The sequence below is a fragment of the Notolepis coatsorum genome (genome assembly GCF_963971535.1).
Source record: "Notolepis coatsorum genome assembly, chromosome: 19".
Taxonomy (NCBI): Eukaryota; Metazoa; Chordata; class Actinopteri; order Aulopiformes; family Paralepididae; genus Notolepis; species Notolepis coatsorum.
This window is the reverse complement of record NC_140183.1, coordinates 90,402,580-90,465,127: the sequence shown is the minus strand read 5'-3', so window position 1 is coordinate 90,465,127 and position 62,548 is coordinate 90,402,580. Positions and strand designations below refer to the sequence as shown.

At 43.9% G+C, this 62,548-nt stretch overlaps 3 protein-coding genes across 5 annotated transcripts; 2 read left to right on the top strand and 1 right to left on the bottom strand.

The window, feature by feature from the left end:
- The first annotated feature begins 2,837 nt into the window (after positions 1-2,837).
- On the top strand, positions 2,838-13,631 carry atp1a3b (ATPase Na+/K+ transporting subunit alpha 3b). The gene is made up of 8 exons (XM_084336857.1): positions 2,838-3,003; positions 9,837-9,991; positions 10,461-10,584; positions 10,826-10,971; positions 11,076-11,206; positions 11,443-11,544; positions 11,649-11,740; positions 11,937-13,631. Exons 1-8 carry the CDS (start codon positions 2,910-2,912, stop codon positions 11,963-11,965), a joined length of 873 nt encoding a protein of 290 aa, XP_084192983.1. The 5' UTR covers positions 2,838-2,909; the 3' UTR covers positions 11,966-13,631.
- A 3,692-nt stretch (positions 13,632-17,323) lies between these two features.
- Positions 17,324-32,288, bottom strand: rabac1 (Rab acceptor 1 (prenylated)). 2 transcript variants are annotated; one of them, XM_084336858.1, is made up of 6 exons: positions 32,181-32,288; positions 28,979-29,139; positions 27,020-27,262; positions 23,620-23,717; positions 23,186-23,287; positions 17,324-20,522 (listed from the first exon to the last, which is right to left on the bottom strand). In XM_084336858.1, the coding sequence occupies exons 2-6, from the start codon at positions 29,116-29,118 to the stop codon at positions 20,434-20,436; spliced, it is 672 nt and encodes a 223-aa protein (XP_084192984.1). In that variant the 5' UTR covers positions 29,119-29,139; positions 32,181-32,288; the 3' UTR covers positions 17,324-20,433. The 2 variants fall into 2 exon arrangements, with proteins under 2 accessions (XP_084192984.1, XP_084192985.1); XM_084336859.1 differs by having other exon boundaries at positions 27,020-27,232.
- A 2,768-nt stretch (positions 32,289-35,056) lies between these two features.
- Positions 35,057-58,549, top strand: dedd1 (death effector domain-containing 1). Of its 2 annotated transcripts, none has more exons than XM_084336854.1 (7): positions 35,057-35,106; positions 35,412-35,603; positions 35,860-36,379; positions 39,796-39,921; positions 41,055-41,201; positions 55,796-56,173; positions 57,120-58,549. In XM_084336854.1, exons 3-7 carry the CDS (start codon positions 35,911-35,913, stop codon positions 57,131-57,133), a joined length of 1,134 nt encoding a protein of 377 aa, XP_084192980.1. In that variant the 5' UTR covers positions 35,057-35,106; positions 35,412-35,603; positions 35,860-35,910; the 3' UTR covers positions 57,134-58,549. The 2 variants fall into 2 exon arrangements, with proteins under 2 accessions (XP_084192980.1, XP_084192979.1); XM_084336853.1 differs by having other exon boundaries at positions 35,846-36,379.
- The last annotated feature ends 3,999 nt before the right edge of the window (positions 58,550-62,548 follow it).

Genomic DNA, 62,548 nt, shown 5'->3' with positions numbered 1-62,548 from the left:
AGCAGGTCCCGCCTGCTTCGACATGAAAACAACGCTATTGGTGGGTTTTCCATCAGCCGCATCCTGAAGGTCTGTCTGCACCACAGCTGCCAGTCAGCATCACAGTTACACTGCCAGCCAGTCGGATGAGCCTTCATCTCCGGTTAAAAGACACAGCGCATCGAATGTGACAGACGAGTTGACATGCGAGCAGGTAACCAAGCATGAACGCACTGGAGCGTCATGAATAAGTAACACTGTGTGTGTGTGTGTGTGTGTGTGTGTGTGTGTGTGTGTGTGTGTGTGTGTGTGTTGTGTGTGTGTGTGTGTGTGTGTGTGTGTGTGTGTGTGTGAGTGAGTGAGTGAGTGAGTGAGTGAGTGAGTGAGTGAGTGAGTGAGTGAGTGAGTGAGTGAGTGAGTGAGTGAGTGAGTGAGTGAGTGAGTGAGTGAGTGAGTGTGTGTGTGCATGCGTGCCTGTATGTGTGTGTGTGCCTGTGTGTGTATGTGCATGCATGTGTGTGTGTGTGAGTGAGTGAGTGAGTGAGTGAGTGAGTGAGTGAGTGAGTGAGTGAGTGAGTGAGTGAGTGAGTGAGTGGGTGAGTGAGTGAGTAAGTGAGTGTGAGTGCGTGTGTGCCTGTGTGTGTGTATGTCTGGGTTTGTGTGCCTGTGTGTGTCTGGGTGTGTGTGCCTGTGTTCATGTGTGTGTGAGCCTGTCTGTGTGTGATGTGTGCTGCTATCCCCGTCTGAAATCTGAAATACAACTTGTACAACTGGAAGATAAGAATTAGTTATTTGTCAGTCGTGACGAGCAAATCTTTGCGTGATACAGGGTTTTCATTTGGCAACAGAGATAGGTGTGTGTGTGTGTGTGCGTGTGTGTGTGTGTGTGTGCGTGTGTGTGTGTGTGTGTGTGTGTGTGTGTGTGTGTGTGTGTGTGTGTGTGTGTGTGTGTGTGTGTGTGTGTGTGTGTGTGTGTGTGTGTGTGTGTGTGTGTGTGTGTGTGTGTGTGTGTGTGTGTGTGTGTGTGTGTGTGTGTGTGTGTGTGTGTGTGTGTGTGTGTGTGTGTGTGTGTGTGTGAATGATTGATTCCTGTGTTATTTACTAGTGAACTGTGACCGGCCTGCAAAAGTCAGCCCTACGGCGGTACCACCCATTGTGACAGCAGCCTTGAGTCCCGCACACAAACATGATGGAATTCAAGTTCATGTATTGAAAGGCAGGATACAACATGCAGTGAGATTCATTGTTCTTGTACATGCTCTCGTATTATATTGTTTATATAGGCTACCCAATACTGACATCAAAATAGATTGTAGTATGCCTCTAGAAATCATATGCAGCAGATAGAAAATTGACGGGAGATCCATCGCGATTTGGAATAGAATTGAGGAGAACTTTAATCCGTGGGTATTAATCAAACAACACGGGAAAAGGCAGTCATATTCCAGCGCGGTCTTTATTAGCCGACAACAAAATAGATGCCTAAATCATATAGCCAATCGAACACAACTAATAAAGGCATTCATACAGCACGGTTATAATGACACACAACCAATGCCAAACAGTGGTCAACGAAACGGTCTTTATTAGTATTTTGAGCTGTCCAGGCAGAATTGCAGCAATGGTTTTAGGGAGCCGTTGATATCTGACATCACCGTTTACAAGTCCGCCTTTTATTTATCCCATAAATCATAATACGCGATAGTGTCTTCTTGGTTCGACAGCAGTGAATTCTCCGTGGAGTTTCTCGGAGTCCCGCTCGGGTCGGTCCATTATTTCACATCCCATGGGGGGTGTTTCCTCATTTTCATGACCATATATGGATAATCATGCACGAGCATTGACGGTAGAACAAAGTGGTATTCATCAACACGGAGGACCATAGAGCCTGCGTACGCACGTGTGATGAATGCCGACTTCCCTGTGCGTACGCTAGTTCTACATTCCGTGCTTACGTGTGGAAGTAGGTCAAGTTCAAAGTCCACGTTGATGCATGAGGGCCCAGGTTTCTATAATGCCTGGTAAAAAATAATTACTGTAGATTATCTTAACCCTTTCACTACCACACAACCAAATTGTTAACCCTTTCACTGCGACAATACAGAAGGTTAACCCTTTCACTGCCACGCGACAAAGGTTAACCCTTTCTGTAGTGTGGTAGTGAAAGGGTTCATTTCCACCACAGCCACTACAGACATAGAGAAGCTTCTTCCAGTAGCAGAAGTGAGTGGGGACTGTGAAGCTCTATTGAAGCTCTCTGGACTGTGAAACTCTATTGAAGCTCTCTGGACTGTGAAGCTCTTATTTGACCAGAGGAGCTTCGCAGTACTATGAGTGACTGGTCCCAGGGAGTTCCTGGCAGTGCTAGTGCTGTAGGCTCGATTACCCATTAAGCGATAAAAGAATACAAGCCATATTTTATACACTATGTACTACTTTTGGATCAATGTAGGCCCTCATTTCCTACCTTCTACCAGCACTCTTGTGGCACCAATGAATAATTGGCATCCCTTTCAGTTCAGTCATTGTTGTCATTGGTGTGACCTGATCTGATTTTAGCATTGACTGCTACATGTTCAGCTCTCTCCGTCAGGCGTACGCTCTTGCATAACAGGATTCCAATTTTGAGAACTGAATTCATTTTAATGACGATGTCAGAGTGGCTACCGGCCGACCGAGTGGTACAATTCTGAGATAGACTTCTGATAAAACATTCCAACAAAATTAGACCTGAAAGCGTTCAAATAAATGTGGCTGTCGATTCGGTGTGCCTCCCCAAATAGCCACATCATACTGTCATCACTAATGCCATCCACTGACTCTCGTTCATCCCTCCCTCCCTCCCTCCCTCCCAGGGTGCCATCGTGGCTGTGACAGGTGACGGTGTAAATGACTCCCCTGCCCTGAAGAAGGCTGATATCGGTGTTGCCATGGGCATCTCTGGCTCCGATGTGTCCAAACAAGCCGCCGACATGATCCTGCTGGACGACAACTTTGCCTCCATCGTCACCGGAGTGGAAGAGGGTAAGGAATCAGAATCAGAAAGGTCTTTATTGCCAAGTAGTTTTCACATACAATGAATTTGCTTTGGACGTTATCGGTGCGACATTGGCGGACAGGCGTTAACTCTTTCTGACAGCCAAACCCGAGTAAAGTCGGGTTATCTCGACAACCGTTGAGCGCCAGAAACCCGAGTATACCCGGGTTTTGATCCTTTGATCGCGGAAGTGCAACTCTGTTAGGGAAAATATTCACGCCCCCCCCCCCCCCCCCCCCTTGATGATTTTGTGAAGACATATACCTTTGATTTGGGACTATTTGGGGCTTCAGGCGATCAACCAGAACGATTTGGGCTTATTGCATATAATGTGTCATATCTCGCGATCTATGGAAAAAGACTGGATTATTTTGGAAATGGGGCGATGTTTAGCGTGTAACAAACTGCAGCGTGTAGAAATTAGCTGATTAGTCCGTGATGGACTGAACAATGCCTGTAAAATGAGCCATACTATTGTCTCCATAGCTATAATACAGAACACACGATGGGTCTGCAAACATCGCTATAATGGTCATTAACGCTGGCGCCAAACAGTGCAGATTTCGAAAGCTGGTGGCCGTCAAAGAGTTAAAAGACAGATAATACAATAAAGAGGTGGAGTAAAATAAAATGAAATATGAGCTAAGTTAAGCACGATAGAATATAATTATAAAATAAAATATAGGCCAGGGCTGTACAACTGTAAATAAGAGGTTGAATAAAATTATATGGGATATAAACTAAATTAAATATAGCACAATAGAATATAGTACAATTATAAGTTAAAAAAAAAAAAAAAATAATAATAATAATAATAATAATAATAATAATAATAATAGGCCAGGGCTGTACAACTGGGCAGATGTGGTCAATTATATACACTAATTAGAATGAAGTAACAATACAGTGGGCAACAGGGAGAGAACGGTAGAGCAGGGAGACGTAGTCTGAGACCTAGAGGAGACATAGAGGAGACATAGAGGTGACATAGAGGAGACATAGAGGAGACATAGAGGTGACATAGAGGAGACATAGAGGAGACATAGAGGAGACATAGAGGAGACATAGAGGAGACATAGAGGAAACATAGAGGAGACATAGAGGAGACAGAGAGGAGACATAGAGGAGACATAGAGGAGACATAGAGGAGACATAGAGGAGACATAGAGGAGACATAGAGGAAACATAGAGGAGACATAGAGGAAACAGAGAGGAGACATAGAGGTGACATAGAGGAAACATAGAGGAGACATAGAGGAAACATAGAGGAGACATAGAGGAGACACAGAGGAAACATAGAGGAAACACAGAGGAGACAGAGAGGAAACATAGAGGAGACATAGAGGAGACATAGAGGAGACATAGAGGAGACATAGAGGAGACACAGAGGAGACAGAGAGGAGACATAGAGGAAACACAGAGGAGACAGAGAGGAAACATAGAGGAGACATAGAGGAGACATAGAGGAGACACAGAGGAGACATAGAGGAGACATAGAGGAGACATAGAGGAGACATAGAGGAGACATAGAGGAAACATAGAGGAGACACAGAGGAGACATAGAGGAGACATAGAGGAGACAGAGAGGAGACATAGAGGAGACATAGAGGAGACATAGAGGAGACACAGAGGAGACAGAGAGGAGACATAGAGGAGACATAGAGGAGACATAGAGACACAGAGGAGACAGAGAGGAGACATAGAGGAGACAGAGAGGAGACACAGAGGAGACACAGAGGAGACAGAGAGGAGACACAGAGGAGACACAGAGGAGACATAGAGGAGACATAGAGGAGACAGAGAGGAGACATAGAGGAGACATAGAGGAGACATAGAGACATAGAGGAGACATAGAGGAGACACAGAGGAGACATAGAGGTGACATAGAGGAGACATAGAGGAAACACAGAGGAGACAGAGAGGAGACATAGAGGAGACATAGAGGAGACATAGAGGAGACATAGAGGAGACATAGAGGAGACATAGAGGAGACATAGAGGAGACACAGAGGAGACACAGAGGAGACATAGGGGAGACATAGAGGAGACATAGAGGAGACATAGAGGAGACACAGAGGAGACATAGAGGAGACATAGAGGAGACATAGAGGAGACATAGAGGAGACACAGAGGAGACAGAGAGGAGACATAGAGGAGACATAGAGGAAACATAGAAGAGACATAGAGGAGACACAGAGGAGACAGAGAGGAGACATAGAGGAGACATAGAGGAGACATAGAGGAGACATAGAGGAGACACAGAGGAGACAGAGAGGAGACATAGAGGAGACATAGAGGAGACATAGAGGAGACATAGAGGAGACACAGAGGAGACAGAGAGGAGACATAGAGGAGACATAGAGGAGACATAGAGGAGACATAGAGGAGACATAGAGGAGACATAGAGGAGACATAGAGGAGACACAGAGGAGACATAGAGGAGACATAGAGGAGACATAGAGGAGACATAGAGGAGACACAGAGGAGACAGAGAGGAGACATAGAGGAGACATAGAGGAGACATAGAGGAGACACAGAGGAGACATAGAGGAGACATAGAGGAGACATAGAGGAGACACAGAGGAGACAGAGAGGAGACATAGAGGAGACATAGAGGAGACATAGAGGAGACATAGAGGAGACACAGAGGAGACATAGAGGAGACATAGAGGAGACACAGAGGAGACAGAGAGGAGACATAGAGGAGACATAGAGGAAACATAGAAGAGACATAGAGGAGACACAGAGGAGACAGAGAGGAGACATAGAGGAGACATAGAGGAGACATAGAGGAGACATAGAGGAAACATAGAGGAGACATAGAGGAGACATAGAGGAGACATAGAGGAGACACAGAGGAGACATAGAGGTGACATAGAGGAAACATAGAGGAGACATAGAGGAGACATAGAGGAGACATAGAGGAGACACAGAGGAGACATAGAGGTGACATAGAGGAAACATAGAGGAGACATAGAGGAGACATAGAGGAGACATAGAGGAGACACAGAGGAGACAGAGAGGAGACATAGAGGAGACATAGAGGAGACATAGAGGAAACATAGAGGAGACACAGAGGAGACACAGAGGAGACATAGAGGAGACATAGAGGAGACATAGAGGAGACATAGAGGAGACATAGAGGAGACATAGAGGAGACATAGAGGAGACATAGAGGAGACATAGAGGTGACATAGAGGAAACACAGAGGAGACAGAGAGGAGACATAGAGGAGACACAGAGAAGACATAGAGGAGACACAGAGAAGACATAGAGGAGACATAGAGGAGACATAGAGGAGACATAGAGGAGACATAGAGGAGACACAGAGGAGACATAGAGGTGACATAGAGGAAACACAGAGGAGACAGAGAGGAGACATAGAGGAGACACAGAGGAAACACAGAGGAGACATAGAGGAGACATAGAGGAGACATAGAGGAGACATAGAGGAGACATAGAGGAGACATAGAGGAGACATAGAGGAAACATAGAGGAGACATAGAGGAGACATAGAGGAGACACAGAGGAGACATAGAGGAGACATAGAGGAGACACAGAGGAAACACAGAGGAGACATAGAGGAGACATAGAGGAGACATAGAGGAGACATAGAGGAGACATAGAGGAGACATAGAGGAGACATAGAGGTGACATAGAGGAAACACAGAGGAGACAGAGAGGAGACATAGAGGAGACATAGAGGAGACATAGAGGAGACATAGAGGTGACATAGAGGAAACACAGAGGAGACAGAGAGGAGACACAGAGGAGACACAGAGGAAACACAGAGGAGACATAGAGGAGACATAGAGGAGACACAGAGGAGACAGAGAGGAGACATAGAGGTGACATAGAGGAGACACAGAGGAGACATAGAGGAGACATAGAGGAGACATAGAGGTGACATAGAGGAAACATAGAGGAGACATAGAGGAGACATAGAGGAGACACAGAGGAAACATAGAGGAGACATAGAGGAGACATAGAGGAGACATAGAGGAGACATAGAGGAGACATAGAGGAGACATAGAGGTGACACAGAGGAAACACAGAGGAAACATAGAGGAGACATAGAGGAGACATAGAGGAGACATAGAGGAGACATAGAGGAAACATAGAGGAAACATAGAGGAAACAGAGAGGAGACACAGAGGAGACACAGAGGAGACATAGAGGTGACATAGAGGAGACATAGAGGAGACATAGAGGAGACATAGAGGAGACATAGAGGAGACATAGAGGAGACATAGAGGAGACATAGAGGAGACACAGAGGAGACATAGAGGAGACATAGAGGTGACATAGAGGAGACATAGAGGAAACATAGAGGAGACATAGAGGAGACATAGAGAAGACATAGAGGAGACATAGAGGAGACACAGAGGAGACATAGAGGAGACATAGAGGAGACACAGAGGAGACATAGAGGAGACATAGAGGAGACACAGAGGAGACATAGAGGAGACATAGAGGTGACATAGAGGAGACATAGAGGAGACATAGAGGAGACATAGAGGAGACATAGAGGAGACACAGAGGAAACATAGAGGAGACATAGAGGAGACACAGAGGAAACACAGAGGAGACATAGAGGAAACATAGAGGAGACATAGAGGAGACACAGAGGAGACATAGAGGAGACATAGAGGAGACATAGAGGAGACACAGAGGAGACATAGAGGAAACATAGAGGAGACATAGAGGAGACATAGAGGAGACATAGAGGAGACATAGAGGAGACATAGAGGAAACATAGAGGAGACATAGAGGAGACATAGAGGAGACATAGAGGAGACATAGAGGAGACATAGAGGAGACATAGAGGAGACATAGAGGAGACATAGAGGAGACATAGAGGAGACATAGAGGAGACATAGAGGAGACATAGAGGTGACATAGAGGAGACATAGAGGAGACATAGAGGAAACATAGAGGAGACATAGAGGAGACATAGAGGAGACATAGAGGAGACATAGAGGAGACATAGAGGAGACACAGAGGAGACATAGAGGAAACATAGAGGAGACATAGAGGAGACATAGAGGAGACATAGAGGAGACATAGAGGAGACATAGAGGAGACATAGAGGAAACATAGAGGAGACATAGAGGAGACATAGAGGAGACATAGAGGAGACACAGAGGAGACATAGAAGAGACATAGAGGAGACATAGAGGAGACATAGAGGAAACATAGAAGAGACATAGAGGAGACATAGAGGAGACATAGAGACACAGAGGAGACATAGAGGAGACATAGAGGAGACATAGAGGAGACATAGAGGAGACATAGAGGAGACATAGAGGAGACATAGAGGAGACATAGAGGAGACATAGAGGAGACATAGAGGAGACATAGAGGAGACATAGAGGAGACACAGAGGAGACATAGAGGAAACATAGAAGAGACATAGAGGAGACATAGAGGAGACATAGAGGAAACATAGAGGAAACATAGAGGAGACATAGAGGAGACATAGAGGAGACACAGAGGAGACATAGAGGAGACATAGAGGAGACATAGAGGAGACATAGAGGAGACATAGAGGAGACACAGAGGAAACACAGAGGAGACATAGAGGAAACATAGAGGAGACATAGAGGAGACATAGAGGAGACAGAGAGGAGACATAGAGGAGACAGAGAGGAGACAGAGAGGAGACATAGAGGAGACATAGAGGAGACACAGAGACACAGAGGAGACATAGAGGAGACATAGAGGAAACATAGAGGAGACATAGAGGAGACATAGAGGAGACAGAGAGGAGACATAGAGGAGACATAGAGGAGACATAGAGGAGACATAGAGGAGACATAGAGGAGACACAGAGGAGACACAGAGGAGACATAGAGGAGACATAGAGGAGACACAGAGGAAACACAGAGGAGACATAGAGGAGACATAGAGACACAGAGGAGACATAGAGGAAACACAGAGGAGACACAGAGGAGACATAGAGGAGACAGAGAGGAGACATAGAGGAGACACAGAGGAGACACAGAGGAGACATAGAGGAGACATAGAGGAGACATAGAGGAGACATAGAGGAGACACAGAGGAGACACAGAGGAGACATAGAGGAGACATAGAGGAGACATAGAGACACAGAGGAGACATAGAGGAGACATAGAGGAGACATAGAGGAGACAGAGAGGAGACACAGAGGAGACATAGAGGAGACATAGAAGAGACATAGAGGAAACATAGAGGAGACAGAGAGGAGACATAGAGGAAACATAGAAGAGACATAGAGGAGACATAGAGGAGACATAGAGGAGACACAGAGGAGACACAGAGGAGACATAGAGGAGACATAGAGGAGACATAGAGGAGACATAGAGGTGACATAGAGGAAACACAGAGGAGACAGAGAGGAGACAGAGAGGAAACACAGAGGAGACAGAGAGGAGACAGAGAGGAGACATAGAGGAGACATAGAGGAGACATAGAGGAGACATAGAGGTGACATAGAGGAGACATAGAGGAGACATAGAGGAGACACAGAGGAGACAGAGAGGAGACACAGAGGAAACACAGAGGAGACATAGAGGAAACATAGAGGAGACTCTCTCCATCACCTGCTCTGGGAAAACAAGCAGACCTGGGACTAATGATCTTTCCAGATCAAATAAAGATTGAAGTGGGAACTGAGCCAACCGACCTCTCAGATTCCGTCCTCTCTTTTCTTAATCCTCCAATTACCACTGTTGCTTCCCTGTGATTGGAGGATGAAGAAAAGAAGGCAGAGCTTGAGATAGGTCAATAGCACCTGTGATCTGAGCTGTGTGTGTGTGTGTGTGTGTGTGTGTGTGTTGCAGGCCGTCTGATCTTTGACAACCTGAAGAAGTCCATCGCCTACACCCTGACCAGCAACATCCCAGAGATCACCCCCTTTCTCTTCTTCATCATCGTCAACATCCCACTGCCCCTGGGAACCATCACCATCCTGTGTATCGACCTGGGAACTGACATGGTGAGACGCATCACTCGCTCACACTCCGGTACACCTGTGCACATGTACTACTGTACCTGTACGCTCATCACAATCACAAACAACTGACCTATCTCAAACCCGCCCTCTTTTCTTTTATCCTCCAATCACAACTGTTGCTTTCCTCAGACAGAGTTTGTTGCAGTTGTAATTGGAGGATCAAGAAAAGACGGCGAGGCTTGCGATTATGATGTTAAAGATGCATTATGCAGTTTAGGTGGAGGGTGACTGGTTTACAATGGCAGAGCCTGCAGTTTGTTTACAAAACATATTTACATGTAATTCTTAGAATGATTCTATTTTATGTCATCGAAGATTGAAACTAAATAGTTTTGAGGCCCATTGAGAACCAAACGTAAAGCCTGCTTTCCATTCAGTTATGAAAATATACCATAGACGTTAGTTTTAGTGCACCTTTTTAATTCTCCTCACTCCTCCCTCTGCCCCCCAGGTGCCAGCCATCTCCCTGGCTTATGAGTCAGCTGAAAGTGACATCATGAAGCGACAGCCCAGGAACCCAGCCCGCGACAAGCTGGTGAACGAGAGGCTTATCAGCATCGCCTATGGACAGATCGGTGTGTATAGTCTATATAAGGACCACCTATACAGGCTGAATGATGAATGATCAATAATCAAATCAATTGTTCATTATGGATTGGATCATTATTAGTTGATCATTTTTGCCGTGGACAGACAGCCCTAGAAACTGCAGCTAGGTGATCTTTGTGCTAATAGCTACAATGCATTTGGAGAAAAGACACTTTTAAGTCCAACTCCTAAACCTTTACATTTCTCAATCTGTCTTGTTATTCTCAGGTATGATCCAGGCCCTGGGTGGTTTCTTCTCCTACTTTGTGATTCTGGCTGAGAACGGCTTCCTCCCCTCAATATTAGTAGGCATCAGGCTCAATTGGGACGACCGCTCTGTCAATGACCTGGAAGATAGCTACGGGCAGCAATGGGTAGGTGCATGTGTGCATGTGTGCCTCTGTGTGCGTGTTCCTGTGTGCGCACCAGGTGCCAGTCCCTCTGTCTCAGTCTCACCCGTCTCTCTGCCGTCCCCCAGACATATGAACAGAGGAAGATCGTGGAGTTTACCTGCCACACAGCCTTCTTCGTCAGTATTGTGGTGGTGCAGTGGGCCGACGTCATCGTCTGCAAGACCAGACGTAACTCCGTCTTCCAGCAGGGCATGAAGTGAGTCACCCAGCGAGTGGATCCTACTTGTAATACCTAGTGATTCTGGATGTTCCCCCAAAACCATCCTAGCTTCGCATGTAAATGTTTCATCTCTATTTTTGTCATTGGTGAATGTGTGTAATTTTTCCTCCTAATATGGTCAATTGGGCTAACTTCTAGTCAATTAAATAATAAAAAGTGAATATAAAATGAAAGCACTCTGACATTTTGCTGCCGTTTGTTTCCCCCCTCAGGAACAAGATTCTGATCTTCGGCCTGTTTGAGGAGACGGCACTGGCTGCCTTCCTGTCCTACTGCCCCGGCATGGACGTGGCACTGAGGATGTTCCCCCTGAAGTGAGCGCCGTTAACACTCGCATCACACATCCGCCTCGTCATTCACTGTGTTCAGCTGTTGGTGTTGAGCCTCTGTGTCCCTCTGCTCCTCTGCTCCTCCACAGGCCCACCTGGTGGTTCTGTGCTTTCCCATACAGTTTCCTCATCTTCGTCTATGATGAGGTCCGAAAACTCCTCATCCGCAGGAACCCTGGAGGTGTGTGTCTCTCTCTCTCTCTCTCTCTCTATCTGTGATGCACCACTTTAGTGAAAGGTTCACCAGTTTTCATGATATTTGTCTTTTTAGATTATTTGAAAAGTATTATTTGAAAGTCTTATTAAAAGTTCACATTATGGGTATCATTTGAACTAACACTGAATCAACCGTTCCCCCTCTGCTCTCTCTCACACAGGCTGGGTGGAAAGGGAGACTTACTATTGATCGATGGAGAGCTTCTTCACTCAACCCCCCTCAACCCCCCCCCCCCTACATCTTCCATCGGTTTGTTTCCCTGTCACTCCATTCCTGGCAAGACGCACTTCCAGACGTCCCACCCCCCTTAAAGACAACATCCGCTTTGAAGCCATTTTCATCACGACTGCCCCAAAGATTAAGAAAACAGCAGAGCACCTTTATGACTTTCTACGTCAGCCCCCCCCCCCCTGCACTGCCCCCCCCCCCCCATGTCCTATGATACTCTTTGCATGTGTTCTCTCACTGCTGTGTACATAAACCGATATATCTACCAAACGGCAGCTGCATATTGTGTATGTAGATTCGAAATGAGCTAAGATGCGAAGGGTGTGTCTACGCTCTACAAAAAAAGGGCCATCCCGCTCTTTCTCTCCCCCTGTCCGCCCTGCTCCTCCTCCTCTAGACCTCTGTTTCCTCCCCTCTCGTCCTCCCCCCTGCTCCTCCTCCTCTATACCTCTGTTTCCTCCCCTCTCGTCCTCCCCCCTGCGACCCTCCTCGGCTTGTCCTCCGATCACACACAGATATACAGATCTGCAGAGTGAGACCACCCGTCCCCACCCCACCACTGCTGGCCCGCGCCGCTCCGGCCACCTCCTCCGTCTCATCTCGCCCCCCCCGTCCCCCCGTCCCCCCTCCATGCAGCGGAACGGTCATCGGTCATCGCGTCCATCTACCTTCTCGTCTCTTTTTTTTCTTCTTTTTTTTGTGGCCACAGTGTTGTTGTTTTTTAATACATGTTGTGTGTGTGTGTGTGTGTGTGTGTGTGTGTGGGGGGGGGGGGGGGGGGTTACAATGAATTTACTTGTCAATTTTCTTTCTGTAACGGGAGGGGGTATGTGAGAGCTTGCTTCCCTCATTTAGACATAACAAAGCACACCCCATGGTGTCCCGTCCTACCACCCGTCCCCTCCCCCTGCCCTACCACCCGTCCCCTGTCTCTCACAGCCCTCCCGTCCCCTGCCCCTCCCCTACCACCCGTCCCCTGTCTCTCGCAGCCCTCCTGTCCCCTGCCCTACCACCCGTCCCCTCCCCCTGCCCTACCACCCGTCCCCTGTCTCTCGCAGCCCTCCTGTCCCCTGCCCTACCACCCGTCCCCTCCCCCTGCCCTACCACCCGTCCCCTGTCTCTCGCAGCCCTCCTGTCCCCTCCCCCTGCCCTACCACCCGTCCCGTCTCTCGCAGCCCTCCCGTCCCCTCCCCCTGCCCTACCACCCGTCCCGTCTCTCACAGCCCTCCCGTCCCCTCCCCCTCCCCTACCACCCGTCCCCTGTCTCTCGCAGCCCTCCCGTCCCCTCCCCCTGCCCTACCACCCGTCCCCTGTCTCTCGCAGCCCTCCCGTCCCCTCCCCCTGCCCTACCACCCGTCCCGTCTCTCCCCTTGTTTGTCTCTGTCTGTGTGCACTGTGTGAGTTTCAAATTCAAGTTTCAAGTTTCAAGTGTGAACCATTATCCTTGTTAAATAACTACCACACTACACCCCCAGTTGGTACAAAAGAAAATAAATACAACTCAATCTTAATGTGTGTTCTAGGAAATCTATATAATTCTATACCGAATTTAAATGAAATAATAAAAAAAAAAAAGACAAACAAACCGCTCCAAGAGAGGCATTCATGAAGAGAAACATCTATGGCATCTGTGAGATGGGAAAAAGAAGGGGAGGTATCTCTCTCTCTTTCTCTCTCTCTGTTTGTTTTTCATTTGGTTTCAGTTCTTCTTTTTTGCTGGGTTTATCAGAAGGCCGACGCAAAAACAACAATAGCAGAGCAGGGTTTTGAGGTTGTGTTTTTCACCCAAGAGACGCGAGACAAGCCACTCCAGGCGTTCAGGGGCCCAACCGCTGCAGGTGTGTTGGTGTGATGCAGTGTGGTGTGATGTGGTGTGTGAGGATGAGGAGGATGAGGATGATGACGACGACGACGACGATGATTATTCCATGCTCCTGGAGTCGGGATCCGAATACCGTCCGTCCGCGGGCCTCGTTTGGTCCGGGGAACCCGGGTACGGTCCGGCAACGACGCGATCCGGCCCATGCAATTTCTTGCTTTCTGTGTGAATGTATGTGTTGGGAGAGACCGGCAGAGCAGTCTCAGGCTGGGTCTGACTCAGAGGGCTGTAAATGGGTTGAGACTGAAGAGAAGAAGAAGAAGAAGAAGAAGAAGAAGAATTATAATAATAAACAATACACAACTCGTAGAACAACATGTGTGTGTGAAAGAAAGGAAACCAACACCAATAAAACATCTAGAACATTTAATACAACCAAACTCTGTCTGTGTCTCTCTCGCTCCCAGTCCTTGCCTCTTTAAACTAATGCATCACTCTCTTTCCATGGGTTCCACCATTCTCTCTCACGCTACAAACTTGACACCCTTGAATCAAGGTAACCTACATATAAACCCTCAGTCTCTTATAACAACTAGAACGAATTGTAGGCTACTCACTTTCACCTTAGCACACTTAGTCAGTGAACGTGTATTTCATAGATACCTATAACATGTAACTAAATGTATATACACAAAGGACAATGGTTGGTTAGTGGTTACTGTATGATACTTGATATTTCACTGTGGCTGTGGCACAATAGGAATAGGAAAGTAAGAGGTTTGAGGCTTGGCTGCCCCCTAGTGTTACAAATGTGAATACATACAGGATGAACTCCCTACACCGCAAGCTCTGCATAATGTTAAACTGCAATAGGAGAAAAGAGTTGGCACCAGCCCAGGCTAATGCACCAAACCACTACCTATATGTGTCAGCCTGTCTGACATCCACACGGATGACCCTGCAGCAAGGGACCCACCCTACCAAGGACAGTCTAGTTATGAAAGCAGGCTAGGCCTTTCAGGGCAAACATAAGCTAACAAGTTACCATGTGATTCCATATTTCTTAGAATTCCCTCTTCTATGTTGAAATAATAAACCACAGATCTTTAGGTCAACCGTGGTTAGGGACCGTACCGTAATGTATTTTTGCTCGCCTCTACCTTCCCGCACAGGTCATCCATTTTAAATTAGGCTTTTATAGTCGGACTACTGCGCAGATCAAATGAATCCGTTTGGTGTTTGCTGTTCTATGATGATAAAGAGAGGAGGATGTCTGGAGGGACCACCTTGCTGTGACCTGTGAAAACTTGAGATGTGTTCCTTGGTGGGAGAAAATAAACTTTTCCTGCCATGACCTGTACCTGTATTCTCCAGTGTCCTCACACACACTCGTACTGACACACACACACACACACAGCGTCTCGTCACACTCACACCCTCGCTCTAATTTCCCCTGTGTCTCTGCAGTGAGCTCACTGCAGTGCGACTCCTTCTCTCCGCCGCCCTTCGTATAATAGAATATCGATCGCTCGCCTTTGCCGCAGTGTGTGAGTGAGTGTCTGAGGGGGCCCCTCCAAGGTCATCCCCATGGCAACCTGAGCATGGGGTCCTCTCTTGCTGTTCTGTGACAAGAGCGCGGGTCACAGAGGTCACGTGAGGAGGGGGGACCAAAGGGGGTTGGGGAGTACTGCAGTATTTAGTATGCCAGAGACCACGAGAGCGGAGGAACTGTCCTGTTCCACTGTGTCCAGACCAGGGCCGCACAGGGCTACATTGATCCGTCAATGAGTGGATAGAAAATTGATGGAAGGTATTACTGTCCGTCGGATTTCTTTTTAAATTAGAACACGCAGCGCAGAAGTAACAGCTTTGCGGATGGTAATGCAATATGCATCCATCAGTTCCAAAGGTTTACCCACTCCGAATTTTTTGACACAGCATCAACCCTATATCCAAACTAACAGATACTCCTCATCGACTTCAATTGTCATGCATGCGCAGGCAAAAGTGTAGTTTTGATCAATTGACACATGAAATACCTGTAGCTTCAATACAAAAAATTCTTTCTAAATTATATCAAAACCTAATATCAATGAACCCCACCGACTCGCTATACATTAAGTTGAAGTGGGAGGCTGAGCTCCAACAGGAGATCTCACAAGAGGAGTGGTTCGATGTTTGTACTGAAGCACATAAGGTGACTAATTCATTCATGGAGAGAATATAAATGGAAGGTCATTAGTAGGTTTTTCAAGACCCCCTTATTGACTGCTAAAGCAGGTACGACTCCCATAAGCCAATGCTGGAGGGGATGTGGTGAACAAATAGGTAACCATACCCATATTTTCTGGACATGCCCAAAACTATGTCACTTCTGGGATGATGTATTCAGGGATGTAAAAAAAGTATTCAACGTGGACATCCCACAAGATTTCAAAACTGCCATCCTCGGAGTCATACCAGAGGGCATTGAGGGAAGGAAAAGTGTGTATCTTCTTCAAATACTGTTAACTGCTGCCAAGAAAATGATCACAATTAATTGGTTAAAACCCAGTCCCCCAACACATAACCAATGGCTAAACAAAGTTAAAGAAATTCAGGACATGGAGGATGACTCATCTGATCAGGTTGCAAGGTGAACAGTTCGATAGAAAGTGGGCTTGTATAGAGCGAATAGGGCTATAAAGGCAATGTATTACTTATTTTCATCTTATTATTTTCATCTCACTCCCCATTTTATTGTCAATTTATTTTTTTAATGGTTTGAACCACACATGTAGTATATTGTTTTTTATATATATATATATATATATATATATATTTTTTTTTTAATATTGTAATTTTTTTTCTTTCTTTTTTCTTTTCTTTTTTCCTTTCTGTTAATGTATTTATTTTTGCGCCCCTTCCCCAAGCATAGCTGTCTCTTGATGACACGGTACAGACAGGATGTTGGTTGAGAACTAGTTGTAAGGTATATATGCATATCTGTACTGTCTTGATTTTGTGCTGAATAGAAGGGATATGTGAACAGGAAGAAGGACGCAATCCTAACTGCATGCATTTACATGCTTTTGAGAAAGGTCAGTGATGGAGGATGAAGGGTTGGATTTGTAATGCAGTGATGGTGATACAACCAAAGCTCGGGTATAAGAGAACGTTTGCTACTGCTGTACTACACCCAGAGAAGAGAGGTTGACATGTAGTATATTCTGGCCTTTCTGGGTTACCCGTTTATTTATTTATTTTGTTTTGTTGGTTTTTGTGTGTGTCCCCCACGCCCCTTCCCCTTCCCCAAGCATAGCTGTCTCTTAATGACACGGTACAGACATGATGTTGATTGAGAACGTGATGTAAAGTATATCTACATATCTGTACCGTTTTGATTTTGTGCTGAATAAAAAAATATATATATATGATAAAAAAATAGAAATACCTGTATCTATTAAGGTCATACACGGTGGTAGGACTTCCTGAATACATAAAAAAAGAGGCATGGATGATTATGGTTATATCAGTTTATTGCACTTTTCAAAATGCCACAAAAAAGAAAGTTTGACATTGTAATAAAAAATTCAATAGAAAAAAGGTAACATAGGAATTGTGGAATATATATTTCAAAAAGAATATACAGGCGGCCGGGTAACGCAGCAGACTAAGTGTCTGTCTACCACCACAGAGCCAGTGGGATCGAATCCGGCTGTGGTGCCTCCGACTTGGCCGACCGTCCATACTGACACAATTTGGCAGTGTTAGCGGGTGGGAAGCCGGCGTGGGTGGGTCCTGGTCGTTTGTAAACAGCGACTCCTACAGTTCGGTCGGGGCGCCTGCACAGCAAGGGAAGGATCTGGGAGAGGTAGTGTGACCTTCCACACGTTACACTCTCCCAGTGAGAGTCCGCGCTGCAAGGTGAAAAGAAGCGGTGGGCTAGGTACACATGTGTCGGAGGAAGCATGTGATAGTCTCCGCCCTCCCAGACCGACGGTAGGGGGTAGAGTGCGCAACGACCAGGAAGGGGATTGGGAATTGGCATAACGACTAACATTGGGATGGGAGAAAAACGGAAAGAGAAGGAGGAAAAAGATTATTCTAAAAACTAAAAAAATAATATACAAAGAAAAAGTAAAAGCAGAGCTGATCCATATGCATATACGGATAGTAAGCAAAGTACCATATTATACTGGTTTACCAAATACAAAATACTGTACCATTTACCAAGTGTATTAACCTTTTAACGTGTGTTCAAAGCACGCATCAAGCACCCACAACACCAAATAGGTGTATTTCATTTCAAATGAATTGGAAGGGTCTTGAATAAAAAGAGAAAACGCATACACTGCTTATATAATATACACTAAATCTTTATTTTTTTTTATCCACTTTTTCTCCCATTTTCTATATTTTCTCCCATCCCAATTTCGTATCATCCAATTCAACCCTCCCCTGTCACGAACGCTGTTTCTTGCCTCCCACAAGCCGGCTGCAATGTGGACTAAGTCATACATAGCACAAGTCCCCTCCGGTACTCGAGGTAACAGCAGTCGCATCTTTTCACCTGCACAGCTCGATCTCTCAGTGGCGAGGAGTAACACGTGGGAGGCTCACGCTGCCCCCGACACTTCCTGATTCTACTGCGCAGGCGCACCAACCGACCTGTAGGAGTCGCTGTCCACAACGCCCGATCCCCACCCTTCAGTTTCCCTCCCCGTAATACGGCCAATGTGTATTACTGTGGACGACCAGCTAAACTGAAAGCAATGTGGAGCGCTGGGATCGAACAGGCGATCCCAGCGTCTCCGCATTCGTGGCGAGCGCCTTGCGCACTACGCCACGTAGCCGCCCCGAATATACACTAAATCTTAAAGCTTTGAATGGCACTTCTCCATTGGATAGGTGAGGCGGCATTTTTTAAATAATTAGCAAATGTGATCATATGTAGTAAATATTTTTTAAATATCAAATCGGCATTATCCAATCATTTCAGGTGTTCCCGCGTTTTGCAGGGACGCTGTATATGTACAGTGTAACACTGAGCAGCACAGCTGATCAGAGGGAGACTTGGAAGGTGGGAAGGGACACCACCTGCTGTATGTGGAAGGCTACTAGTTGTTGGCGATTTGACATAAATTAGCAACACTCCTACGCCGAGCCGTCTCTACGCCTGTACGTCACAGCCAGCTAAAGACAGGACATCCGCAACCAAAGTAGTTTGAAAGAAAATGTGGCTATAACTTTGAATTGGGTGTATATATACACAGAGTATCATAAATACCCGCAATGCTTATTCAATGTCTTATAGTGCGAGTATAGGTACTCTCTGTGTAGGAGAATGACAAATGTGAAGCATTCAACAGTAAAGATACAAGAAACTACTAAGGTCTGCGTGAGAATGTGCTTATGTACAGATTAAGAATTTGTGAGAGGTTGTGCATATGGCAGATAATTCACGTTAATTTGTATTGAATAATCCATTAAGGTGCACTCTTGATATATGATGATGAGCTTAAGTTGAGAACACAATGTATATACAGTACTTAACTCAGACCTAGGACCAAGTGTCCCTCAACCCATCTGTAACAACACTATCATAGGGTCAAAGTGAAGACTGATTGTAGACCAGCATCTAGATTCTAGAACAGTGGTTCCCAAAGTCGGGGTCGCGACCCAAAGGTGGGCCGCGAGCAGCCACAGGAGGGCCGCGAGATGATTTCCAAAAAAAAATTAAAAAAAAATTCAATTTTTTTTTTTTTTTCAGGCCACTGAATTTAGAAGAAGGCCAGGACAGTGTTTCTAGTTGTATTCTAAAATTCTATTCTATTGTATTCTAGAATGTGACTACCGTACTTTTCGCACTATAAGCCGCACCTGACTATAAGCCGCAGCAGCTAAATTGAATGATGTGTACATATATAAGCCGCACTGGACTATAAGCCGCAGGTGTTTTAATGTTTAATTACCATATGTAATTAGCATTGGGACACAATACTGTCGGACAAATAACAAGAATTAACCCATTTACAAGTTGTATTAAGTTTAGCAAATAAGGGAACAGATAAATAACATTTCAATGCCGTCAAAAAAGCAATATTTAGATTTTTACATTTTCGGGTTTGGTCACGTCGAGTCACATATAAGCCGCACCGTTATATAAGCCGCAGGGTCGAAAAATGGGGGAAAAAGCCGCGGCTTATAGTCCGAAAAGTACGGTATATGGTTTTATATTAACTTAATAAATAAACAAAAACGAAAAATCTACTTATTTCAACGAACATTTCAAACTAAATAACAGATTATGCACATAAAACGCTGAAAATAACCGAAGCAACAATAGTATTTTAATGAGGCTATTATTATTATCATTATTATTTTGCAACAAGTTAGCCCTCTCATAAATAGCACATATAAATGAATAACTAACTTGAACTAACTTAATAGGATTGAAGTGATATTTGGCTTAAAAAATCGGTCGCCTGGCAAAAAAAAGAAAAAAAGCCTGACGATGTGCATTGGGCCGCGGCTCTCTGACGCCTTATTTTCTGGGTCCCGGCCTGAAAATTTTGGGAACCCCTGGTCTAGAAGGTCGTGGTCCGGCGAGGTGACAGTCCACGCTGGTTTACACCGGCTCCATGAAGAGCTCGTCCATGTCGGATGACTCCATCTCCCGGAATGCGGCGTGGGAGCCAATCACAAACAGTGTTGCTCCTGAGGGCGGAGAAATTACCAGTGAGAAGAAAGAGAGAGGTGGGGGGAAAGAGGCAGGAAGAGAAGGGGTGTAATGATTCAATCAAATGATTCGATTCCAACGGACAAAGGTGTCATTAGTCTTTCCTCGTGTTTGACATTATTTAGTTCTCCTGGTCTTCCTCAGAGTGCAACACACCATCCACTTTAGCCATTAGCTAGTGTTGTTGGTGCTACAATTAACTGTGTAACAGTGGAGCTAATGTTAGATAACAAATGTTATAAAATAGAATTATAGAATTTTACCAAGCATTAGACAGAAAATGTGTTGATGTTATATATGTTACATGTTACATTTCCTGTAACACTGATCTAGAAACAATGGCGCATTGTGTTGTGGGGTAGACTGACAGGACAGAATGATGTCAAACATGGGGTAAGACGTCTTTAAAAAGGGAAAGTTCAGAATTTCTATTTGTATCTAATAAAATGGTGAGGTATTGGCGCACAGTTGTTGCAGGTCCTACTTTCTTAATTTCAGACCATTTTCATTCCATTAATTTATATAATTTCTGAAAGCATATTAGGTACACACATGTAACAAGACCGATTCAGTCAGCAACAATTGAATAAATGCGACCAAAGTCATATGTTGAAATTATATAATTAAATGAATAAACACAAATTAATTCAGATCAACTGTAATCATCAGTTTTACAAATGAATGCAGTTGGATTTCCATATTCATAATGATGTGTCACAATTAGAGATGCACATTTTAGAACATTTACCAAATCTACTTACATTCCTGTTAACAAACAAATAATCAATGATCTTCATTAGGTTATAAATCTCTCATAAAACGGAAGATTTGCATAAGCTGGTGACTAGACATCCCTACTTACAATGCATTGATTATTTCTTAATTATATACAGTGTATACACAATTTTCAAATCCCATTACTTTTCTTAACCCTTTTACTACCACACTACAAAGGGTTAATGATTTCACTACCACACTAAATAAGGTTAACCCTTTCACTACCACACTACAAAAGGGTTAATGCTTTCACTACAGAAAGTTAACCTTTCCCTACCACTTCACTTAGAGGTTAAGGTTAACCTTCTAGATCAGGGGTGGCCAACCAGTCAGAGACTAAGAGCCACAAAAATTACTGTGGTACCACAAAGAGCCACACCATATATACCAGCGTTTCTCAACCTTTTTTTTCAGTCACGGCACCCTTCATGTGTTTATAGTTCCCACGCTCTGGCCTCTGAAGTTGCTAATGTCTTTTTTATTTGGGCCTCACAGGGTTAAAAGTACCCTGTGAGACCCACGGTTGCAAAATTACAAAATCACTTTTAGCCATTTAGAAAAATAATGTTTATTTAAAAAATGTTAAGCACATGTAGTCAATTGGTCCTGTTGTTCAGCCTCACAATGCTATTTGATAGTAAATGTGTTTATATGTCCCACCCTCTGGCCTCTGAAGTTGCTAATGTCTTTTTAATTTGGGCCTCACAGGGTTAACCTCTTAAGCCCGAGATACAGTAAAAGTGTATATTTTCAGCATTATGTTTGTTTACCAATTATTTTAACTGTTATTAGTGAAATATAAGATTATAGAAATCTCAGGGCATTGAGTCGGAAACCGGCGCATATTGACAGGAGGAAGTGGAGCAGCCAAAAGTGAGTGTAGTCTTTTGAAGGAAGAGACTCAGGGCTTTCGAATTTCGAAAAACTACCCTACCCAGCTCACACCAGCCCCTGTCAATCATCTGACTTCTGAATTTACTTTTTAATTTCTCTTATTTTTTGGGATTATCTCCCACAAACCTGAACGTTATTGCCATAAAACGGAACGCAGTTAGTTTCTCTACCTTTCTGTGAACGTCTTGCAAAAAACGGTGTTGCAATATGATGAAAAATGGTGGAGAAATTTACATTATAAAAAAGATGGCAGAATTCAGTACTGTATCTACAAAACCTTCCGTTTAATCATCTTCCCTTTATTCATTTGCTTAGATTTTTCAGGTCTGGTCAATTTTAGCATGGTGTTATTCACAGTCAAAGATATATATATTTTTTTTAAATAGAATTGATATTCTCCTTTGGTTCATTACAATTTACTCAAGCCTAGTAACAGACACACTATTTCTGACACTGATCCATATATGTCCCTAGATTCAGATACCAAGAACATGCAAATGGACCATTTAAAAAAAAATTAAATGTTTATTCTACGTCCTTATGGAATGAGTGACATAAAAAAAAAGTTAAAAAAAAAAGAACGTAAAAAAAATATATATATATATATTATAATTTTTTATTGTATTTATTTTTTTGGATGGAAGAGCCGCACATTGACGGGCAAAGAGCCGCATGCGGCTCGCGAGCCGCGGGTTGGCCACCCCTGTTCTAGAGGGTGGTAGTGAAAGGGTTAATAAGCCGCTGACTAGGCATCCCGTTTTAGCTACTCAATTTTCCGGTTGAGTTAAATTATTCGGGTTATTACTTCTCCAGAGGTAACTAGATCTATCAGCAGACTCAGATAAATACCTTGACTGTGACATTTCCAAAACGTTTGAATAATTAATATATATATATATATATATATGGAGTGTCTGCTCTATAATAAAATGTAGAACAAATGTAAAATGTAGAGCGATGGTCGGCTTACCCAGAACCCAAAAGACTGCAGCTCCGGCCCCGGCCAACCAGAAGACGGGGAGAGAGACGGCTCCAGCCAGGCCCATCTGGTGAGGTACAGTCAGCTCCGTACCTGGGTGGACGAGAAGGAGGGAGTGGTTTTGAGTCATCCCTTATGCTTCTTCAGCAGCGATTGGTGAAAACCAGTAAGTAAAAAGGTTTGAGGTCTATTTCATTAATGTTGTATTGCATCACACCAAGGGCACAACAAGGAAAACACTGTCTGAATATGGTTCAAGCTTTTTGAAGTTGTATCATTTTCCATAACTTTTCCATAAGTGGAGAACACAATCCTGTTATTGTAGAAACCCTGAAATGTTCTAAAATATTTTTAGCTTTAACTCCTGGAATACCCAGGTCCCTAAGGCCTTCAGAATCTGAGACATCCACAATAGCTTCTCTTACCAAGGACAACCAGTTTGGACTCGAGGGACTTGAGATGGATGATGTAGAAGGCACCGACGTACACAGCCAGGGCAATGAGCAGCATGGGAGAGCTGATACTGAAGGGAGACAATGGTATCCATTACAATTAAGTATCTAGCGGTTGCCTTTATGAAGGGCAACTTCGTCTGGAGCAATTAGGGGTTAAGTGTCTTGCTCAAGGACACTTTGAGATGCTGCCCGGGGAGCGGGAATCGAACCGGAAACCTCCTGAGCCACTGTCTCCCCAAGAGAAAACGCCACAGTAGAAACCGTCTTGTAATTCCTAGCAGGTAGCAGTCCGTTGCAGAACAAAAGCAACAACATAATACAAAGAACTGAATTGGAAATAAGAAAGCAGTTTAAATACATTTTCAAACTGGTAATTTTTTGTTTTGTTTCAAACCTAGAAAACAATATGATTTACTTTTTTTTTCTTTTTCTCGGGAGAGTGGACAGTCTACTCCCTTCAATATGTCTTCTTTTATTGAGACAGAATGAAGGCTGAGAGAGGAGGACAGAGCAGGGGAGACACAGGAGAGAAGGTTCTGGCTGAGAGAGGAAGACAGAGCAGGGGAGACACAGGAGAGAAGGTTCTGGCTGAGAGAGGAAGACAGAGCAGGGGAGACACAGGAGAGAAGGTTCTGGCTGAGAGAGGAGGACAGAGCAGGGGAGACACGGGAGAGAAGGTTCTGGCTGAGAGAGGAGGACAGAGCAGGGGAGACACAGGAGAGAAGGTTCTGGCTGAGAGAGGAAGACAGAGCAGGGGAGACACAGGAGAGAAGGTTCTGGCTGAGAGAGGAGGACAGAGCAGGGGAGACACAGGAGAGAAGGTTCTGGCTGAGAGAGGAGGACAGAGCAGGGGAGACACAGGAGAGAAGGTTCTGTCTGAGAGAGGAAGACAGAGCAGGGGAGACACAGGAGAGAAGGTTCTGGCTGAGAGAGGAAGACAGAGCAGGGGAGACACAGGAGAGAAGGTTCTGGCTGAGAGAGGAAGACAGAGCAGGGGAGACACAGGAGAGAAGGTTCTGGCTGAGAGAGGAGGACAGAGCAGGGGAGACACAGGAGAGAAGGTTCTGGCTGAGAGAGGAGGACAGAGCAGGGGAGACACAGGAGAGAAGGTTCTGGCTGAGAGAGGAAGACAGAGCAGGGGAGACACAGGAGAGAAGGTTCTGGCTGAGAGAGGAAGACAGAGCAGGGGAGACACAGGAGAGAAGGTTCTGGCGGGATTACCGTAATTCCTCTAATAGTAACCCCGGCTTGTATTTGTTTCAACTGTAGCGGGTACCAGGCTTGTATTAGGAGGCCTGTATAAGAGGGAGGCCTATATTTCAAATTTTCAAACGGATCATAATGAATAAATCAACATTTTGTGTCAGTTTGAACCCAGTAAAATGTACTGGGTTCATTTATTGAAACCAAGTACTGTATGAAATAGTAAACAGTGCAATTACAGGTGGTCACTGGTCATTTCAACGTTTTCAAAGTGAAATCAAGTAACTAGCTCAGTATGCAGCTCAGTATATTAGTAACCCGGCTTGTATTAGGAGGCCGGCTTATAATTGCTTAGCTCAAGAGCGCACCCGGCCATTAATAGAGACCCGACTTGTATTTGAGACCCGGTTACTATTAGAGGAATTACGGTATATCCAAGGCCAGTAGGGGTAGTGGTGCAGTGCAGAAAGGCAAGAGGGCTTTAACCACTGACTACACCATCTCTGGAGACTAGGGTTGGGTACAAAACTCTGTACTTTTAACCCTTTCACTGCCACACTACAGAAGGTTAACCCTTTACTATCACACTGAGATAGTAAAGGGTTAACCTTCTGTAGTGTTCCGTCGGTAGTGTGATAGTAAAGGGTTAACCTTCTGTAGTGTGGCAGTGAAAGGGTTAACTGGCTGTCGTGTGGCAGTGAAAGGGTTAACCTTCTGTGTATTGTCGCAGTGAAAGGGTTAACCATTTGGTAGTGCGGCAGTGAAAGGGTTAAGGGTACCTACCGACTGAATTACATGGGCACTACCGAGTACCCATTCACGTCAGAGAGCCGACAGACGCGCCCAGTTAGAAAATAAACTGAATTCCAATGACGTGCAATTGTCATACACAGACCAGTGTGGATCTTCGAATGACGGGCAATTGTCATTGTCATGGAGGGCAATATACATGTGTACGTATGTGTAGGTGTGTATTATGGGTATGTGTATATATAGGGGTAGAAGTATGTAGTTATATTTGTGTAGGTGGGAATGCTTTGGAGGAGGGACGTTTTTTTTTTTACCCTTTTTCTTTTCATGTCAACGTTCACACGCACAATATATGCTTACCTAGGATTTGACTTGATTCAACAACAAAGCAGTCGGAGCAATGACAAGCCGAAAACTGTCGAAATTGTAGTTATTTGAAGTTTGGATTATTTTTTCACGACTGAGGTAGGTAAATTAAATTTCTTGAGACAAAAGTACCGAAAAAAGGTACCGTTGGGTACCGGTATCGATTCACAGGTACCGTATCGGTTCAAATGTGAAAGGTACCCATCCCTAGACAGGAGGTTATTTATTTTTAAGTGTTGACTTTATTTTATTTGTATTGCTGCTGGCAATAAACTAGGGCTGACCCCTATTAGTCGATTAGTCGACTAATCGGTCGAAAGGAGCCGTAGTCGACTGCCAACCTCTTAGTCGAATACAAAAAAATATATATTATAAAAAAAAATATATATATTTTTTTAATCATTCTTTCCAAAAGAAAAGAGGCCTAGAAGCGTGGCTAACGCTAATGGCACGCATACCAGAGGCTAACTGCCTAATAAAACAGGCACAGAGGCACTGAAAGAGGATTTCACCATCTAATGAACACACAGACTAGACAAATATAAAGATGTATCCATCAGTGGACCAATTGCATGCTTTTGCAGAGGACAAGAAGCCTTCAGTCGACTCCTTCAGACATTAAGCACCCCCCCCAGCCCAAATGGAATGATAAAAAAAATAAAAATAATAATAAAGATTATACTTTTTTTTTATGGTCGACTAATAGTCAACTAACGGCAAATTTTGGCCAATCATAGTCGACTATCCAAATCCTTAGTCTGGGACAGTCCTACGATAAAGTAAACATATTTTTTTAAAAGATAATGCAAAAGATCAAAAAAAGAAATGACTGTATGGATGGTTTGGGGGGGGGGGGGTTTGTGTGGTGTGATAACAATGATGAAATTGAGAAGTTTAGACTTAGTTTAGTATTACAACTGAAATAAAATGTTTGTTATTACAGAGAGAGTAAAGCACCAAAAAAACGTATGTGAACAGTACCCAACCCTACTCTGGACACACAGTATGAATTCCTAACATTAGGCAGTATTGATCCCTTGGCTGGCCTTACATGCAGTAGAGGATGAGGCCCAGAAAGATGAAGGTGTAGTTGCTGTTGTAGGTGTCCACGTTCCTCACCACCCTCTGACACATCTCGCCAAAGTTGCGGGGTTTGGAGAACTTGCGCTGGTCCACGAAGCTTGCCCACGGTCGAATGGAAAGTCGCCGCCTCTCAAACCACTCCTTGGCCATACCAGCCGAGATGCCTTTGGGAAGCCGCAGCCTGCCAGTTAGAGCAGAGAGCCATGGTAAACTGTATGTAGGTATGGGGAGATGGAACATTTAAAAGCCATTAGTCTTTATCACATGGTGAAGAACTGGATTAGTCATATTTGTACAGGGAACAGAGGTGGCAGTTTGGAGGTAATTTCCCGAGAAAGAGATGGAAGGCTGAAAAGAAGTGAAGGTGGACATAGCCAGACGTAAGAGAGCTACAGCAGAATAGCTCATCCAAACCCTTAAGAAAGGTGGTTATTCACACAAGTGTGTATTGGATGACTTAGATACACTCAAATACCGGACCAAAACATTCATCATATAAGCTAAAAGCATGTATACACACACATACTAAAATACTGTAGTCCATTTGCACTTAAATGCCTTTCATGTCCATCAACCGTTACATTTCAGGGATATTATATTATAAAAAGGTTAAAGTTTGGATAAATGTGATTCTTCTGTAGTAAGAAAGAAGAGGCCATATTCATATTCAACCCAGATTCGGCTCAAACAAGGGACTAAACACGTTCCGTAATTATGCCACATCAATGTGGAACGCCCTACCCATACAGCCGTAAAAAATGTGAATCACTACCCACCGTCAAAACCGCTCTCAAAGAGCACCTACATACATTACAGCATGGCCCCTGTAATGTCTGAACCACCCTCCCACCCACCCACCCCCTCCTAATGTGTTCCCTCCCCCTCGTATGTATATATTTACCGTTAAGATCTGTTTAACAGTACTGTATATTTGCATATCTTGTATGTCACAAATGTAACAGTACTGTATATCTGTATGTCATAAATGTCATGATTAGATTAGATGATTAGATTATTATATCTGTATGTTGTGCATGTCATAAATGTCATTATGAATTGAAAATGGGGGACCCTGATGTAAACAAGACGAAAGTCTTTCTCTGGTCTGCATCCCCTTAACAATTGTGTGTATTGAGCTGTACTGTACTGTACCCATTCTGCAATCTGTTAATAAAGTTTTCAATCAATCAATTCATCAAATATATTGCGGTATGAATGCAAATCAATGGGTAGAGCAAGGCACTAACACTGCCACGGTCAGGAGGTTGAGTCCCACACTGCACACATGCTACAAATATATGCACTCGTGGTATTAAAAGGTTGCCTGATGATCAGACTGACCTGCATTCGCTTTTACTTCATTATTCCGAATTGCTAAATAATAAGTAGGCAGGACTAGTAACGAGTGATTGTCGATTAAAGGTCTGATTGATTGATTGATTGAAAACTTTATTAACAGATTGCAGAATGGGTACAATACAGTACGGCTCAATACACACAATTGTTAAGGGGATGCAGACCAGAGAAAGACTTTCGTCTAGTTTACATCAGGGTCCCCCATTTTCAATTCATCACAACATACATGACATACATGACATACAGATAGACAGTACTGCTACATCTATACATTTATGACATACCAGATTTACAAATACAGTACTGTTTGTGATACAAAAAGAGTCTAAAAAAGAGAGTATATACATTTGACGTAGAAACTGTACATTGGAGGAGGTTGGGTGGGTGGGGTGGGGGTTGGGTAGGCGAGGGGGGGAACTGTACAACTGTACAAGAAAAACTGTACATCTGATCCAGGCAAACTGTATAAAAGTGTTTACAAAGTAGAACGTTTGAAGACCTCTTCCTGTAAACTCAGGAACTCAGATAGCACGTTCCCTTTGACAACTTGATAAACAAACAGAACTCATACTTTGCCATGACTCCTGCTCCTCTGGTGCCGGTGGGCTGAGCCGCCTCAGCATCGAGCGCCGCCTGAGCAGCGAACGGATCTTCGGCTTTGAGGTCCATATCTACAAGGCAATTCTCTCCCTTCTGACCTCCAGACGGCATCAATATGTCATTTGTTGCTGCCTATACGAATAAGAAGTTCACAAAAGGCAGCATAGAGTGTCAATAACTGCCATTCCGAGTTATTTTTAGAGACAGAATACTGTAATGGAAAATGTTAGTCAAACTAGGGCATGGTCACCCCTATCTGCCACATCACCACTATGAGGGCCGACGTTCCACTCTACTGGTTAAAGTTGCTTACTCGTGAGTAGTATGTTCGTTGATAAAGACAAATAATGTCCACAGCCGCTCCAGTGTAAAACAAAGATATCCAAATGGTTTATTTATCTTCCACAGTGAAGTCTTTCTTTACAGAAGTGGTCCTAAAGCTACTTTCCTAAATATTCACGTCACTACTACAAGGTAAGAAAACTGTATTTTCCCAGTCTCCAAAATCACCGCCGACTCGACACATGGAAATTCCTCCACACCTGAAAGCCGAAAATCAACTTGCCGGCTCTTTCCACAGCAAAACGGTAGACTTGGCACCTTGGTTAGTCTATCTGTTCAGTCCTGTTTCAAGCTACACACTGCCTGTTCGCGTCAATACTTTTACCAACGGATTTCCAGTTCCGCGTGCGCGTTCTGAGATCTGATTGGCCACTGACGTTTCTGGTCGTGTGACATGTGCGGCCAATCGTGTGACGCCCGTTTCTTTCACCGGTTAAGCTTAGGCACTCTTTCGAAGTTGGTTAAGGTTAGAGTTTGTCTTAGAGCAGGGCGATAGAACACCAGCCCTGATTCCAAACTCTAACCTTAACACTTTCAGTGCCAGCAGGGGGCGCACGATTTAGTGCTTGAATGCCCACATCCACTCCAATGTTAACGTTATGGCTATGTGTCTAATCTGCCCGTCGCATGATCAATGACCCATTTCCAGTCAACATTGTCGAAGTAGATTGTTTTTTTATCGGTTCATTTCCGTTTGATAGCATTTTGAAAAGCACTCGGTTTCACGAAAAAAAGAAGACATTCTATGATAATCGCCCTTTACTGGAATATTCTAGAATGTTGTCATTTTGCGGCCTATTTATGAATAGTTTTCAAATAAACGCTAGATTATCGATAGTATATGTGTATGTGTGCACGCTAGTGCCGCGCACTGAAAATCGATTCTCTCAGTTCCTGATCACTCTTAGAGTCAAACAGCCATATCACATAATCACATAAAAGCTTATATCTCCGTGAAAACGGGTCTGATTATCCTATGACTGGTAACATAGATTCCTTACCTGAGATCAGATGGTATCCAAATGGATTATTCCAATTCCTGATCGCCATTCGAAAAAAATCTATCCTTTTGTTGATCCCACGAGTATAGTGTATACTGTAAAAACACATAATCCCAGCTGCTCTGAGGCTCCAGAGTGGAGCTGATCGACCCCGGCTGCGTGAGTGAGAAGTAAAATGTGGAGTCCGGATTTTTTTTTTCTCATTCCTTTTCATTGAATCCCATCCAAAAGGGTGAATTACCATCTGGGAGACGATAGGGGGCGCTTTTTTCACATCTGAGCGCCTGGAGTGGCTGATTTTCCAACGGTAGACTTGGTTGATGAAATATGATTTCAGATCGCTAATAAAAAAAAAACAAGAAAATACGAGAATTCTCGTGAGTGGGCATTCAACCCGCGGGGGGTAAACCCGAGAAAACTCGGGTTGGGCAATCAAAGTGTTAACCAACTTCGAAAGAGTCGCCTAGGCTTAACCAGTGATAAACTAGGCGTTAGGTAGTTTGCATGCCATTCGAGGCGGAAATGGGCAAAGACACAGGCGTCACGCGATTGGGCGCACATGTCACATGACCAGAAACGTCAATGGCCAATCAGATCGCACCAGAAACGTCAGTGGCCAATCAGATCGCGGAACTGGAAATCCGTTGGTAAAAAAATAGACGCTGTTCTGAGAACGTTCGGTCATGACATCATACTGTGACATCACAAATGTTCTAGAACGTTCGGTCATGACACCATACTGTGACATCACAAATGTTCTAGAATGTTCTATTATGACAAATAAGATGGTTCAATGACTATCTAAATCCAATCAATATTCCTAATGCTGGTGTTGTGCCAAGGAGTGGGATTGTGGCAGGGAGTAGGATTTTGGCACAACACCGGTTCAATGTAAGGTTACACAAATAAACATATAAACATTCATATAATACAACCTAAATATATAGCTTTGGCTCCTAGAACCACCATCGACAGTCCTAACGCTACTTGGGTGTGGTTATTATGATCAGTATCCTAAAGTCTTTAGTAAAGAGTTACCACCTGTGACTCTATTGATGCGATCAAAAGTCAACTTTTCTGGCTTTAATTAAATAGTTTTCACTGCTGAAATGTCAGATTGAGTGTTGGGATCACATCTTTAACATGGCGCTAACGTTAGGTTACAAATGACCGTACAATGTACAGTCATTTACCTAGTATGGTTGTCAATAGTCCAATGTACAATTTTGTTTGTTTGTACAGTGTCTCCCCCCCCCCCCCCCCCTCAATGTACAGTTTTGCTTGTATATACAGTGTGCCCCCCCCCCCCCCCCCAACCATCTCCAATGTAGATTACCCAGTATGGTTGTCAATATCCCAGTGTACCCAACCCCCCCCACCCAACCTCCTCCAATGTACAGTTTCTACGTCAAATGTATATACTCCCTTTTCCTGACTCCTTCTGTATCACAAACAGTACTGTATTTGCAAATCTGGTATGTCATAAATGTATAGATGTAGCAGTACTGACTATCTGTATGTCATGTATGTCATATATGTCCTGATGAATTGAAAATGGGGGACCCTGATGTAAACAAGACGAAAGTCTTTCTCTGGTCTGCATCCCCTTAACAATTGTGTGTATTGAGCTGTACTGTATTGTACCCATTCTGCAATCTGTTAATAAAGTTTTCAATCAATCAATCAATCACAAGCTAATAACGTAGCTAACTTAGCTGAAGTCAACATTACCGGTGGAAAGTTGGAGACTTTTTCTTTAATGTGCCTTCAAGGCCGACATTCTACAGGTGTCATCTAATGTGTAAAATAAATAAATAAAAGAATACTCACACCGGTTGTTTATGTGTTTCCCTCTTGTTTCGGTCAGAGCCGTATAATAATATACCGTATATAATATACGGCTCTGGTTTCGGTGTCGCTGTGGCGGCGGATGTGACGTAACTAAGGCTTTGTTGCGTTTCCTGTTTAGGCTGAGGACGAACATCGCCGCCTGCCGACGATAACGAGAAGTTCATTTGTCATAATATCATGATGAAAATGCTGCATTATATCAGTAAATATTTAATTGAAGAATTAACAGTGGTATAAAAGACGTTGCATTGTTTGTAACTAACCCCGTTCGGGGCATGGTGGTTCCTGAACAGGAGCGAACAGCGAAGTTCACTTTCTCAAATTAAAAACCCAGATACCAACCTCCTCCAATTGATTGATTGATTGATTGATTGAAAATGTTATTAACAGATTGCAGAATGGGTACTGTACAGTACAGCTCAATACATACAATTGTTAAGGGGATGCAGACCAGAGAAAGACTTTCGTCTTGTTTACATCAGGGTCCCCCATTTTCAATTCATCATAACATATATGACATACATGACATACAGATAGACAGTACTGCTACATCTATACATTTATGACATATCAGATTTACAAATACAGTACTGTTTTTGATACAAGAAGAGTCTCAAAAAGAGACTCATTTGACGAAGAAACTGTACATTGGAGGAGGTTGGTAGGTAGGAGGTTGGTAGGTAGGAGGGGTGGAGGGGGGGGGTTGGGTAGGTGGGGTGGGGGGGAAACTGTACATTGTAGGTGGTGGGGTGGATGGGTAGGTGGGGGGGGGGGGGTACCTGTACATTGGATTATCGACTAAACCTTACTTGGTCCCAAGAAGAGGGTCTCGTGTATTATTGGGTTTAATAGTACATTTATTGGGAGACCGGGGCACAGTGGATCAAGGGGCACAGTGAATCAGTGGCTATTTATAGAAACTTGTACACAGGAATGCATTGATGATGTCATCAGTGTGTGCCTCTGGTTAATCCATATCTGAAAATGTGTTTAATTTCCAGGCAACACACTTTTGTGAAGAATTGAAAGGTAATCCCCGTTTTGTACCATCAAATGTAACATTTCGGGTTTCTTAAGTGATTCACTGTGCCCCGGTAAAAGGAGGTTGCTTTGTTTGTTGACTAACGGCAATATTAACTCCTCAATTTAACTATTTTTTATTCCAAATATAACTATATAACTATATATATATATATATATATATATATATATATATATATATATATATATATATATATATATATATTATATCAATCTGTGCCATACTATTGCATGCTTTATCTGGTTTCAGAAAAATTATGTATAGTATCTGGACTGATTCACAGTGCCCCAGGTAGCGATCCACTGTACCCCGTTACTGGGGCACAGTGGATCAAATATATTTTTACATTCAACCCCATCTCAGCATCTCATATTTGGCAGTTGGCAGGATCTGCTATCAATTCCACAGTATACCAGAACCATGCTGTCATCAAGCCAGGAAAAATGCTGAAATATATAAGAATAAAAATATATAAGATTTCTGATCCACTGTGCCGCGGTCTCCCCTACATTGGAGGGGTTTGTGTTAGGACATTTACAGGGGCCAGTTCCGAATTGCAGTCTCTCGTATAGGTGTTCTTTGAGAGTGGTTTTGAAAGTGGGTAGTGATTCACATTCCTTTACAGCTGTGGGTAGGGCATTCCACATTGATGTGACATAATTGCTAAACGTGTTTAGTCCCTTGTTTGTGCCGAATCTGGGTTTAACATGATTTGTGGAGCTCCCTCTGGTGTTGTGATCGTGGTATTCACTGACCTTTGGGAAGTATTTTGACATGTACAAGGGTACCTTGGTTGTGTAGTGTATCTTGTAGACCAGGCCCATTGCAAGTTGCTGTACTCTGTCGTCTACTCTAAGCCATCCTAGGTTGTCAAAGTGGGCAGGGGTGAGGTGGGTTCTAGGAGTAAGGTCAAGCAGTAGTCTGACCAGTTTGTTTTGAGATGTTTGTAATTTTGTTTTTAGCGCCTTTGAGGTGCTTTGGTACCATGAGGTACAAGCATAGTCGTAGTACCCTTGAATGAGTGCTCCTGCCAGAGTCTTCAGGGTATTCTTGTTTACCAGAGAGGAGATCCTGTTCAAGAATCGAGTTCGTTGGTTGACTTTTTTTTATTACATTGGATGCCATTTTGTCACAGGAAAGATTTGCCTCTAGGATGGAACCTAGGTATGTAATTTCATCTTTCCTTGTGACAATATTGTCACCCACTGTAACTGAGAAGCCGTTGGTCTTGCTGAGTTTGTTATTTGAACCGAAGAGAATGGACTCTGTTTTGCCCATGTGTAATGATAGTTTGTTATCAGCGAGCCATATGCAGATTTTGCCTATAGTTCCGAGCTGAGGTTGTACAGTTTCTTCGTCAAATGTATATACTCTCTTTTTTAGACTCTTCTTGTATCAAAAACAGTACTGTATTTGTAAATCTGGTATGTCATAAATGTATAGATGTAGCAGTAGGCTACTGTCTATCTGTATGTCATGTATGTCATATCCTGATGAATTGAAAATGGGGGACCCTGTCATGTAAACAAGACGAAAGTCTTTCTCTGGTCTGCATCCCCTTAAATTGTGTGTGTATTGCAATCTGTTAAATAAAGTTTCCAACCAATCAATCAATCAATTTAGGACCAGTTTTTTTTTTGTCTCTGCTGATTGGACAATGAGTTTACGGAGAAAATCTGACCGTAGATCAGTTTTAAACGCCTCAAACCTTACGTCACGAGAGATCAAATACTGCCATTGGCTGGTTCTTTGTTGTTGTCGTCCTGCTGCACTGCGTGGGTGGAGCGAGTGAGTGACAGATCACCACCACGAGCCTCCAACCAAAACAACAAAACCTCCGACATTTAGCGAACGACAAGGAAGGTGAGTTGTCGGAAAGAAAAAATAGTCAATATTTGAGATTATATATCTGCTTATATATTACATCGTAGATACATATGTCGATTTTTTTAAAGGGCTTTTTTTCTGGTTGGCGAATTGAGTCCCGTGCACGTTTGTTTCTGTGATGAAGGGTAAACAACGTCGAACGAACGGGCTAACTGTAAAGTAACGGGCAGTGCACGGACGACGAGCTCATTCTAGACACTTTGGTCGGGAGTTTTTATTCAATCGTTGGTACTTATTGTGACCATTTCTGGTCATAATTGATGTATTTTTTTCTCTCCCAGTGGAACGTGATTACGTAAGGGTCACGCTGCACAATTTGCTGCACTTTCAACACAGCTGTTGGGTGTTGGGTGAAGATCGGACGCTGCAGCCAGGAGATATTAATATTCAGATACACAACGACAGACTCGACATACTGTACATCCTGCACACTGCCTGTAACAAGACGGCGCCCCACTGACCGAACATAGCAGGTATGTGCGATTCAGCTCGTCGTCAAACACTGTGTTGTTGTTCACATAAGCAGCCCTAAATGTTACCAGCTAACGCTAAGCTCTCCTGGCCTGGCTGCTGTTCTTATTATTTCCTATTGTTATTTAAATGGTCAGAATATGTTTCCCCCATTTCAAAGCCAGAAACGTTACGTTGCGGTCGTTTAATAATTTCACATTCAAACCACTGTAGTATATGTCTGAACCTGTTATATTTTGACCAGCTCTTACCTAATAGGTTGAGACCTGCACAAGAAAAAAGGCCTATTCTCCAGCCCTGTTGCAGACCATGGCTGTGATGTATCGCCCAGGATACTCCATCAGGGACTCCCTGTACTGGGATGAAACGGAATGCCTCAACTACTATGGGCTGCTTTCCCTTCATGAGGTCTTTGAAATAATTGGCTCTCAGCTGACTGAGACGGACGTGGAAGTGCTCTCCTTCCTGCTTGAAGAAACCTTCCCTGGATGGCACCCCCTCGACCCAGCAGGCTGGACGGGGGACCCAGAAGACTTTGACGTGGCCCCTACTCCCCCTAGTCCTGCACTGCTGAACGCCTGGAGGCGGTCACAGCCCAGGGGCTCCCCTTGCCCGACGGCGGCCCGACACAAGCCCAAGACGGGCACAGAGCTGCTGCTGGAGCTGGAGAGGCGAGGGCACCTCACGGATGGCAACCTGGAGCCACTGCTGCAGCTGCTCCGAGTCCTCACCCGTCATGACCTCTTGCCTTTCGTGTCACACAAGAGAAGGAGGACAGGTAAAGCAAAGATCACCCAGCTGCTGTCTCCCCCAACACCCTCTCAAGTCTCTCCCCTGCTGTCTCCCCCAACACCCTCTCTCCTGTGTCTCCTCTGCCGTCTCTCCCCCAACACCCTCTCTCCTGTGTCTCCTCTGCCGTCTCTCCCCCAACACCCTCTCTCCTGTGTCTCCTCTGCCGTCTCTCCCCCAACACCCTCTCTCCTGTGTCTCCTCTGCCGTCTCTCCCCCAACACCCTCTCTCCTGTGTCTCCTCTGCCGTCTCTCCCCCAACACCCTCTCAAGTCTCTCCCCTGCTGTCTCCCCCAACACCCTCTCTCAAGTCTCCCCCCTGCTGTCTCCCCCAACACCCTCTCTCAAGTCTCTCCCCTGCTGTCTCCCCCAACACCCTCTCCTGTGTCTCCTCTGCTGTCTCCCCCAACACCCTCTCCTGTGTCTCCTCTGCTGTCTCTCCCCCAACACCTTCTCTCCTGTGTCTCCTCTGCTGTCTCCCCCAACACCCTCTCTCCTGTGTCTCCTCTGCCGTCTCTCCCCCAACACCCTCTCTCCTGTGTCTCCTCTGCCGTCTCTCCCCCAACACCCTCTCAAGTCTCTCCCCTGCTGTCTCCCCCAACACCCTCTCTCCTGTGTCTCCTCTGCTGTCTCTCCCCCAACACCCTCTCTCCTGTGTCTCCTCTGCCGTCTCTCCCCCAACACCCTCTCTCCTGTGTCTCCTCTGCCGTCTCTCCCCCAACACCCTCTCTCCTGTGTCTCCTCTGCCGTCTCTCCCCCAACACCCTCTCTCCTGTGTCTCCTCTGCCGTCTCTCCCCCAACACCCTCTCTCCTGTGTCTCCTCTGCTGTCTCCCCCAACACCCTCTCTCCTGTGTCTCCTCTGCCGTCTCTCCCCCAACACCCTCTCTCCTGTGTCTCCTCTGCCGTCTCTCCCCCAACACCCTCTCTCCTGTGTCTCCTCTGCCGTCTCTCCCCCAACACCCTCTCTCCTGTGTCTCCTCTGCCGTCTCTCCCCCAACACCCTCTCTCCTGTGTCTCCTCTGCCGTCTCTCCCCCAACACCCTCTCTCCTATGTCTCCTCTGCCGTCTCTCCCCCAACACCCTCTCTCCTGTGTCTCCTCTGCTGTCTCCCCCAACACCCTCTCTCCTGTGTCTCCTCTGCCGTCTCTCCCCCAACACCTTCTCTCCTGTGTCTCCTCTGCCGTCTCTCCCCCAACACCCTCTCTCCTGTGTCTCCTCTGCCGTCTCTCTCCCAACACCTTCTCTCCTGTGTCTCCTCTGCCGTCTCTCCCCCAACACCCTCTCTCCTGTGTCTCCTCTGCCGTCTCTCCCCCAACACCCTCTCAAGTCTCTCCCCTGCTGTCTCTCCCCCAACACCCTCTCTCCTGTGTCTCCTCTGCCGTCTCTCCCCCAACACCCTCTCTCCTGTGTCTCCTCTGCCGTCTCTCCCCCAACACCCTCTCTCCTGTGTCTCCTCTGCCGTCTCTCCCCCAACACCCTCTCTTCTGTGTCTCCTCTGCCGTCTCTCCCCCAACACCTTCTCTTCTGTGTCTCCTCTGCCGTCTCTCCCCCAACACCTTCTCTTCTGTGTCTCCTCTGCCGTCTCTCCCCCAACACCCTCTCTCCTGTGTCCCCCCCTACTCTGTCTCCCATGGAGCTTTCCTACTGTTTCAGTAAATAAAAAACACATGAAGGGAATAAGGCTAATAACGTCTTAAATTTTTTTTAACGCCTTGGGCCCATGGCCCTCTGACTTCAAGCGGTGGGGGACGTCGATTAGTATTATTGATTACCAATACAGTGTCCGTGTAAGTAGCCACATTCACAGATCGATTGCTAGCGTTGCACAGCAAGCTCCGATCCGGCTATAAATTAGGTGATAAATGTCTTACCGTCAGCCCGTGTGATACCCGGCAGCATTTCCCCGTTATCGATCGGCATCTGGTAGATCGATATGTCCATTGGTTGATGATAAATCCCCTTATTCCATAGTGAAATCTCCGCTTCGAAACGTGATACACGGTGCATGCTGTTGGTTTGTGATCAGAGTAATATGATACTCCGTTGGAGGGTAAAAAAAAATTATAATTCCATTTGCCCACAATGATACTGCAGTGGAGCGATGGCGCCCCTAAGAGGATCTGGCCGGTATTGCATGTTGCCGATTCCACAGAGGCGGGTAGATCTGCAGAGTCGATCGGGGATCTTGATCCGGTTATTAATATGGAATAAAACAATAACAACTTGCCACGGCTATATACGTGCCTCTGGTCCACAACGCATGGCACCGAAACACATATATATATACGTGGCTGGTCCTTAAAGTGTTAACACATTAACTGCCATGCTTCTATCCATCAATGTATGATCACTGCCACCAGTCTAAATCTATGGAGATGTTCACCTTCTTTGCAGGGCTATAACTTTTTAAATTGTATTGCTAAATTGACATTACTATGGCCCATTCAACATCGATTATCTATCGTTCAGGATGTAGGAACGTTATACTTTTTCATTCATACGAAAATACCGTCTAGATTCTAGAATATAAGTGTTTATCGTTTTCTGCAGTAATTCCTAGAACGCTAGTTATAGGCCTAAACGCATAATATAGATTATCAATTGCAGTTTATTCGCAATATACACGCTATATTAAAAAATCCAACTGAATACGATCCTAAACGTTATGACTCATCATGCGCGGATGAAAGGGGGGGGGGGGGGTCGTTTATAATTCCGTGATTGTCAGTAAATGCTTTATGTAGTATGGGTGATATATTGATCAGAGCGGTTTGCATTGAAATGAATAAACAATCGCGCTGAAAGTAACGTTACTGTCCTCTTACCGTTCGCCGATGAGACTGGAGGAAAAAGATCCCACTTATTTGACGTCGATCGACTAGATCCATTTCCGGTTTGTATGGCGCAATAAACGCCCAAATCATATCGATTATTGAGTTATGGCAGCGATCCATATACACGGATGTGTGTCTAGAGTCCCGCAACAATATGTGACTGCCGGACGGATTTCCGAGATGCACCGAGATCACCAGAGATCCATTTCCGGTTGTAACTTGCCCGATCATTCACCAGGCGGCGGTATTGAAGCGTTGCACGGTTGTGCCGAGTCCCACTGTCTCAGCAGAGGCTGGGTGGCGGAATTATGAATACCATGGCGAAAAAATGAAATATGATCTCAATAACGTTGTACGCCGTGGATTGGCGGAATTCGCATGATCAGCAAACCCTGTCGTAAGCCGTTTATGGTGGTGGATGTGTTAATGGCCATGTTGATTGTTTTTGAATGATGTATCTTGTGTTGGTGGTGCACTATAGATAATATCAGCATCCACAACCAGAAGCCCAATCTTTGTTGTTGAAGCCAAGTGACTAGTATTTAACTAAATTTCTTCCTACCTGTCAGTATCACCAGAGCGAATCAGAATGAATTATGGAATAGCGAACAGAGTCTTGGAGTGTCCCTCTGGACAGGGAGACGGTCAGTGGGAACAGACGGAACTACCTCGCCAAGAAATGACCATGAGAAGTGGTAAGCACGTTCCCTTTGGGTGGTTTTGGAAAAAGACAAATTCTCCCCAGGGGTTGTGAGGTGTAAGATGTAGATAGAAATCCATTTTTAGGTCAGATTGGTTTTGTTTTTAAAAAGCAACCACTGGGGGGAAAAGGAAGATGGAGGCTGCAGGGTGAATCTTTCCAAACAGGAAATTACTTGATAGTTAGATATCAGCTGTTGGATATCAGCTGTTAGAAATAAGCGTATATGGTTGGACGTCTAGGTGTATATGATGCAGGTATTTTCACTCCAGTGTTAAAATTGAGCCCACAAAAGATGGTAAAGTCGGCCAGGCCAATATTCAAATAACAATATTGGCTAATAAAGATACTTTAAAAGTGGCACCAGTCGAGTCCTAATATAGAATGTGTACATTGACCTTTGACAATGAAGTACATTAACAGATACAGTTAAAGTGCTTTTACTAGAGTACACCTCTGAATGCAGGGTATTTTGGTAAATTGGTAAATCATGGTATTTTTACTTTTACCTAAACTGAAGGTTTGCAACTATATATAATTGTTCTCTCACTTACCGATCATGTTTGTTGCCACCAAAAACGTTGTTATCTATGACAGCTGTGGAGATTGTCTGTTTGGATTTGGCGACACCTGTGGTGACTGGTGGTAACATCAGTGTTTTTCAAACGGCAGATCTCAGTGTTCCACCGCTTGCCTTGCCTACACCAGCTCTTCTCTTCCATGCTTGACATGTGTAATTTACAATGCATGCATGTGTTATTTCTTGCATTATATTTGAGTATTCGGCGGGAATGGCTGAAATACATTGAATGGCTATTTCAACAAATGCCACTGAGAAAATGCCAAATGTGGTATCTTTATTTAATTAACATTTTTAAATATAATAATCTTAAGTATTAACACCTTAAACAGTGCACGCTTCCACTCAAGTGTTAACCTCAGTTGCTTCAATGCTAATTATGTCACACTGGGTTAGAGAAAGGAGCCCTGTTTCGCTTTTCTGTGTGGACACAAGCCCTTACAGGACAACAAGAAGTAACGCAAATTAAATAAAGCCAACAGTATTGCTGCTCATAACAACGTATCCTAGGCTGGTGTTGTAATTCCAGGGTTGCTCTTGTCTACCAGGTGTCTCCAGGTTTCACATGCCGGGGCTTGCCGGCAGCCCGCCTTCCAAGAGGAGGAAGAGGAGGGGCCACGGCTGGAGTCGTAGATCCAAGAGAACATGCAGGCCGCCGCTCCCACCACCACCCCTACCACAGAAGATGACCTGCGGTAAGAGCACCGCCTCCTTCCTGTGTCTCTCTCTCTCTCTGCTAGATTTAGGCCACATCTTCTTGCCTACTTATCTTCATCTCACTCTTTCCTTTTGTATCTTATTTCCCCTTCACTCTTAAGAGTTATTCTTTCACTCCTTCACCAACATCGCCACACTGTTTTCTGCCGTCCAGTCTACAATCGTAACTCCTCTGTCAACCTCAGACTTGAGTTATTCCGGCCATTTGCACCACTAACGCACACAAAGCTGGCGTTATTTCATTGGCATAATATCAATAAATCACCTTCTTTTACTTACAGCCATAAAACGGGGATGTGCACGGGTGTAAAAAGTACCCAGAAATTATACTTAATGAAACTATGGGTACTGTCTCAAAATCGTACTCGAGTAAAAGTCAGTATCTGGCTAAAAACACACTTGAGTAAAAGTCAAAAAGTTTCTACTTTTAAATGTACTTAAGTACTAAAAAGTAAAAGTAAAAACTTTTTTTCTGACTGTCTATTCTTCTGATAGCAGGTGTTTAACTCATTGACTGCCACGTTGTTTTCCCATCTTTACTCCCTGGCGCCAGCTTTATTGACCATTTTCACGATGTTTGCGGACCCATCGTATATTCTATATTATAGCTATGGAGACAATAGTATGGCTCATTTGACAGGCACTATTTATAGTCCAACAGGGACAAAACAGTTAATTTCTACATACTTTCGTTTGTGCGCTATACCACGCTAAACATTGCCCTGTTTCAAAATAATCCAGGCTGGTTTTCTAGATCGCGAGATAAAGTGTGTTTTGTGCAGCGTATGCGCAAATCTTGCAGCTGCTTGCCTGAAACCTATATTATTGCCAGGTCAAAGGTAAACACGACCATATGTTTCTTCACAAAGCGGGGGGGGGGGTCTTTTTCAGACGCTGCGATCATACAAACGCATGTTTTAGGGTGGGGTTTTGGTAAAGTAGACGTAAAATAGATGTTACCTTTGTTTTAGAGGTACTCCATTTCTCACTTCGAGTCCAAGTGTCTTGAATTAGAACAGGGTCAATATAACGTTAGGTAGCCCTCATCGGTTGTCTTCTTCATCTACTATACGGCCAGACAATAGACAGAGCCGAATAGGTTTCATCATCGGTCGATTTGATTATAGGTTTTTATACGTTTTACGTTTTACATTAGTTCGGCCAGAGAAACAAATATACTAATTCAAATAGTTGGACCTGCGACATTTGTATTTTATAGGTCTGCATTTTAAATGTAAGGAGTAAAAAGTATAAAATGTTTTCTTAAATGTAATTGAGTAAAAGTACAAGTATACAAACCTAATAATACTCGAGTAAAGTACAAATCCCCCAAAACAGTACTTTTTAGAAGTACAATTACTCAAGTACTTTACACCCCTGGCTGTAGGTCTATCAAAACACACAGCTTTAATACAGAAGTTACCTTTCATTGCTTTTGCATTCAGTGTAAATGATTTCTCCTGGTCTCATTTAGCTCATTCTGCTTTGTTCAATCCCTGTAACTGGCTTCAAACTGGTCATGTGTCGCTGGTTTTAAGTAGGGTTGTTATGCCTGTATCTCTTGTTGCAAAATAATTTGGTCTCAAGTTACCATTTAGCCTAAGTGCTACTTTACAGTGAGTTTGGTACTTAAATAATACACTGGTATGTGAGTGCTCATAACTTTTCACTACCTAGACATTCCAGTGTCTTCCAGTTAACATTAAGAGGGTGGGAAGCTCTCAAGATTTCCCGTCGGTTGTAGCTGCTGTCTACTGAGAGTGGCAACCGTTATTTTAAAGTAAGCCTATCTCAATTTGATATTGAAAAATGTACCATATTGGCTATATATATAAGTTCTGTATGTTTGAACCAAAATCAAGGTGCTGTTTGACCCCTCGCAAATAATTTTTTTTTTTTTTTTTTTTTAAATCTTGTTCGATGCACTAACAAGTTTTATCTGTCTTCCTATTTCTGTGGCTTTGCCCTCAGGGTCCTGTAAATGAACAGCCACATATTAACAGGCTCTTTGCCACACTAATGAACAGCCACATATTAACAAGCTCTTTGCCACACTAATGAACAGCCACATATTAACAAGCTCTTTGCCACACTAATGAACAGCCACATATTAACAGGCTCTTTGCCACACTAATGAACAGCCACATATTAACAAGCTCTTTGCCACACTAATGAACAGCCACATATTAACAAGCTCTTTGCCACACTAATGAACAGCCACATATTAACAAGCTCTTTGCCACACTAATGAACAGCCACATATTAACAAGCTCTTTGCCACACTAATGAACAGCCTCATATTAACAGGCTCTTTGCCACACTAATGAACAGCCACATATTAACAAGCTCTTTGCCACACTAATGAACAGCCACATATTAACAAGCTCTTTGCCACACTAATGAACAGCCACATATTAACAGGCTCTTTGCCACACTAATGAACAGCCACATATTAACAAGCTCTTTGCCACACTAATGAACAGCCACATATTAACAAGCTCTTTGCCACACTAATGAACAGCCACATATTAACAGGCTCTTTGCCACACTAATGAACAGCCACATATTAACAGGCTCTTTGCCACACTAATGAACAGCCACATATTAACAAGCTCTTTGCCACACTAATGAACAGCCACATATTAACAAGCTCTTTGCCACACTAATGAACAGCCACATATTAACAAGCTCTTTGCCACACTAATGAACAGCCTCATATTAACAAGCTCTTTGCCACACTAATGAACAGCCACATATTAACAAGCTCTTTGCCACACTAATGAACAGCCACATATTAACAAGCTCTTTGCCACACTAATGAACAGCCACATATTAACAAGCTCTTTGCCACACTAATGAACAGCCTCATATTAACAAGCTCTTTGCCACACTAATGAACAGCCACATATTAACAAGCTCTTTGCCACACTAATGAACAGCCACATATTAACAAGCTCTTTGCCACACTAATGAACAGCCACATATTAACAAGCTCTTTGCCACACTAATGAACAGCCACATATTAACAAGCTCTTTGCCACACTAATGAACAGCCACACATTAACAGGCTCTGTCTGCAAAAGGTCAACATGCTTACATACAAAATGCCCTTTAAAAAGCCCATTGAGCTCCACATTATTGAACTGAAATCTGAAATCCCCATGTGCACTCGTGTGGTGCGCAAGTGTTTTGCGCAAGTAATTGTGCACTGGACCACATCAAGCCTATGGTTTTGTCATCTAAGAAAGTCACACATTCATTCAGGCTTACATGAATGAAAACATCCAATTCTTGCATTAAAAAAAAAAAAAAAAAATCCTAACCATTACTTTTGAGTTTGTCCTCATTGTGAGAACCTGCCTCTGGTTCGAACTGCATGACGCAAGGAGAGCTTAGTGGCAGAGCATCTCCTGTATTCACATCTATGTTGCTCAAGCTGATGCACATCTCATCTTCATTCTTACATCTCAACACGTTGGGCATTTTATCACCTTAACTAGCTTCATAAAGTATACGCAAAATCATAGGGATTTCTTCCCTGCTACCATGTCTATTATCTGGCCCTTCATTGCCTGCTTTCTTCCCTTATTTCATCTTACTTACCTGATTATTTTCAGCAACTGTTGTTAAGAGGCCCAGGCTGATAGGTAGGTCTTCTCCTTTTCTCCATGCTGTGATAGACTCGTCCAGTCCAGAGTGACACCACTAGTTTCAAGCCCCCTCTCTGCTCTATTCCTAAGTTTGAGATTATTACAGTAAGTCGTACAAAAGTATCAATTTCCAGTCCTCGCATGTCTTCCTGAAAAGTTATTTTAGACAATCTAGCCTCTATTATCCACTTGAGACCAGACCGCTATTAACTCTACTGTCAAATGTCCTGTTCCACTTTTCTGCTATTGCCTCCTCCTTTGTGCTGGTGTTCGATGCTAGTTCCTCTCACTGCCATAAGATTGAACTAACAAAATACACAAATTGCCCTTCCTATGAAACCTGCTGGTCATTCATGCAGACCCTCTCAACAAAGTCAACTCGAATGCCAATCATTGCCCAATTGAGATTTTACAATTGAGACTTAATTCAAAGCCATCTCCCATTGAAGACAGCCTTCCTAGCCTATGCAGCGTGAGTGACGTGCCTGTGACTGTGACCATGTTGCTCTCTTGACTCCACATTTGATCTCACCAGGTTGACTCAGGATTGTGACTCAGATCGAGTAACCTAGGAAACGGAAATGGAGAGGGAGAGAGAGAGAGGGAGGCTGGGAAACGAAACAAAAAAAAGTCTTGTTCCTCCACTCTGTCCGTACGTTCAACAGTGTGCGTGCTCCGCTCTCACAAGTCTGGTCCGGTGTCCAAGGTAAAGAGGCCCTCCTCCTTGTAACGGGGGTGGGCCCGCCGCTATGCTCTGTGTTCAATATGCCTGTGTATCATGATCTTAGCTGTCCTACCTCCCTATCCCCTTCAGAAATACCTTTTGCTCTCCACCAACTGTCCTGGAATGTCCCCCCTTTTTTTTTTTTTTGGTTCTGTGCGCTGTTGATAAAGAGGGTTATGCATCTCCATTCTGTTCTGAAGTCCCCTTTCTAAACGGTCTCAGTGTTTCACGGAACTGACCAAGAGTCCTCTGCAATGTGCGACAAATATTTCTCTGCTGAATCCTATCCGACCTCCAAGCTGACATACAAATCTAAAATGTCTTTAAAAAAAAAAACTAAAATCAACACACAACTCAAGTTACATTTTTGATTTGGGAAAATAATTGTCCAATTGGGGATACTTCGGGTTGTTCCATAATGAAGATATAGTATATTTCTAGATTCAATATTTCTCAATTTCCATTGGAATGAAGTGTCCTCTCATTCAGCAGATTCATTGAGTCCATTGTATTCTCGTGGCACCCTGTCCAGTACCTCTGGTCATACATACCTGGTCTACAATTCAAACAACCAACTGATTCTGAACCAAAACGGCACTATAGTCTGACCATGTATTCCATCTCAAAAGAACCCATATATGTTATGTTATGTAACCCCCTATAACACCCTATATGTTGCCGACAGATGGCTTGTGGACAAAGCTTCTCTGTAACCTTTTGCTCAATCAGTTCTGAGGAATATAACCCAACTTCGCTGTGCTGTGGGAAGCCCCTGCTGTATCTCATCTCTGCACCCTGTGTGAGCCCCGGCTGTGTGTGTGTCGGAGGGAGCAGAGATGGATAGGGCAGACCACTCCAACGCTCCCAGCATTCAGTCCAGCTTCCACTCTTCTTACCCATCATGGTTTATCTCTCAAGTCTCGGATCATTTTCAGTGAAGTGTCTCAATTACGGTCTTGACGTTGACAACTGCTGTTACAACCTAAATTCAGCTCATGGGGTGGTTTCATGCTATCTAAATGGGATGCTTGTGACCGTTATGTATTAGCTCAGATTTTCTTTTGACATAAAGTGATATAAAAAATTCAAAATACTTGCCACTAGTAGTGTAATCAATGCAGAGCCTTTAGCTTGCTTACAAAGACTTATCGCCAAAGTTCTGGTTGCTTTCTGTTTCAGACGGACAGTGAACAGAGTCCGGTAACAGGCTTTTAATCCACACCACAACATGCAAACTATCCACAACAGAACACTGCAGTCCTTGTGTATTTCTGAGGCTTGATTCCTCCATCAGACTAACACGATGTCCACACTGGGGCTATCTAGCTAGCTAGTCATTGCTTGAGTCTGAGAAGCATCAGGAATACAGGAGGACTGCTGTATTCTGTTGTGGACGGTTAAATATTTTGTTTGCATCTTGTGGTGTGGCTTAAAACCTTTTTGTTACCGGACTCCGTGTGCTGCCTGTCTGAAGCTGCTCAGCTTGCTCCGAACGTAGTCAGAACTTCTACCATGCGTCTTGGTAAGTCAGCTAATGGCTATGCATCATTACACTACTGGCAAGTATTTCATACTACTTAATGTAAAAAAATAAAGAATTTAAGAAAATCTCAACTATCTCTTTTTAAATCCCCTTGCTTGTCATAATCGGCTGGTAATTTTAGGGTTAAAGGAGAACACTGGTGCAATTTAAATTATTATTGCCAACATTGTCTATGTGGAAAATCCATTGGATAATTCAGACTTTTCACTCACCAGCTAATACTGTCTATTCTCTGACTACCTGGCCAGGTTACATCTGCCATCAGATCCCAGTGTTAAAACACACTTTAAAACGTGTCACAAACTGTTGTCTTGATCATTCTAATCCATCATTTTAATCTAGATGTGTATTAAAGCAAAGGTACCCTCCACTAAAATGTGCTCCTCTTGGAGGCATGACTTTGACTATAGTGAGTAGTGACTATACTAGCATACACAGAAAGCTGAGTAGGTACTGATGTATCTTGAAAGACTATAAGCTGCTGACTTGGGATTCTTAGTAAATATCAATGGGTGCTTGTTGTCAATTTGCATATTCATAGATCCTTGCTTTCTTAATGAGGGTAAAGGTGTAGAGATGCTGGTAATACATTTTCAGTAGTTAATTGAACAATTAGGTGGAAAACATATTTATAAAAATTGTTTTCCTGAAACGATTTTATAAGGCAACAAACTGCCATGACTAAAGATGGTCACCCTTAAAGGGGAATGCCACCTATTTAAATAATTCACATAATGTGCTTCCTGTACCCCAGGACAGTTAATTTAGTATTTGTGAAAACGCATCACTCTCCTAAAGATAGAAATCGGAGAGAGAACCCTCTAATTGGGGATGTAAAACCTGGGCTGCTCGTGGCTCTTACACCCAACTGAGGTTTTAATTCTGATCCAGACCTTGTAGCAATGCTAGAATATAAACCACCTGATGAAATGAAATGGTCAATAATGTGTTGCATGATAACATCACTTTAGGAATAATAATCCATCATTGTGCTGCTTGTCGAGGCTGTTTTGAATATGTAAATATTAGGGATGTCCGATATTATCGGCCGATATCGGCATTAAAATGTAATATCGGAAAATATTGGTATCAGTTTTCCAAAAAAAAATTAAAAACTTTTTTTTTCTTTTTCTTTTACATTTCTATAACCTTTATTTACCCAGGCAAGCAAGTAAGAACAAATTCTGATTTTATTTAACATATGCATATTTAAAAGTATGCATAATGTTGTGTTAATTCCACAACAAGAGATATGTAATGTTAATTACCTGAAATTATTCCAGGGGGGGGGGAACCCTGCATATATTGGTATCGGTTGATATCGGTATCGGAAATTAAGAGTTGGACAATATCGGTATATCGGTATCGGTAAAAAAGCCAATATCGAGCATCCCTAGTAAATATTCATGTATGTAAAACAATGAGATCTAATGATTTCCTGCATGCAAGGCAAATCGGACAGAGAATTAATGGCAATTGACCATATTCACACGGTGGCCATTTTGCTCTTATGTCATACTGCGGATGGGATTCATTTCCACCCTCTTCGGAACAGGATGGAGAGGAATCTCATCCTGAGCATGACATGAGAGCAAAATGGCCACCGTGTGAATTTTGGTTGATGGCTGAAGAGCATGGGGAAATGCATTGAGTGGTTGAGAGTGAGACTTTTCCTAGGCAATGGTGGCAATACATCATCAGAAGGCAACCTCTAGGCAAAATAGCCCCACTTGGCATTGCATTTGTTTTGGTCTGTTGTGTGGTTTGATGCTCTGGTGTGTGGGTTGGAGTTGAATGGGTATAGGGGAGGGGTTGCTATTTCTGACCACACTTCAGTGTCTGCCAAGAAAGGTCTGGAGAAATTCACTGTATAATAATCCAGGAGAGACTTCAGAGCTTCAGTCCAAAGTAGGACACTGGAGCACACAGATTAAATCTTGACTCTGATGAAGACACACCCTGCGTCAAAACGTTGTAAATAAAAGTGTATTGCCTTTTTGATCCGTGTGCTCCAGTGTTTGGACTAAAGCTCTGAGGTCTCCCTGATTCAACATTGCCCTACTCTTGAGAGCACCGGGCAAGCCTACATTTCATTTTTGTTTCACTGAGAGTGCCTGTGACTTCTCCTTTTGCTGAATAATAAACTCCGACCCACACATCCGACCAAAACGGGGAATGTAAACAAAATGCAATGCCAAGCGGGGCGTAGAGGTTACTGTTTGACGGCATTACAGAATCTACCTTTAAGGTGAGGGACTGTAAAGGTTAGGTTAGGCATCAAGGCTGTGGTCATTTCAAGCATTCCACTTAGACTCTAGCATGTCGCAATATATTATGAATCTACCACTAAAGCGATTTGCTGATTTTGACTTTCACAATCAACTATAACCCAGACTCGAATGTCATTGCCACTAATAGAAGTGAGTGGTGTGCCAATGCCTGCTTGTTCTTGAAAACAAAAGAAACCCAGTGGACAGATATCCAACCGACTTGTGCTTGTCTCTTTCCCTCTCTTTCTCTCTTTTTTCTCTTATGTTCGCAGTTCAAAACAGACCCAACCTGTGTGTCAGGAATACACTATCCTCACACACAATGAGAGGGAGAGAACGAACTCTAAATGCTCAGAACTCGCAGAACTCTAAAAACTCAACTGCACAAACTGTACAGAGGGCAATTTATTTTGTCTAGGGGGGGGACAAAGAGAGGTCTGTCCGCCTGTCTCTCAGAGCTCCCCTAACTCTCTACTCATGGTCAGTCGTTCTGCAGAAAAATGGATCGATAAAGAGTTGAAGCTCTCCGCACCAAGTGACTCCTCGTAAATGGGTACTTAAATTTTTTTCTTTTCTTTATTTTTTGGTCGGAGGGCGGTGGGGTGAAATGGAGGAAGCCGAACCGGCTGGGTGTTTAAAGGGGAGAAGATGAAAGCTGTGCCTCCTAATGTCCTGTCTAAGTGGATCTATCTGTGTCTGATGAAGCGTGAAGTGCTCTGTAACCCTAACAAAATGACTATCACTGTGTTCCTGTGGTTTTAAATGGCCCTCTTCTTCTCCTTGCTACTATCACTGCTCTGCCACCCTGCTCACTAGGCAATGGGCAGGCAGAAATGGAGGCCATCTATAAATGCTGGCCTGTAATTGCATGAAGGGCAGGTGTTTATCACAGCCCCCCCCCCCCCACACACACACACACACAGTTTGATGACACAAAGGGAAAACTGTTACTGTTCTGTTGCTCAATAATTTCATTGATTCCGCACTGAATATTGCATTAGAATATATCACAGAAAATGTACCTCTCTTGAGTGTTGACTGTCCATATAAGCTTGACAGTCTGTTTGGCATTCAGCAAGTTTTCTGCCTCCGAGGAGTGTAGTGCTTAGTAAGCGCATCCTGTCGCAGCTGATTTGACAGTGTGCTGGCAGGAACAGATAACTCTATCCTCTAAGGACGGTCATGATGTGTGTTATGATGAGGTGCCTCTTCCAAGTGTCGAACTATGCCATCTGTTTTTGTTGTCCATGGTCTCTCTCTCACACAGAAATGCAGTTCTGGATCACCATTATTACCAGTAGTCAGCTGTTGTCATTAGACATTGTAACGAAGAGAGAGGATTAATATCATGTCAAACTAAGGCTTCATTCATGTCTGTTGTTTTCTCTAAGTCAAGACTTCTGTACAAATGACAAAAAAGACTGTTGGGTGTTCTTGTACCATAACATTGCCTTCATGAAGGGAAAAAAAAGAAAAAAAATCTCAAACTACTTCTGCGTTCAGTTTTCTTGTGTGCAAACTAACTTTTGAATTCAGTGCTGTCCTTGCTTCGGGGGATTTAGATGAGTTTAGATTATATTTAGATCTTCTACCCTTTTTATACATTCTTACACCCCTCGTTAACTGTAGTTGAATCTCCTTTTGATCCGGTTAATTTGCACAGTATCCTCATTACAACTATATAAAGCCCAGCAAGCGGGAAACCGTGTTTGGTTTTCACTCTCCCTACAAATGTCAAGAGATGCAAAAGCAATGCCATAATTAAACGTTTGCATTTCTAATATTGGCATTTTCCAAAGTGTATCCGTCTCGAGTCTTGCCATGGCTCGATAACTGAACAGTGCATCCTATATTTTCAGTTCACCAGGCACAGCCTTCTCAATGAATACTTTTCAAAATTGTAATGGACTACTAGACTCTCTTGCCCTTCCTCTGTTGAGAGGATACAACTTGTGTGCCTTAAAGCCCCAATCCAAATGAGTTTGAGTGTATTTGGTATATTCACCTACATTCTTGGAAGAGTTTCTAGATGGAAAATACGCTTTTTGGAACCTTATTAAATCAGAATATAGGTGTCTTTGACTCAAATGTTTACAAATATTGAACAAACAAAACAAAAAATACAGCAAATATAATTGTATGCATAATTAACTTTTTGTCCAGTGTCCCTCCTTGTATCAAAGGCCCAATTAATCAACTAGGAAATGAAAACATGTCTCCATTCCTATTTCTCATTTTTGGTGGTGGTGCTGCTACCCATTTATTTACATTTGGGCCTTTTTGAGCATTAACAGTAAACATCCAATGAAATCACCATTTGAATCATTATAAATGTAGTTTACGAGATATATACCTAATACTATTGCTATCTAATACCCTACATACATAATGCTCTCGCTCGCCCACCCCCCCCGGACCCCCACTTGGATAATCCATCCATTTTCATTCGTTTCTAACCAGGCACTACAATTCATATGCTAGCTTTTATTCTCTCCACCACTTCTAACCAGATTGCAATGTTGGTTTCACTGACACCTAAAATTCTTGCTGTAGAAATGTCTAGATAAATCACATGGAGATAGGTTCGGTAAGAACCCAAGTTTTACATTTCTTTTTGCGGTCTGATCTATTGCTGACCACACCTCCAGGCTCTGCCAAGAGAGTTCTGGGAAAATTCACATTATAAGTTACTATATAGCTATAATTACTATATAACTATCTTATATTATAGCTATATAGTAACTTATGTGCAGCAATAGCACCCCCCCCCCCCTCCCTCTATACCCACACATCAGATAAAAAAAAAAGTTAACAGTGCATCACCAAGAGAGGTTCTTTTGCCTTGAGGTCGCTGTTTGACATTGAGATTGAGGTTGCTGTTTGACAACTGAAATCTGGTTCATTGTCTTAAATTCAGGGTCAAAGCTGTATGTACTCTGTACATACAGCTGCTGTGATTCTAAAAATGTGTTTTATTTTAGTCTTTACTCTTTTGCATTAGAGCTAGAGAGATATACAGAACTATGCAACTCTGGCTTCAAAGCGGCGAAGGAAAATAAAGCGCCTTCAATACAATGTCATGTTGGGGGAAAGAAAAACACCTCTATCGGATGGCAAATTCTGTATAATAATAATAATAATAAACTTTATTTGTATAGCACCTTTCATACAAAAGTTGCAGTTCAAAGTGCTTCACAACAGTAAATAATACAGGCATAAGTGAGCATAAAAAAGATAGAGAGGTAGCAAGTAGGGATGTCCGATATTATCGGCCTACCGATATTGGCATTCAAATGTGATATCGGAAAATATCGGTATTGGTTTAAATTTTTTATTAAAATAGTTTACATTTCTATAACCTTTATTTACCCAGGCAAGCAAGTAAGAACAGATTCTGATTTTATTTATTGTCAAAAGTATGCATAATGTTGTGTTAATTCCACAACAAGACATATGTAATGTTAATTACCTGAAATTATTCCGTTTGTTGGGGGGGGAAACCCTGCATATATCGGTATCGGTTGATATCGGTATCGGAAATTAACACTTTGAGTGCCGGGACCCGTCTTTAGACGTCTTTGCTGGCCATGCTAAAGTTGCCGGAGGACGCGTTACGTCGTCCTTATATCAATATTTAAAAAATCTGCGATCGGATTCATATGTCCCCTCCGCTGGCCTGAGATCCACCAGCAGGACCCACTGAGCTCTCTGGCGGTTCAGGAGCGCCATCTGGTGGCCGATCGGCGCAATCGCCAAACAGGATGTTGAATAGAGGTTGTCATGACGACCGTAGTACTTCCGGGCGCTCGCTATAGTTCATGGGACTCTGGCTCGTCACGCTACACGGTGATCGATTGGCAATAACTCGATAAACAACATGATTTGGACGTATATACCATTATACAAGCTGGAGATGGACCGGGTAAAAATATATCTCATAATGATAAGATTTCTACTCGACGATGATCGCCCAACGGCGCGCGGAGACTGGGGTGAGTTTCAGCGTGTAACGTTACCGTCTTCGATACTAACTGCTATTATCAACATTTGACCCACATTAGATGATTGGTATAACGCTGCCCACGGAATTATAAACGCCCCCTCGCCCATCCGGTCAACATCAGATGACGTGTAATAACTTCTAGAAGTACGTCTAGTTGGAATTTTTTATATCGCGCTGATTGCCATCAAACTATTTCATCATCAATATAATGCATTTGGGGCTATAGATCACGTTCTGGAGAAAGCTGCAGAAAGAGATGAAAACATACTTATACATTAGACCATACTTTACTATGAATATGTGAATGAAAAAGTTTAACGTTGCTACACAATGAACAATACATATAGGACTTTGAATGGGCCCTAATAATGGCAATGTAGCAATAGAATTTAAAAAGTTATAGCCCTGCAAAGAAGGGGACTTTCTCCATAGACAAATAGCGCTGGCAATCTATGGTATATCATGAATTTAACCTTAGGCAGCCAAAGTGTTAAGAGTTGGACAATATCGGTATATCGGTATAAAAGCCAATATCGAGCATCCCTAGTAGCAAGGTAAGATAAATCAGTGTTTCACATTAGGATCTAGCATCCCAATAGGCCTCTCTGTTTACAGTTTCATTCAGTAAAAAAAATAGAATAGACGAGAGTAAAAAAGTGCGGTTTGATTCAGTTTAAAAATAGGCTAAAAATAATAAAATAGAACTGACATAAAATAGTTCAATACAAATATGACAACAGAGCAGTGCAAAGTTCTAACATACAACAGAGCAGCGCTCTTAAAATCACAGTGCATAGGAGGGAGTGAGATAAAATTAGCATAAAACCGACACATGAATTTGATAGGAAGTGTATAAAAATAGGCAGGGTAAGAAAAGTGCAGGTAAAGTACAATTTGTGTCAGGATGTCCCTGATGTTTCAGAGCCAGGACACCTCTGGTTCAAGGGGTTGGGACGAGTGGGAGGGATGGTTTTTTTTTTTTTTTTCAGCAAAATTCCTCAGGCTGCTGGTTTCCACTCGGAGCTCTGGATAAATGAGAGAGGAGGCTGACTCTGTACAGTATGTATCCTCCATGTTGCATGTCCGCCAAGCCTGTTACTGTGGAACTCCAGGGACTAGAATGACGTAACACAAGCTGCCGCTCCAGGACTCCCTACACTACTTACCGGTAGTTGCCTCGACAATATTCCACCATGCTAGTTGCACACCTTTCTGTAACGGCCGCCAAGCTAATCGCAATCTATACCAATGTGATCCCTTTTGGCAAACGCAAACCATGGTAAAGAAAACTTGCGATATGAACGTTACACTACAGGACTTGCTATACGGTATAGAATAGTGCGCTGTTGTTGGATTCCTTATGTTGTTCTTCTCATCAACTAGTCCCCTCTGATGCCAAGACAACCACTGTACAGCCGTCCTGCGTCCTGTTCTTAAATGTGGCCATTATTAAAAATGTTCAGCATGGCTGGGAGGGAAGGATCCATTTTGGGGCTGAACAATTTAGCTAATTGCTATTATTTTGACTGATGCTGCAATTGCGATACGATCCACGATATTGGAGGGAACCATTTTAAATTTTTTATTGAAAATATTAGATTTTTGCAGGAATCTATGCCAAACAAAGGTGTTTCCTAACTCGCGATGCGATTTGTACGCCTGGGACACCTCTGCTAATTGTTCAGCCCCAATTCATTTTTTCTTTTTTCAATCATCCAAAAGAACGTACCATTGTTAGACCCACATGCTCTTGAGTATCACAGCAGCAGTAGCGACCGGTCCGATGACTGGCAGAGCTCTACTATGCTGTATGGTTCCTTACGTTTCTGTTGACCGCTGCCTCGCCGCACAGTTGCATCTGTTGCTTTGTCAGATTTTAATGAAAGGAAATCCCCCCCACAGTTTTTATTTTCATGAGTATTTCTGTGCCGTATCCCACAAGTCGGCCTGCTTATTGCAATACATCCCCCCCCCCCTTTTTCTTTTGTTTTTTAAGAGCTCTGTGCCCTTGACCCTCCATATAATCCCAGCTTAATAAAATGTATAGCAGATAAATTCAAGTGGCCGAGTTGTTAATAATTTGTTATTTTGTGTGTTTTGTTTCTCTTGTCTCTTCCCTTTTGTTCCACCTCCATGGCCCTCTTCCCTCTTTTATTATTCTTGATATGACCCTCTGTCCAATCGGATCCTTCCCTTCACCCGGCCTTTGGCTCCTTTCCTGCTCTTCATCCTTATTTCTGTTTCCTCTCCTCCTTCCCTTACTACACTCTTCTTCCAATTCACTCTTTCTGTCTCCTACACTCTCTCTCTCTCTCCCATTATTCTATCCCTTGCCTCCCCACCACCACCTCCCTCTGCCCCCTCCCTCCCTCCCTCCGTCAGACGTGCGCCTGCGGGTGCGGGCAGAGTACCTGGAGCACGAGTCGGCCCTGCGCGGCGGCGTCTCCTCGGACAAGCGGCAGCCGCTGGAGCGTCAGTTTGAGCTGTTCAGCCGGGCCAACTCGCTGCTGCGCGCCCGGGACCTGGGCTCCATCGTCTGCGAGATCAAGTTCACGGAGCTGGACAACCTGGAGGCCTTCTGGGGGGACTACCTGAGCGGGGCCCTGCTGGAGGCCCTGAAGGGAGTGTTCATCACCGACTCCCTGAGGATGGCGGCGGGCAGGGAGGGCGTGCGCCTGCTGATCAGCGTGGACCAGGACGACTACGAGGAGGGCCGCAGGCTGCTGATGGCCAAGAGGAGGAGGATGCTGTATGCTAACGGTAAGGACTGGGATCAGACACCGTATGGGGAGAGGAGGCTGACTCTGTACAGTATGTATCCTCCATGTTGCATGTCCGCCAAGCCTGTTACTGTGGAACTCCAGGGACTAGAAGCTCCAGGACTCCCTACACTACTTACCGGTAGTTGCCTCGACAATATTCCACCATGCTAGTTGCACACCTTTCTGTAACGGCCGCCAAGCTAATCGCAATCTATACCAATGTGATCCCTTTTGGCAAACGCAAACCATGGTAAAGAAAACTTGTGATATGAACGTTACACTACGGGACTTGCTATACGGTATAGAATAGTGCGCTGTTGTTGGATTCCTTATGTTGTTCTTCTCATCAATTAGTCCCCTCTGATGCCAAGACAACCACTGTACAGCCGTCCTGCGTCCTGACTACAATATCAAGGTTGAAGAATTGATCCGTGTAGCATAACATTATGAATTGAAAATGGGGGACCCTGGTGATGTAAACAAGACGAAAGTCTTTCTCTGGTCTGCATCCCCTTAACAATTGTGTGTATTGAGCCGTACTGTATTGTACCCATTCTGCAATCCGTTAATAAAGTTTTCAATCAATCAATCAATCAACACTATTGAATGTTGTATCCTTTGTTTTCACATCATGTCATAATGCCTCTCTGCATCCATTTTGTGTGCCTCATGGTAAGCATTTAATTAACCCCCGGGATGCAAAATGTGCACATGATAGACCCGTTGGTTACAGTTTGTCGTTTTTATGCACTACCCCCTTTGTGGGTGCAGTGTAATGCATTTAATAACCACTAGATGGCAGACCTTGCCATGGCTTGCAAGCCGACATAAGGGTTGACATTTTTATCTAGGATTTTGACTATTCTGATGTAATTTACGAATAACGCATGTATATGAAAAATGTACAGCTCTGATTGCTTGGCTCCTTTGTGTTGTCTGTACAGGTGCTGATCCATAGGACAGAAGGAAGAAGTGGAGGACTTTGATGAGAAGAGGATCGTGTTGTCTTTTCTTCTTTTTAATACCTCAGTGACCACAGGAGACGAGCAGGCCTACACCAGCAGTTCCAGGGCAAAAAGCCCCCGAGATGATCAAACTTGAATAAAGGGAAGGCGAACAGGACCGCAAGACGTCACGAGCCTCTCTGTATCGTTGACACATACAGGTTGCACTTACGTTTGGAAGCTCTCAGACTGTCATTGAATAGAAGGCCTGTGCGCGCGCACACACACACACACACACACACACACACACACACACACACACACACACACACACACCAATCTGCTCATCCTTTATTCAACCATAGAGCATTATGCACTGCTGATGGGTCTCTAAATTCTAATGGAGAGAGAACAACAAAAAGGGTTATGTTCTGATGATTAGTTTGACAAATCTCTGACTTGAAAACATATAGTTAAACCAGTGTACGTGAGCCACTCACCTGCTGCTTCCGTTTCCAGGGAAATGTTTGATTTGAGAAGATGGATAAGGTTCAAAATATCTTAAATGACAAAATGTGACAGCCAAAAACATTTATTTTATTTAAAGGTCATATTTGTTAAGTAATTGACATTTTCCATATTTTTTGGGGAGTGAATTAAATGGTGGTGAAGTAGACCAGTACCTGTACTGTACTGTAGATTTCTGCCCGTGTCTGAGTCTATCTTTGCGTTTGGAGAGGCCAGTCGACTCCTACGCCACCCTGATAACAAACATGGGCTAGCCCCATCACTGTGTGTCGTGATAACCCAACTTGTGATTGCAGTGGTCAGTGGTCAGTGGACATGCCAGGAGATGACACCAGTGATTAGAGTCGGGCCTCAGCGGACCATGGAAGATTCATCACTGCGAGCTTGTCAACAGCGACCAGGATAGCACAACGGGAGCTTGTATCCTGGCTTCCAGCTAGGCCTCAGCAAGTGCTTCTTCCAGCAAGTAAAGCACAGGACAGTGCGTCGGTCAATAGAAGTGATGTTGGAGAGATCAAAATCAAAAGTGCACATCACAGCTCCACTCAGCCTTGCCATGTGGGCCCAGTAGAGTGGCTCATGGACAGCTGTCTAGCCACCCTGCTGGAACTAATGCCTGGACTTCACTCATAGAGGACGATCAATAAGGCCCCTCGCTCTAAGTCCCCTCATACAAGCAAGACTTAAGGGGACAGTCTGCTTGCTACAGTCTGAAGCACAGGGTTCTGCAGCACCAGGCGCAGACAAGTGACATAGCATCGTTTACTTTTGTGTGTTTTTTTGGTATATTAATCTATTAATGTATCTATGTACTGTTCATAAGAGAAAAGAAAAAAAATTGTAGTCTTTCAGGGGGAAACGTTTGTTTAAAAAGATGGATGTTTTCTTTTTTGCATGGCCTGTCTTTTTCTGTGTGTGGAAATCTTAATTTAATATATTAGAAATAATCTCTGGTGAAAATAAAAATATCTTTTGTTGAATATAATGTGTGAATGTTGTATTGCACAACCATTGATGTTTTCTCGGTACAGTCTGTGTAAATGAGGTATAACCAAAGAGAAATTGGATCTTCCACCATCTTTATAACGGGGACTAACCACACCTGACCCAGAAGTCATCCACATCTAAGAAATATGTCAATACATACGAACCTAAAATATGTTTAATATTTAATATGTGAACATTTTTAAATGGCTGGATCTTGAGTCATATTTGATCTGCAATGCCTAGTTTTTATAGTTTGATCTGGATTTTGTTTGATCGTTCACGTGCAGTTCCAGTGTGCAGAGTGGGAGCAGCTAATTTTCATTTAAAGGTACAGACATGAAAACAGCCCGTTGAGAACAGGACTGAAACACTCCACAAAGTGTGGTGGGTGTAACAGGAAAAACACGATGGCTTGCTTGTAAATCTCTATTTAGTTCACTAAAATATGTTTCTGACAACATTTTAAGGATATGCAGTTATTGCAGTAGTATTTGTTCTGCAACATAGTTTGACAGGAAGTTAGCCAAAACGCTGATATCCCTAACGGCACCTTCTAATTGTTTTTATTTTTTACATTTGAAGTCACTGGTAAATTACTAACAACACAGAATGGTTAATATGGTCAAACGATTTTGTGATCGGAAAATGCCCTATTCCACTTAGACCAGTTGCTACACATGTTCCACCTGCCACATAGTCCTTAGTTACCATGGCAATCACTCTGTACGATTCCCAGCCTTTTAGCAGAGATTGTGATTCATTTTAAACATCTTTAAAAGTCACATTTAACCTCAATATTAACACCATAAAATCACATCACATTTAATAATTTTCTCTGAATATATTTGTTTTGTAACAAGTAGTTTCTTTGTTGCCCCCATCTAGTGTTATGGTTCTGTATCGTATAGCTCTCGCTCGGCGTCACTCTCTGCACTGTCCTCGCACACGTGCACGCGCACTGAATAAAGACCACAATGTACCTTTAATCCCAATATTTGTCTGACCACACCCCTATCAGCTTACCCATATAAGCAGGGGTGGGGCCACCCACTCGCCTCCTTCTCGCTTTCACCACAAGGAAGTGCCTCGGTAGATCCCCACTTGAAGTGATGTGATGGTAGGAGAAGAGTTGGAAAACAAGGATACGTTGACATATCTTTATTTTCTCTCACTATTTTCGAGAAAATACGGCGATATTGTCTTCGTACTGGAGTGTCTGGAAGATGATGATCATTCTAAAAATCCTCCACCGGTTTTCGTATTGGGAGTTCGCGCCGCTACATGCTTTTCCAACTGCAGTCCTTGCTGTGTGCTGGTTGCGGTAAAGACACAGCTGGGCTGTAGGACGCGCCGCTGTTGTGAGGAGCGGTGGGTTCCAGGTTTGGTGAGTTATGTTTGCTGGCAAGCTCCACTTGTCTGTTAGTGCTATGGGTTGACAATGTTTGGGTTGACAATGTTTATGAAAACCGGCCCCAGACTAGGGTCCTTTGTTCAGCCTCCTAGGCGACAGAAGACCTTGGTCTGAAGCCCATTATAGTTTAACTAGTGGGCCACGACCATTAACACTGGTGATCCCTGTGTTTTCTGGACGAGTGGATGTCTCTCTGTCACCGTGTTAGGCCCCATCTTTCATATCCAAATGAGAGTATTCCCTCACAAGGAGATATGGGCATAGATGTTCATTAGCGGAAGATCTGTGTTCAAAGTCAGCTACACAGGCCAGTTGGGTATTGTGCTGGCTCCGTCGGGTGTTGGTAAAATCACCGTTGTAAAACTGTGTTGACATCTTGTTTCTCTTTTCTCTTAAAAAGTGAGGAGGGTTTCAGAACGGCGGCCTGTCTGGGTGAGTGTTATATCATTGTGTACAAGTTCAGGTGATAGCTGCTTAGCTTACGTGCTAGTGGTGGCCTACTGTTAGCCAGTCAGCTGTTAGCTGCGGCGCTAGCCTGCTGTGATCACTAGGTGGCCTACCTGGCTAGGCTAGGAAACGTTAGCTTGCTGCTGTCGCTGCTTAGCTTACGTGCTAGTGGTGGCCTACTGTTAGCCAGTCAGCTGTTAGCTGCGGCGCTAGCCTGGTGTGATTACTAGGTGGCCTGGCTAGGCTAGGAAACGTTAGCTTGCTGCTATCGACCGAGGCCCAGCGCGGGGTGGCTCCGGCCCCTCGCGCGCCGCCGCGGTTCCCAACTCCCCTCTCCCTTACGGGGAGAGGCGGGGGGGGGGTTCGAAGCTCCCCTCTGGTCGCGTGCGCCGTTCGCTCGGCGTCTCGCGGGCAGGGGCGGTAGCGACCGACGGTTGGAGCGGCCGTTAGCTTAATGCTACTCTGTTGAACGTGCTTTGATTATAACATATTTTAAACACTCTTGACTACGACGTCATCTTTGACAGAGGATGTTCGTCGACCCTGCCCTGAGCCAGGACGGCAAGGCGTCAACAAAGGGGACCGTAGCGACGGGTTGGAGCGGCGACGCTGGCCGGGTCGGCAACACAGAACGGCTGTGTTTACTACGGTGCCTTGAGACTGCACTTCGTTGATCTACGCTCCGGGTAGGCAAGGTTTGGCCAGACCTTATACACTTCTTCTGGCTTTCCCTTCTAAATGTTTTGTAAATAACGATGTTTTCCAAAACGAGTGTTGCTGCACTACATTTAGGATACGACGCAAGTTATGTGTGAATTGTCTTGTCACTGGTATTTAGCTTCTCCATGCAAATCGGTTTGTTGTTACAGATGTGAAAATGATCTGGTTTGTTGTGTTGAGAAACATCATGTGTGTTTATATGTACCGTGTACTCACAACTAAGGGGGTTAACTAACCTATAAAGCTATGCTTAGTGACAAATGAGTAAAGAATGATTCTTTTCTCAGCCTGTAATGACAATGAACAGTGTGTTCACATATGAACAGGTTTTCCTGTTTTAACTGGCCGTATTAAGGGTAAAGTAGGAGGATTGTGTTTCCCCCCGGTTCCCTGGGGACTTCTTCATCCTCCTTTCAGACATGTTGTTGCACTACATTGTGTCACTGTGTGGTAGGGATACGATGTAACCCTTAGCTTGATTGCTGAGGTTGTGCTAAAACTGCTGGAGAAACTTTATTTTCCTAAAAGAAAAAATTGTTTGGTCGCTTTCGTGTGAGCTTAGCAAGGCCTGTGGCCGATACTAATCGAGAATTATGTATTCTCTCATTATGAAAAACGGCGTTCCTCTGTAGAGTGTTTTTGCCATTTTTTGTAGGTGATGATGGGTTGTGTGTGTCATGTGACCTACAACTGGGTTGGACTGGCCACAGAAGCACATGTGTAAGTTTGGTACCGCGGCTCTTGGAGAGCCCTCTCTATTCTGTGTTTTTTCCTTAGTAAAAATCAGATAGCAGGTTAGCTCATGCGCTGTGTGAAGCTGTCAGACGTTTCATAGAGCTGACTATGACTGTGTCATACTCTCTTTTTGTCATTACATCGTATCATGGGTGTGGGGTCGTAAAGGGGTGAACTGGTAACCTTTCCTCCCCCTTTTTTCTGTTGGTCAGGGGTAAACCCACCTGTCCTTCAAGGTTCCTGTCACGTTGCGGTTCGGCACGTTACAGGGTGAGGGGGGGGGGGGGGGGGGGGGAGTTTCCTGGTCCCACGGCCTGGAATATTGGGCGTGTGCACCGCAGAAATTCCCCCGCCATAGAGTACGTCACCGTGCGGTTGAGGTTAAAACGGCGTTTTTATAAAGCAACTGGGATGGAGGTTTTTCCTCTTCCGACGACCAAATCCGACGACCTGGTTTGGTTATCGACGGATTCTCGTTCATATCTGGGGGATGATGTCGGAATGGATCTGAACATATGTAGAGGGGTCTCACGCCCTGGGGGTGGGCCACCGGGCGCGGTTCGCCCGAACGTCTGGGTGGCGCCTTCTTTTCATGTTTAAG

Excerpts from the sequence above, each read along its gene's own strand:
- rabac1 (XM_084336858.1), bottom strand. The coding sequence starts at position 29,118 with ATGCCGTCTGGAGGTCAGAAGGGAGAGAATTGCCTTGTAGATATGGAC. Across the intron at positions 27,263-28,978 it reads GGAGCAGGAGTCATGGCAAA|TTTACCATGGCTCTCTGCTC; the intron begins GTATGAGTTCTG and ends ACCTACATACAG. Across the intron at positions 23,288-23,619 it reads GTCCAAACTGGTTGTCCTTG|GTACGGAGCTGACTGTACCT; the intron begins GTAAGAGAAGCT and ends TCGTCCACCCAG.
- atp1a3b (XM_084336857.1), top strand. The coding sequence starts at position 2,910 with ATGGGCATCTCTGGCTCCGATGTGTCCAAACAAGCCGCCGACATGATC. Across the intron at positions 10,585-10,825 it reads CATCGCCTATGGACAGATCG|GTATGATCCAGGCCCTGGGT; the intron begins GTGTGTATAGTC and ends TGTTATTCTCAG. Across the intron at positions 11,545-11,648 it reads CTGAGGATGTTCCCCCTGAA|GCCCACCTGGTGGTTCTGTG; the intron begins GTGAGCGCCGTT and ends GCTCCTCCACAG.
- dedd1 (XM_084336854.1), top strand. The coding sequence starts at position 35,911 with ATGGCTGTGATGTATCGCCCAGGATACTCCATCAGGGACTCCCTGTAC. Across the intron at positions 36,380-39,795 it reads ACACAAGAGAAGGAGGACAG|TATCACCAGAGCGAATCAGA; the intron begins GTAAAGCAAAGA and ends CCTACCTGTCAG. Across the intron at positions 41,202-55,795 it reads ACCACAGAAGATGACCTGCG|ACGTGCGCCTGCGGGTGCGG; the intron begins GTAAGAGCACCG and ends TCCCTCCGTCAG.